Below are 72,089 nucleotides of genomic sequence, written 5' to 3'. Positions count from 1 at the left end.
GAAATTCTTGAAGAGGACGAAGCAGAAGTTCAAGTTCATGGCTCTCGTATAATGTTGCAAAACATTATTTTTAATGGCACTTCGTGTGACAACCATTCCAAGGCTCCAAGTCCTACAGTTGTATAAATGTGTATATACCCGTTTATAAAGGATACGTGTATATAATTTTGCTTATCTTTGTTTTGTTATATTGAAGTAGACGGATTAAGGCATGAAAGTTTCCTACCCTATATCAAATCAATAAATAAGGATATATACTATTTATTCTGTCCATTTTAGGTAATACATCGCAGACTGTTTACTACAATTAGACACATCTGGAAGCTTAACCCCATGTAAATACAGCAACAAAATATATTTACAAATGTAATTTGTAAGCGAATAATATTATTTTCTACGAAAATCTCTTCAAGTATCTTTGAGATTGGCAATAAAGTAAGCGAAAAGTGCAAAGTAGCGACTTTATTTCTTATAAGAAGCTTTAAAGATGCTTAGTGAATATCTTTGAAATACATATACATATATTGAAATAGCGAAAATATTTGGCAGACCTTTAATGATAGAAATTATTTCAAAGAAATATGTATTTATATGTATAAATACTTATTTCAATATGCGTAAATTTATATTTACACCATCAATTTTATGAAAGCAAATGCTGAACCTAACTGTATCACTAATTAGAAAAATCTCCCTTTAATTTCAATTTGTCCCTATAAACTCATATCAAGAACCATGCACATTAATCACTGCATCAGAAATTCTTTCAAAGATAGATTTAAATTTATTTTACAAGTCTTATATTGACGAAAGTTTATCGGTGAAGACTTATAAACACATTTTACAATGGTTTATGAGGACAAAGTAACTTCCGTCTTACTAACTGCTATTTTAACCTAAAATTTGTTTTTACTCTGATTATCAATTATTCGCGAAGACACTGAAATGGAATAGTTCTATTATTAGCACTAGGATCTTTTTATTATTGACATAACTGTAGAACAAAATATTGCCCATATGAAATATTAGACTATACATATAAACTGCACTTGAAACTTGACGCTTTCCTGAATAATAAAATGCAGTTACTTAGAAACTGCTTAACTGCATTGCACAATTAAAGGGTTAGAGAGAATAGCCAGTTAGGCAGGAATATGCATTCATCTTGTCTTATTTGTTTTCTTTGAAACCACGGACCATATTCACGTTCCTGAAACATTTTATATTAGCAGACTAAAAATTGTGTGCTGTTTTTGATGTGAATTTAAATATCTTACATATAACATTGCTCTGATTCCCATCACAAGTAATTGTGATTTTTTAGTATTATCTACTAGTATTAACAACGAACATTTTTCAATAGCCATCTTTGGAACATTAAAATATAATTTTTAATGGATGCTGCCTTATATAATTGTACACCTTTCTGAAGAGACGACTTCGTTGACCAAACCGTATCAATTTGGTAGCCAAAAATTATATCATGAAAGAAATATGGATACCTTAGTTACATGCTTTCTGAACCGATTAGCGATGTAGTATTTGTATGGAATCAACAAAATCAACAGTCATAAGAAAAATTCTAAAAATTTATGTATTATTGTTAATTTATATTAATTAAATTGAACTTTTTTTGGACATTTGATGATTTTAAATTTTAAATCATTTAATCTAGTTTTAGAAATTAGTCAATCAAAATTCGATATTTTTTGAACCAGAAAAATATATTATAATGAAATTCCCTTATATACAGTTTTTGAAATGGTGTTACCTTCGAATGCCATTTGAACTCTATTGGCTTCACTTTCTACATATCATAGTTTTTGAGATTAATAAAAAAGTGTAAAAATGGATCAAATTTGGCGAGGTTTTAGTATGCCGATTGGGCGCATTTTATATTCTAAAGAAAGGCCATCATTCATTTCAATGTCTCTATGGGTTCAGAAAAAATCGACTTTTGATTAACTAATTTCTAAAATTAGATTAAATGATTTAAAATTATCAAATTTCCAAATAAACTTTAATTTATTTAAATAATAAATACAATATAATATATAATTATATAATATTAATATAATATAAATATATATAAATTTTCTTGAATTTTTCTGTCAGCTGATGTGAAATTGAAAGTAAAAAAGGTGGCCACAAAATATCATGAATGAATACAAATTCATCCCAAATGCTTTGCCTCAAGTTTGATGTCCACCTCAAAAACTTTCACGAGACTGAAAAGGATAACACCGCTGCAGATGTTATAATAAAATCTTAATTAAAAAAAAAAAGAATAGCTCTCCACAGGGTGAACTACCTAAATTGTAAATCATCACTAGTTTTTAATTTTATTTATCACAAAAGTATAAACTGTCACAACATTATTTAACAGAATATATATTAAATTTAAATTAAAAATAAATAAGGTCCCTGAGTGTTTATTGTAGAACTGGCTCTAAGACTAAGCTATATATGCCATTTCTTATACATTATCTATATAGTAACATGCTAAAGAGGTTTGGTTTGATGAGTCTAACATCTTTGTAATCAAAAATTGCACATATGGATAAAAGAAGTAGTGACTCTCCTAAGAGTTTATTCTAAAATAATTCCTAAATCGACTTAAGTGTTAATGGCTTTACAATATTTTTTCAATCTTCTTTTTTTCTGACACCAACGTTTTCTATGAAAAAAATTGAAGTTTTTACTGCACCTAATGGATGTGAGTAAGCTTACAGCAACTAAATCCTAGACGAATACATTTTAATTCCTTTTTTTCATATTTATTTTTTCACATATTTCACTTAATGTGCACAGTTTGCATAATTAAAATATTTTAAAATGCACATTCATAAAAAAGAAATAAAATAAATTTCCGCAATCTGATGGCTGAGCTAAAAACGAGCAGTAAGAAATTTTTAGTCCGCAGATAGGAACCAGACACACTTCCCATACAAACGACTACAATGTTATCTTCCGCACACCAAACACAACTACAACTACACTTATCCGACGAACATAGCAAATGAAGCGCAAAAAGACAAAGGACACATAATTGTATCCTGTTTGCGTTTTTTTCCCGCTGGTTCCTTTCGCCATATTAAACAGCATTTTCGTATTTATTCATGTGCACAATTTTAATTGAAATATTTTAATCTGAGCTATTGCGTCACATAATGCTCATTTGAAATGTCGCTCGGTCTATGCAAATCGCCCGTGAACGAATTTGTTAATTTTCCATTGTCGAATTGAATGGGACGTACGGGTCGGGCTGCATGGGCCGCATGGGCCGCACGGGCTGCACGGGCCAACTGCAATGCATTGCATGGCACACACCTTGTATGCAGAAATTATCATTAAAAATGCTGCATTACTCGCTCATACATTAAGACCGAAAAGTTTTCGGAAATTCTCATTTAAAATTCGCGCGCTGTATATTTTTCGATATTTTAAGTTTATGTAGTTTGGCAGCAATTAAGGAAAATTACTATGCAAAAAATGAGCGCGATCTGTCAGACAGTTCGTTTACGGCAGCTGTTGAAACCAGTTCACCTCAGTAGTGCGTTGCGAAAAAAACAATGGAAAAAAATATTGAACAAAGAGTTTGCATCAAATTTTGTGTTTCGAACGAAATTTCGTGTGCAGAATCGTTGCGAATGCTACAAAAGGCTTATGGGGAATCAGTTTTATCGAAAACTCAAGTTTATGAGTGGTACAAAGCCTTTCAGGACGGTCGTACGACCGTCGAAGACATTTCGCAACGCAATACTGAGGTGAACTGGTTTCAACAGCTGCCGTAAACGAACTGTCTGACAGATCGCGCTCATTTTTGGCATAGTAATTAAGGACAGTGCTGCCAAACTACATAAACTTAAAATATCGAAAAATATACAGCGCGCGAATTTTAAATGAGAATTTCCGAAAACTTTTCAGTCTTAATGTATATATATATACATACGTACTAAGTACGCACTGCACAACAAAGTATAGTACGAGTAAGCATAGAATTTATTTGTTGACCAGTCTGGGGGCAAACTAAGGGGCGTAACCATATGTCTGGCAAATGTTTGCTTTGAAAGTATAAATTTGAATATTTTAGCTATTTTTGCCATGCTAAAAAAAGGACGCGACATCAAGCGTTATGCAAGCATTGATTCTTAAATATTTGGGAGTGTTGCCGTACACAGATACTCTCATATGAATGAATGCAAGGAAGAATATGAATATTCACAAGAATAATGAATAAATTTCCTTGAATGTCATAGAATTATAAAAGGTTAGAGTACAACAACCTTAGAAAATGTTGAAAGATTTTGTTTATTTAGAGCTTAACTGTAACAATCAATTCTTAGTTCAGTTATATTTAATAATCTCTCAATATTTGTTTAAACGTCTTACTAAGCTAAGAACTGACTATTTAGATTCACTAATTTTTTGAAGATCATGAATACAATTACCAAAGAGATATCCAAAATAATGCTATATTTTTATAAATAATAATTTTGATATAAGGAAACTTTAGATATGGAAAGATTGTTAGGAAATATGTTTTCTATAAACTATCGAAAGAATCAAACAAAACAAAAATAGAAAAGAAAATATGTTTTCTATAAAAAAAAACCCAATAAAGCCAATATTGGGAAAAAAGAGGAAAGAAGAAAAGATATTTAGTAGATGTTATAACACCAAACGCGTCTTTGTTGGTGTGGTTTGTGTGATTGCTGTCATATATTATGTGTAGGCTTCTGGTGAAGTACATTCATTTAACGATCCACCACAGAACAAATATATTGAAGCAGAAGAAAAGCGAGAAAAACGAAAGGAAGTACATCAAGACTGTGAAAAAACATTAAAAAAATTAAACACAATTTAGTTCTAAAATATATAATTTAGTAGATATATAAGAGTAAATAATTGTCTCATGTTTCTTTTTAGTTCTCTTTTTTGTTTAGTGATTTACTCAGTGGGAAAAGTATCGATCCGTGATCGAAGACGTGGATACACATGCCTCTACACCAATCGACCAAATGTATGAAGGCCTTCGAAGACATTTTTGAAGATATAAACAAAATGTCTTCGAAGAGATCTTACGTTCATGTCACGAAGACTGGATTAAGAAACCTACAAAATTCAAATACGTTGTTGTGCATACTGCAATTGAGACGGTAAGTAAACCAGAGACTATTTTCGTACATTTCGTAAGCAATTGTTTTGCAAATGTGCTTATCCATGCCGACGTGGTATAAACGACTATCTCGGCGACAATGTCTTCGAAGTTGATTTTTCCAACTGGGTATCAGTAAATTTTTATATTTTAGTTAAATTTAATTTGAAAAAACACTCCCAGTATGAAGTTGTTGATTTTATAAATCATAAAGCCAACGTTATAAAGCCAACCCAATCTTGGATTCGAATATTATTTTGGGTTAAGATTCCTTTTTGTGTATATTTAAAGTTTTTTAATTGTTAATTGATAAAGTTATTGACTTCGGTTTGTTATTTACTTTTATCATATATCAAAAAGTTAGAAAAATTTTTAAATTTAAGCATTGTTTTATTTACCAAATCAAGACTTATGTATTGGCTGCACTGTCAGTAACGTATGTCTTAAATATCAGACGGTTTAGTTTATGATCCGCCGATCGAATGAATATGAAGCACATACATTAGTTAAATGCTATTAGCTTTCATAATTTTTTTTTATTGCTGTTTAGATAATTAATATTAAGTTTAGAGATATTTAATTATCCCCTTGTTGCATATATAATTTCTTTTCAGAAATACAAAAATTAAAGTTTCTTATTTATTCAGTTTCATCATTTGAAAAATTATAAAATATAATGGAAACCAATCTTGTTCTTACTATTGGTGACAGAGATGTAGAAAAAACTTTGTCTTTATCGTTCTTTTCTTATGTTTTTCTTTTTCATCAGAAAAATACTAGAGTCTTTTTGTTATTCCTATTCAAGTTGCACCTTGTTTAATTCTTTTTTTTTTTGAAAAATAATTCAAAATAATATTTTATTGATGTCTAACATGTATGCAAAATTTTTTGAAATGTTTGAAGAGGCTGATTTATTTTCACATTGCTTCTAATTGATTGGAGTCCTGTTCCTTAACATAACTATTTAAAAATTTAATATATAATCTGTTAATTAGGTGCTTTATAGTGCTATGATGAACGATTTTTTTATCCGATTCGTAAAAATAGTATGCAGCACTTTTGGTTCCGATAAGATGGCACGCCACCTTATACAGTTCGTGCTACAATTAATTTTTTAAGGCTTGTTCACCGTTTGCTAGATATCAAAAAAAAATGATTTTGCTTTAAGATAGTTTACCTGTAATATCTTGTTACTTTTGTAATTAACAGGTATTTTTAATTTTATAAAATATTTATAACACAGTGAAAGTGATTGTAGACGATCTTTTGTGATCATCATAAGATTATATGATGAGTTTCTGACTTTCCATATATATATATAGATTGTGGTTGATGTTATAGTATAGAAACATTAAAATTTATTGTTTATAAGCTGCGTAAAAACTGAACTGTGGATGAAGTAATTGTTATTCCTGTCTTGTTGTGCTGTTTTATATTAGATTTCATTTATTCTTATTTTAAATTTTACTATAAATTAAAATGTTTATTATTAATCTAATTTCTGCTCAAATGATAAAATTAGTATTTGATTTGCAGCTATGGGTCGTTGATTCCATTACTGAAATGGTTGATTTAATATGGAATTTATCATCTTTTAAGTCTCATAACAAATATATGAAAAAATTTATATATTTTTCTAAATTGAGTTAGTTAGAAAATTTATTTTATATATATGGAATATGTATATTTGTGTGAAATAGCTAAAAAATGTTTAATACAAATATTTATTTTTATACACATATTTTGTGTAATGATATAACTTCCATATCTGTTATAAAAATAAATTCTGAGATAAGATTTTCAATTTATTTATTTTGATTCAAGAAATTTTTGTATTAAATTAAAATTATATTGTTATAAATTGGGTTGATTTTTTGGAAATGTAACAGTCATCTACAACTTTATCTTAAATTTAAGTAATGATTTTCTTATTAGTGGACTACACTATATTCAGACAGCCAAATTTCCTTAATTTCGTAAAAATGAAATTTAGTTAATTTCGAAAATGTTCATACTGTCTCAAATTTAGGAAATCATATGTTTCTGTTTCCAAATTGAATATTGAAAATTACATGCTCCAAACACCATTGGTATCTGCGAAATTTTAAAATTTGATTGTTTTAACTATAAAGGATGACATTTAGTAGCTTTAGACAATTTCAGGTATGTGAATTATTTTTCACTCTATTTTAAATTAATATCAGTTGCAATTTTTGCTCTATATTCAAAATTAAAAATTTGCATCACTTTCAAAATATTTTCCGGTTTTATTAAAGTCAACTGTCATTGATATTTATTTTAAAAAAATGTCCCTTTTTCGTTATCTCAACTTTATCTTTTGCTTAAAATATATCTTCAACATAGTTGCATTTAAAATGTCCCTTAATTTCAGCCTTCGTTTCAACGAAATTTTCTTAATTTCGTTCTAACCTTAAAACCGAATTTTGTGTAGAAAAAATAATTTAATTTCGCTGCATCGAAGATGAAATTAAGGTTTTTATGAAATTAAGATGTGTTTGAATATAGTATTAAGACTCAACTTCTAGCAAAATAAATCCAACCTATTTTGATGTATTTGAATGATATATATTGGTTTATTTCTAGTTAGTACAACTGTATAATACGAGTATTTGATCACTGAAGAGGAATGCATACTACGAAAAGCGTTAATTGAAAATATTTGAGTTTAACAGTAGATAATGGTATGAAATTTATAAAGTCAACCCAATAGCAAGACTCTAAAATTTTGTTCAGGAAAAAGGACACTGAAAATAACAACACTAATTTGGTTATACGTGAAGTTAATTTTTGCTTTATATTTGAAAACACTGGTCTTAATTTTCCAAACCTAATCCAATACTTTTCTGGGCGTACTATTCTTATTAATGTCAATCATTCGTTAACATAATTGATATTCATGCCAAAAATTCAATAGTTAAGTAAGGAGAGTTCTATTGAGTGATATCAGTTTGCATATTTTTCAGTACACCAATGGAATAATTATACTACTACGAATGAATATGTTATTTCGAATTAAATAAAATAATCCAGAAGAATCAATGATGAATTAAAATAATAAAACCATTACTCAATGTGTATTGATCATCTGAAACGTTAATAAATCTGCAACTTCAATTGTGAGTGATCCATTTTCGTTGACTGGATGGCTCCATTAGCAGTGTAAGTTAACATATTTGAAATATGCCTGGCAGGTTTTCATCACCGCCGTCATTATTATTTGCATATTACAGGCATACTTGAAATATGACAACAACACTTATCGGCAAATTAATTTCCATAGCTCGACACATGGACGCACATACGGTTTATGCCTTTGGGCAAATTAAGCGCCAGCTGCTGAGTATTTACGGTGCGGCAAGAGCGTGGACTGAGTAATTAACAATGGAATTGTTCTGCTATAATATATCGCAGTGATTATGTATGCAAATGATATATCATCATTTGATGTGCGTGTCTGCATGCAAATTGGCAATGTGAAGCATAAAACAATAGCTCGATATGCTCCTGCAGTTGTAAGGTAACAATTACGAAGTGTCAATGTGAAATCGATGCTGATTAAAGCAACAAAAGTCTCCTCAAAATAATATTGTGATTTATATGTTGATTTGGTAGCACTTACACTTATGCACCAACACACTTATGTTGATAGTAATTTCCTTTTCCAAAGAATACTTTCTTTTCGTAGCAAGTCTGCACTCAATCCGTACTACGCTTAAAGCAAAAATTTTTAATCTTTTAATTTGCACTTTTCAATTAAAAATAATGCTTTGCTCCTGTTACTCTCCCCATCTTTTGCTCCGGTATGGCTTTGATATTTTTTCCTTCACTTTTTGCACTTTGCTATTTGCCATTTGCCAACGGAAATTAAATATGTGTGCTGGACATTGGCCACAATACATACACCGACTGTCATAGACATACACCTACCGACATCTGGCTTTGGTTAGGATGCACAGTCTTTTTTATGCACTCCATGTTGAATGCCGATTGCTGCGAAATAAAAACGTGTAAAAAAAAATTAAAACAGAAAAACGAAAATTAAATTAAAATCTATCAGTAGCAATCCAACTCAAAGAACCAGGGAACCAAACCTGGGTTCGGTACATAATTTTATCCCCAGTAAATGTGCGTGCGAACTCGCAGATTGTTGCGTTGTGGGCATAAAACCTTTTAAACGTAAAGTGAAAATTGTTCAATAACAAATACTCGCAGTCACTTTGGAAAAGGGGGAAAAACGTAAAATAATTATTTACATTTCGCGATTTCTGTGATTTCACAATTCAAGAATAATTTTTTTGTTTTGTTTTTGCATTCATACCCGAGGCCAAGTACAGTATTTACCATCGATGCGTTCACAATGGTGGCACTCTTGGTGTTTCCGTTTCCGTGCGTTTGCGTTTTCGCACACTACTGACAAGCAAAATCGGTGCATTCTAGAGATTCTAAGGTTTGTGATAGGAACATTTCAGCAATGAAAGTTTTATTTGCTTTAATGTAGAACACAATAGAACGTATATCCTTAAAATATATTTAGTGTTTTATTTTTAGCGCATATTAGCTTAATTTTTATATAAAGTTTAGCACATATGCAAATTTGCGCTAACTCAAAACAAGCAGAAATAGAAACAGACATTATGTATGGACGTAAGCGTATATAATACAGGGCATCGAAATTTTTTCCGTTCCGATTTTCATTCCGGTTCAAGAGAAAATAATATATTGGTTCGGTTCCGGTTTTCGTTCCGACAAAAATATCGTTTTTTTTCGATTTTCGGTTCGGTTCCGTGTCAGTATTAAAAGCAATCTCTAGTAATCGAATAGATTTGCTGGGCATCAATTTTATATTTTTCTAAGACTTTTTCGACCATGTTTTTGATAAAAATTCCCGAATGTTTATCTTTCAATTCCATCACTTTCAAAGTAAACAAATTTGTTTTCCCGTCTAATACCATAATGCATATAATGCATTAATTCCCAAAATTGATTTATTTAGTCGAGTAGAATTCGAGTAGAATTTTAAAGAATTCATTTTTTATCTAAAACTGTACGTTATAATTTATAAATTATAATTTTAAAGCCGTCTCAGGTAATAACAATTTAAAGTTTTCGGCATACTTCAACATTTCAAAAGAACACTCATTAATGGTAATAAGTTATAGTCAATTTAAAGTATTTTTGAAAAAAAAAATGAAAAATCAACAACTGAAGAAACAGATGCACAGATCCCAAACTATATATGCTGAACCGAAATAAACCGATATATTTTTTCGGTTCGGCTTCGGTTTGATGCCCTGATATAAAATATAATGTGTCTAGCATTGGTAACTGGCATATTAATCTTTCCACCCGATCTGATGTTCGATGTTGCTAAGCTTTATTTGCAATGTTTTGATATATCAAATGAATGATTGCATTGGATAGCACCGAAAGCAGATTTGGCTGGAAGCAGATATACCAAATATATTAAATGACGTCGGCAGACGGATAAGATGCCATAGCTGTAAGCTTAGTATATATAATGTAATTATTATAAATTTCTGTATAATACAACAAATTTAAAATGAAGAGAAATAAAGCTAAAATACCTCTATAGCTACTACTATTAAATGACGTCAAAAATTAATACAAATGTTATTATTTCTTTGGTAAGTACCAATGCTCTTGAGAAAAGAGTAAAGCGAAAATCAAGTTTCTTTATTTTAATCCATTAAAAATCTTATGTCAAATCTCTCTTAATGAGAGATACCAATGTATGTGAGCGGTTTGCAGCTACGCCGTGTAAGAGCCAGGTTTATGAGACCAATGGTTGAAAATAAACGGTGTATACATAACATTTTTATCATAAGTAGTAAGCCTTTCTTAGGGATGATGCTTAATACAAATACTTACAAATATGGCGTAGATATTTTTTGAAGGTATCTGTTTATAAGAACTTGAACTTTATGACTAATGCGTTCCACGTGTTTTATGTTCCCGAGCTGAAGCATTAAATTGTTTTGTTACTCATGTGGAGGATCTTAATTTTGCCTCAAATTCGCACACATTTAAAAACAGCTGATAGAGACAGCAAATAAAGCTTTTAAGCTTAAATTAAATCACAAGAAAAGTGTTGTAAACAAATCTATAAAAACTAAATAAATTGTGTAATTGTGTAATTAATATAGCTAAATAACTAACAAATGCTAAATAAATAAATACGCGAAAGGACGCTAAAAATATTTATTTATAAATTTTAAGGTAAAAATTTTAAATTTAAATTTATATTATTAGTATAAATATACGCGCTAAAAATAGTATTAATTTAAAAATTAATATGACTGATTCTAATACCCCACCTCCTGGTGGTGGAAATAAAGAAAAAATGATCAAACTTGAAAAAGAAAATACAGAACTTCAGAATAAAATTAAAAATCTTGAAAATTTATATTTATTATTATCCAATGAGTTAACTGCACTGAGAAGTGAAAACGAAAAATTAAAATCTTTTAAAAACGTACCAGAAATTGCAAAATATGAAACCGATGAGGAGGAACTTGCCAGAGAGACAGACTGGATCTTAAAAAAGAAAAGACCAACTAAAAAACGTAAGGCCGAATCCTCTCCTGAAGTATCTAGTCAAAGTAGACCTACTGTTAAAACAAATACTTGCCAAAAAGGACAAGCTGCTCCTAATAAAATTGCTCGACCTCCTCCTATTGTTATCAATGGCATAAATGATTTTAAAAAATTACATGCACAACTTATTGCAACTATAAAAAACAAGTTTTTTGTGAGACTTATAAATAATGGTTCATATAGAGTATCAATTTTTGACTCTTTTGACTATAGATCTGTCACAAAACTATTAAGTCACGAAAATATTTCCTGGTTCAGCTACGAAGACAAGCAAACTAGGCCAATAAAAGTTATTGTAAAAAATCTTCACCATTCGTGTGATCAAGAATCGATTATAAATGACTTAAACAACCAAGGTTTAAAAGCAATCGGTGCGATAAACAAACTCAAATGGAAGACTAAAGAACCGCTTGATATGTTCCTTTTGTCATTTGACTCAACCGAAGATGTGAAGAAAATCTATGAGATAAAAAGTATTCTTAACACAATTGTAAAGATTGAATCCATCAAACCGTCAAACTTAATTCCTCAATGTAAAAAATGTCAATCGTTCGGTCACACAAAAAATTTCTGTGGAAAACCTCCACGTTGTGTTAAATGCGCCGGCAAACATTTAACTTCGGAGTGCCAAAAGACAGTGTCCGATAAGCCTAAATGCTGCAACTGTGGCGAACCGCATCCAGCGAACTATCGTGGTTGTATAGTCGCTAAAGAATTACAAAAAATAAAATTAAAAAACAAAGCTGACAAAACTAAGGCTGACGAAAATAATCAAGTTGCTGTAACAAAAAGTAAATCCAAAATTACTGGACCTACTAGTGTTAGAACAGTCACTTACGCCCAAACTGTAAAGGGACCCATTCAAAGTACTGAGTCACAAAGCAACAACGCGTTGTCAATTATCTTAACAAAACTTAATCTACAAGAAGAGGTATTTAAAACGCTCGAACAACGTCTAAGCGTGCTAGAGCACAATATGCAATTTTTAGATTATGACTAATCGTTTGAAACTATTCTTATGGAATGCGAATGGCTTAACAAAACATAAAAATGAACTCGAAGTCGTATTAAATAGCGAAAACATTGATATCGGTTTAATCGCTGAAACTCATTTTACTAAGCAATCGCACATAACGTTTAAAAACTATATTCTATACCATACCATACATCCTGATAATTGCGCTAGGGGTGGCAGCGCTGTCATAATTAGAAACTCGATAAAACATCACTTACTAGAACAATATAGCACAATCGAATTTCAAGCCACTTCTGTTTCCGTGGAAACCTTTAATCAGCCGCTGGTCGTAACTGCATTATATAGTCCTCCCAGGCATCAGTTGAAGTGTGCAGACTACTTATCTCTCTTTAACCGGTTTCAAGGCCGTTTTATAATTGGAGGAGACTTCAATGCAAAAAATACGTTTTGGGGCTCAAGACTTAATACAACCAAAGGAAGAGAAATGTACAAAGCCATGCAACTCGCAGCTTGGAATTCAATTTCAACAGGTAAACCAACGTACTGGCCGTCGGATACTAGCAAAGTTCCAGACCTAATAGACTTCTTTGTCTACAAAAATATTCCAGCATCTCACCTAACCATCTCAGAAGGCTTCGACTTTAGCTCTGACCACTCACCAGTGCTGCTGATAGTTTCACAAAATCCAACAATAAACCAGAACACACTCAAGTTAGCAAATAAATTTACCGACTGGAAATATTTTCAGCTTCAGCTTGTACATTTGCACAAGTTTGATCATATTGTTAACAGCGAGCAACTAGATGACGCAGTACTTCATTTCACTCAGCAATTGCAGATGGCAGCGTGGAACAGTACACCAACACCAAAACTCCAAACTTTACATGGTAAAAAATACCCACCCTTCATCACAAAAAAGATTACGGAGAAGCGAAAATTGCGAAAACGTTGGCAAGCAACAAGATGTCCGTTAATTAAATCGCAACTAAACCGAGCAACTAAAAAGTTACGCACATCCATCAAATCATACAAAAATAATACCTTTAATAGTTTTCTGATGGGCCTCACGGCAGACAAAAAAAATGTATACTCTTTGTGGAAAGCTGCTAAATCATTTAACAGACCAATGCAGCAGTCTGCCCCAGTAAAAATAAACGAAACTCACTGGGCTAAAACAAATTCTCAAAAGGCGAACCTGTTTGCTGAACACCTAGAGAAAACCTTCAGTCCAAATGAAGGCCAAGATGTTATTGGGACAAGTACAAATTGGCCCGAAGGCGACGCTGCAATTGTTCCAGTCACTACGGAAGAAGTGAGAAAACAAATTTTGACAATGAAACTCAAAAAATCTCCTGGTTTTGACTTAATAACGGCTGAAGTTCTTCGGAACTTACCCAATAACTGCATCATCTACCTATGCGACTTAATTAATTCGTGCCTCCGTTTGAAACATGTACCCATTTTTTGGAAATTCGCTGAGGTAATTATGATACCCAAACCAGGGAAGTCTCCCAATGATGTATCCTCATATAGGCCAATATCTCTATTGCCAACCCTATCGAAGCTTTTTGAAAAACTACTACTAGCGCGTTTATCACCAATAATCGAGAGAAGACGCTTAATTCCGGATCATCAATTCGGCTTCAGAAAAAACCATTCAACCATCGACCAAATACATGTAGTCGTAAATGCCATTGAATCGGCGATGCAAGAGAAGAAAGTGTGTTGTGCCGTGTTCTTAGATGTATCACAAGCCTTCGATAAGGTTTGGCATGAAGGATTACTCCATAAACTTAAATCATTATTGCCCATACAATACTGTAAGCTGCTATCATCGTATCTAAACGACAGGTACTTCAGTGTTAAATATGAAGATGCACATTCAGCACTAAAGAAGATTAGCGCAGGCGTCCCGCAGGGGAGCATTCTTGGGCCCATTCTATATCTTCTGTATACACACGACTTACCCTCTGCAAACCAACTAGTTACAGCAACATTTGCAGACGATACTGCGGTTCTAGCAATCGAAAACAATATAGAAGACGCGACGGCTAATCTGCAACACACAGTCAATCAAATTGCTTCATGGGCAAAAAAATGGAGAATTAAGCTCAATAAGGAAAAATCAGTACATATAGTCTTCTCATTGAGAAATTATAACCATATTCCAATTCATATCGATGCCACAAAAATTCCACACGCCAACGAAGCCAAATATCTGGGCATTACGCTTGACGCCAAGCTGCGCTGGAAAGCGCATGTTAAGAAAAAACGAGAAGAGCTTGACCTAAAACTAAAGAAATTTTATCACCTCATAGGCAGGCGCTCTAAACTGGCAATCCACAACAAACTAATGGTCTACAATCAAATACTAAAGCCGGCTTGGAGTTATGGCATACAGTTCTGGGGTTGTGCCAGCAAGAAATACATTGCAACTATCCAGCGCTTTCAAAATAAAGTACTACGATGCATCGTAAATGCTCCATATTACATTAGAAACAGTGATCTCCACCGTGACCTTGACATACCAACAGTCGACGTCGTGGCAAAAAGGTGTGCCATTGCTCACAAACAGCGATTGAAAACACATGTCAACGTTACAGCATCCAGTCTTCTCCAGGTGGTTGCAGTATCTAGACGGCTAAAAAGGAAAACAGTGGCAGACTTAATGGACAGCGAGTAGCAAAATAGCTTCATTTTTTTTTTACATTAAATATTCAAATAAAATTGCTTATTAGTACCTTTTTTTTGTTATTTGTACTAGGTGCAATATTAAAACGATTTTTGTCTTTATTTGAAGAATCGTTAATAAAAAAAAAAAAAAAAAAAAAAAAAAAATGTGGAGGATCTTAAGTTTTATACAGCGTGACACAATATACCAGAACTAAATAATTTTCTTATATTGGAAAATGCTTGGTAAGCTAGGTTAAGAATTAGTGATTGCAGAGCTTCTTCGCTTCTTTTAGGAAAAAATAAATACCGTTTCCAAATGTTTGTTTCTATTTGTTTAACCGCTAGCCGTGAAAACATAGCATTTGTGGACTCTCTTATTTATTTTTTTTATAAACTCTAAAAATGCTATCTGTAGGGTATTGCTAAGTAATCATTGACCGCCTGTAAATTTCGTTCCTCAACTTGTGTATTTGTGTACCAAGTTTGTTCTGTTCATATTTTTTATATTTGATTCCATAGTACGCATTTATCCAAGCTGGGCTCGATATATATAAGCTATACGAGTATGTATATTGGAATTTTTCATTTACGCTCATATGCAACGCATTTTTAAAATCATCGAAATTAATCTGTGAATTGCGATAATTTCGCGTTGGTTGGATGGTTCGGCTGGTTCGGCTGGTTCGGCTGGGCGTACTTGATGCGGTATTCGCTTCAAATCCATGGATTCTATACCGAATGCTTACGTACACATTACGCCAGGACAATTGCGTTTGCATATCGTCTGGCAATAATTTGCATTTATTGTTTTTGTCTGTTTGTGTGCGAAAACTGATCAGCGCTGCTCGATGATTGTGAAACGGAAGTGTTGTGGCGGAATTAATGCAAATGAATGTATGAAATCCCATAAAAAATAGGAAAAGCAAAAATTAATGGCAAAGAAAAACCGAAAACAAATGATTTGTTACTTTACGTAAATGAAATAGAAAAAATTAAAGATAAAAGATGCAAATAAAGACAATCAAGTACATCGTAAATAAATATATACAATAAACAAAAGTATCTTTTCAAAGAATACTATTCATCATAAATTAGGTAAAATCTACCTTTTGTATTTTAATTTCATATAAAATTCGAATTTAATGGCGATAATGAATGCATTTGGATTATTTGAGTTATTTACATAAAAGTCATTATTTAAAAGAAACCAATGAATTGAATGAATCTTTTTAATATTTTTTTCATTCAAATATTTTGACTAACTTGTGCACATCATTTGCATAATCTATTTTTTTTTTATTACTTATTAATAGTATTCATTAAAATTATATTTATTCTATTAAATTATGAATTGTTAAAAAAAATGTAAGTTCCATAAGCACACAAAAATTTATTGTTAATTTAACTATTAATAAAAAATCAATTATTAATAACAGTTTTTTATCGGATAATGATATCTGCAACAATGGTGCAGAATCACTGATGGAATAATCCAATTGAAAGTCTACAAAATGATGGGCAAATCAAAGTGGAAAACTATTTAGTAAATGTTATACTGATGTTAGCACTATAAAATACAATATCTTATTAAAAGAAACTGACATTTTTCATATAACATAGTAATAGTAAGCTGGTTGAGAGGTAATGATATGTATATAAGAGATATTTGTGTCTTCCACATTGCTTGTTAGACGTGCAATAGCACGAGCAGCAGCATATTTCAGATTTGTTGGTAATGCGAATTTGAAAAATAATTTTAGTACACCCACCCATTTTGATCAACTTTTTTACCTCGATGTCGAAATTGAAAGTTCTGAAAGGGATTACAATCAAAAGAAACTACACACGTCATCACCAGATGGTGGATTTTAAAGTTCAATATGTTGTAAATTAGAATATATTTGGTTGAAATAGCTATCGGTACTAAAATCCTTTGTCAAAAAGGCGTGCCCGGTAAATCAAAAATATAGCATAAGAGCTTATACCATGCCAGGCAAAAAAGTTTTATAAAATTATACACAAATCTCGGAAAGAAGGTAGATATACTTTGTATAGTTAAAATTTTCTAACCGGTAGACTATTATTGATAAAATGCTGTTGATATAGCAAATATATTCTTCAAAATTATAATATTCTAACTGACTACTAAATTGCCATTGTGGTTGTTTTTGATTGTTCCAATATAACGTTCAATATAAGGCTAAAGAAAAGAAAATATTCTCCGGAATACAACATTTTGATAAAATTTGAAAATACATCAAATTTTTTTTTTAAAACTAGTGTCCATCAACCGGTACTGCTGCCAAAAGAGTCCTATTATACCAAATTAACTTTTATATACAAAACGTTTTTTAAAGCCTTGTAAACAACGTGCAAAACTAAGTCTGGAGAAGAGCTCTTAATCTGAATATGTTCTGGTGACTGAAATTCCATATGAAACAAGTTTCTTCTAAGCACTGTTAAAGCTAGACAATCACAAAGAATTTACATAGTTGTTTTTTCATCTTCGAGCCACAATCTGTATTCTGGATAGTTGAAGTTTGTATAGTTTTGTAGATATTTCAGTTCATAATGAACCGTAACTAACCCGTTAGCAACTTAACGGGTTTTTGTAAGAGTATGATTTGATTTGTGTTATGCTTTATTTGAGTCCAAGGAAATCTTCCCAGCACACCAGACGCAAACGATTCTTCCGATTCCGGTTGAACCCATAAAAGGATTGAAGTTCTGCCAATAAAAGGAAGACGGAAGCCAATAAAGGTTCATCTTATTCTGAGCTTATTTCAGCTTGTAGAAGCTCATATCACTAGAAGACCTGTTTCGACTTGAATGTCCAAGAGGTCAGAGCTTTAAGTGCAGCCTGACTTAAGTAATAATTCTTAAGCCAGACGATTTGTTAATGACGTTGGATCTCATGATCCATTGATAATGACGTTGGACGTTGAATCTCACCAAAATCATTTAACTGAGTTCTTTGCTATTGTTACTATGCTATTAATATTAATACTTACATGAATTATTCAGGCGAAACCCAAAAATTTCCATGTTTTTGGCCTTAGCATAAGCTGAAGACTTTTTCTAATATTCTAACACACAATTTCGTTAAAACAGATTGATAAGGGTAATATATCGTAATATTTTTGTAATACTTAAAGTCACCACTAGTAGTTATGACTTTATGTATCTTTTTTGGATACTTAGATACTTGGCTCATTCTAGTAAATGATCAAAAATATATTTTGAAGTCCAGCATATGTTTTTGTCGAAAAATAAATTGCACTAGTTATAAAATGGTTAAAATGGTGAAATGGTAATTTAGTATTAGTCAGAGTATGCAATATTGATTATAATGTCTTTGCTAGATTTATGAGTACATATACTGACTGTCACTAAAATACTTTTTGGCTTATTTTACGAAATTTTTGTCTTCTTAATTCAGCTGTATATACAAATTTCATATAAGTTTTTTCAAATATCAGACAGTTTGAAGATTAACCTAGATAAAATAAGGAAGCTATCGGTGGATAACAATAAACTAAGATTACAAATAGATTTAAAGTTGTACCTATTATTTTTTTCTTTTATTTTTTTTTCCTGATGATTTTATGTCTTATAAATGTTACAATAATTTTTAAACACTTAAATTTTGTTTGTTATAAAAAGAAAAATGTTGTATGGAAAATGTTCTACTTTTTCCAACTTCAGTAGTAACTTTAGATGTTAGTTGATAACAAAATTTTAAGTTTACAAAATAAAATAAATTAAAAATTTAAATCAATAAAAATTAAATAAAAATAAAAGTTATTATTAGTTTATTTATTAACTGTTGTCGCAGGTTCGACAAACTTCGCATTACCAAATTGTGAATATCATTAAGTGTTCATTCACATTATATTGAATCAAAGTATTTAAAAGTAATATTTTGTCAGGAATTATTTTAACTGTATTTTCATTTCTTATATTCTAAACAATTTGTAATACTTGACAAAATCATTTTTTATCATTTTTATTACCTTCGCATGGATGTATCAGAATCCTACCCACGGGCGCAGTTCTGTATTTGTGGTAGGCTTGTATTTTGACAAGAACAAAACAAGAATTTAAATGTTTAGGTTTTGATGTAAACATAAATGACAATACATTTTAAGTCAAATAAAATTGATGAAAAAATCTTTACAAAATCAATGTTGAATGTATGTGGGATTTCAATCAGCGTGCAGTTTTGTTACCTATAGAAAGTTTCTTGAACTGTGAGTGGGAATATTTTATTCACGTTAAGCTGGTACAATATCCGCCACATGCCTATTTTTTGTTTATAAATATTTTCAAAATAATTGGTAACTAAATACCAAATAACTCTGAATCTTTCTAGAGAGTGGCAGCAGAAGTACTTTTTCTACGCGAAAAACATTACTTAGCAACGAAAATAAATTCTAATGAGCAGTGGAGCATAGATCTGTGAAGAAAATTTAAGATTACCACTACACCATGAATACAGAGTACTATTATACAGTAAACAGATTTTTATAAAATTGTATATACTTTTCTGGAATTACGAAACATTAATAATTATATGGAAAAATAATAATATATTATGTTATAATATAATATAACTATATAATAATATAATAATAATTGTGTATTATAATAATTGTATATTATCAATCAAAACGAGATCAAACGAAGAATCACCATTGCTAATAGGTGCTACTATGTGCTCAGTAGGCAATTGGGATGTAGAGCTCTCTCTCGACAAACGAAACTTACGCTCTATAGGTCGCTCATCCTCCCTGTGCTTCTGTATGGCGCAGAAGCATGGACGATATCACAGACTGATGAAGCAGCACTGGGAGTGTTCGAGAGAAAAGTTCTTTGTAAGATCTTTGGTACTCTACGAATTGGCGACGACTACCGCATTAGAATGAACCACGAGCTGTACGAGCTTTATCACGACATTGATATAATTCAGCGCATTAACATCCAGCGGCTTCACTGGCTTGGTCATGTCGTGAGAATGGATGAAGACGCTCCGGCGAAAAAGGTGTTTGAAGCAGTAGTTGGCGGAAGAAGACGTAGAGGTAGACCGTGTCTCTGGTGGAGTGATCAAGTTGAAGGAGCACTAACTGGACTTGATATACGAGACTGGAGAAGGCGCGCACGCAGCAGAGGCGCTTGGGGAGACATGATGCGTCAGGCCGAAACTCGGTAACGGGTTGTTATGGCCACATAAGTAAGTAAGTAAGTAATATATACAAATCGTAATGTATTATTTAATATATTTTCTTATATAATTAATATATATTAATACATTTATTAGCATTACGGATTACGTTCCTAGATACAGAAGTAAGAGGTATAAAATCATGCAATAAATATTGCCTCTACAAAGGAATCGTATTGAAATTTAATAATTAATGATGAAAAATATAAATAATTATATTTATATTTATAACACAGCTAGTGAATTTGTTAATGAACTTCCACAATAAATAAACAAAACTCCAAGTTCGAATATACAAGTAAGGCTTTGGATCAGTTGGCTAATTAACACCGACTCTGAGCTTCAAATTTGGCAGGCTATGAGTTCAACGTTTGATTTTTGTAGTCTCAAAAAATTATTTACGTAAAATTAATATAAGAAATATTATTTAAAATAATACAAAAAAAATTCGTTTTTGAGATTTCACTACTGTTACTACTACTACGATAAAAGCCTTCCTATTGAAAACAATAGTTTATATTAAGATTTTACAGTCAAACCTCTCTATAGCGAACCTCCCTATAACGGAGACCTCTTTATAACGAAGTTTTTTGTAGGCACTAACGACTTCCTTATAGAGAGGTTTGACTGTAGTTGCTTTCGTCAAATTGGGCGTTAAAAATCAATTTAATATATATAGTAGTCAGTAATTTCTATCCGATAACAAGACAGAAAACCAAAAAGATTTTGCTATAATATTGACACAATAGTAGTAGAAAATGGACCTTTAACATGAATTTCATCAACCATTTTTTTGATTGATATCGCTATGGACTTTATGGTCTGTTGCTACGGTTTTTGGTGGTAACCCTTTGAACTTCTTTATAACCTGACGTTATGTTTATTGCACAACAAAAATGTTATTCTTTAAAAAATGACCTTAATAATATATTTTTCTATGAAAGGCATTTCTACATTATCAACTTATCCACTTTAATTATTAATTAAAATGTATAATTTTAAATCAAGTTAAATTAAATTAATTAAATTAATTGATTAAAATAATTAAATTCGCTAATGACAGGATGTAGTTTTCTGAAAGAAAGAAAATCTTCACTGGGAGAGTAGCAGTGTTGCTAAGCAGGTGAAATATATTAGTTTATCGAATATATTTTTCTGTACTTGAAACATAAATAATAGAGTGTAATATAAGCCAGTAGTACTAATGGGGCATGAAATTAGATATAACCGATAGGTTAATAAAAACAAGCACATTTCGGCATTTGCAACAATGTCGAGTTATCAAAACCCAACTTGGGGTGGAAAAGATTTGTCAGTTCAGTAACATGTTGAGCTTAAAGGCTGAAATCGAGACTTCGTTACAAAGTACCAGTGTGCATGGCGCACGGTATTGGAGTGTGTGTCAGTTGGTTCTAGCAGTCAATGACCGGATAATATTTTGCTAAATAAATTACTGACATCATAACAACAGCGTTTGTGCCAAATTTGGTATCGGAAAATCGAAACCCAAATTTGAACTTGAAAAGAAAATGAGAATGACAAGGAAAATTTTTTTTTCATGTATGAATAGAAAACTTTAAGATTTGTTGTCTGTGCAACCACAAATAAATATTTAAGAGAGATGACATATTATAAAAATTTAGTTTTTTTAAGTATTATATTGTAGAGAGATTTGCTAGACAAGCACTTTCACATTTTTGATTTTTTAGTTCCAAATTTTTTTTAACCAAATTTACATAAAAAAGTTTGACTTGTTGTCATTTTGGAAATACGAAAATCTGTTAAAAGCTTTTAATGCCACAATCAACACTATTTTCCACAAATAGAGTAAAAAATAGAAAAAATTGAAAAAGTCGTAAATGTAAAAAATAGATAACCAAATACCAATTTATTGGTGAAATGTGGTTAAAATTTGTTACATTTGATCAAGCTGAATTGTCATGTTAAAGCTGAACTGAGCTAAGCTCAGTTGAAGCTGAGTTGAAACTGAGCTGCAATATTCGCATCAACTGAATGGGAGTACGAATATTCGCAGTTAAAGGAATGGAAAGCAACTTTTATGTCATCAATGCTGTCAAGATGTGGAAAATGGCAATCCAGTATTGCAAGCGTCAGGCCAAAGGATTGAATTGTAATGCTTTTGGTACTTGAAAGGAAAAACAAAAGTGCTCAAGCTTGGGTAATGGCGCATAAATTGATATGCACAACGCAAACGATTGCACCAGAATGAGTAATGCGAGGTGTGCAAATTTTGGGTGTGACGCAGGAGTTTGTCTTCGATGTCATTTGGAACATCTGCCAAAATGTGAAATTTTACAACAGCAGCTCTTTTGACAGCTGCTCCTGGTAGTGTAACGAATGCACTTCTATGTCTACTTTTTTATTACTCGTATTTCTTTTCAGATAGGATTTACGGTATAATATGACTGTGGCTTTACTCTTGCAGCTGATCCCTTTTGACATAACCAATAATTATTGGTAGCAGTATTTAACATATTTTTTTCTTTTTACGTTTTGATATTCTATCAAAGCTGACTTTTACATTAAATTATACTTGAGAAGAAGGATTTAGCTTTGTTAAATGAGACATTCCATTTGCGTGGTATTACATGATATAAAGTCATAAAGTCATAAAATTCTTTACTAAAGCCTTGAGCCATTTTTTGTGCAAGTAATATACTATAGTGGGTTAATAACAGCTTGTAATTGAGGACATTTTAAAGAAGATTCTTTGAAGTCACTTGACTTAGTCCTAAGATATTAAATTTGAAAATAATTGGGGTCGTCTAATTTATTTTAAGTAAGAAAAATTTCAATAACTACACAATTGTTTCAATTTATAATAATTTATATTCTTAAATTTAATAATGTAATTTGTGAATAAGCTTAATAAGGTTAATAAGGTTTACAAGATCTAAAACCGTAGTAGTACTTCACCATTTGGACTTTTGATACTCTTAAATCTTAGTAATACAGCTAGATTTGTAAAGGTAATGATAATTATTTTAATAATACTGACTTAAATACTTTTAATGTACAATGCTTGAAGCCAAAGCGACAAGAACAAGTATTAAATCTTAATTAAATATGCATTTAGTATAGGTCAAGTTAGATAAGGTTCATTCGGCTAACTCTAAATCGCAAATAAATCTATTCATCCCCTGTGATACCTCTATGTAGATTTTGTAATAGACATTTTTGTGAATTTTAAAGATTTTTGAGATACTATTCCTAAGATAGTACCAAATTTTTAAGGCATCTTGTTAAACAAGCTTTTAATGGGGTTCATACCCATACTCTGTTTATTGTAGTTCTAGTACATGTGCGTCGTACTATCCGTTCATTAATAATTTTTTAAAGTTTTTCTTTAGACGCCTTTCTAAACTATACCTTAAAAGGGTCCAAACTCAGACTGAAGTTGTTACAGTTCTGGTACATAAGTCTAGTGTAATCAAAACAATCATATATGCATATAAGTAATAATCTCTCTAATTTTCTTTTCCTGCTCTTGACTGTTTATATCAAAGTAATTTTGACAAAAATTTAATTTTATTTTTATCTGCTATTTCAACACTTAAATAAATATAATATATAAAGCAAATATCACCCGATAAATTCAATAGAAGTAGAAATGTTCATTTTAGTCATGTTCTAAAATTGTTGAAAAGTAACTGCAAATGTCGCCGAAACTAATTACGTTCGGAGTCTGCCTTTCCAGCGTCATCAATGTCAATGCTGTTCCTTTGGATTTGAATGGTAATGTAATAATCGGTTTAAGCAGCTCACAATTTTAGTTTGAATTTAGTTTCGACAGCGTAAAAACGAAACAGCGTGACACCTTCTTTACGCTTTTACCATTTTAATTACGTTACATTACACGTTACGGTAGCTTTAACACAACGCAAATTAGAGGACACGGTTTCATCAACACCACAAGCTCATTAACACTCAAGGATCTTTGCGGCAATCCCTAATTAAATATTTTATATATATTTTCCGTATATAAAGTGGTACGCCAACAGAGTGCGAGTAAGTGAAGAGAAGCTTCGACGCATTTTATCGACAGCTAACAAGGAGTTTATATCATTTTAAAACGTTTGTTTAGCTTTCGAAAGGCAAACTGAAAAATAAAGGTGCTACACTCCTATATACCCGCACGTAAGTGTAGGTGCTCATTATGTCAGGATGTCATTAGCACAAGAATAAATGAATTAAAATCGATTTTTATCCTGCAGCCAGATGAATGAGATTACAAGTAAAACACAGCTTGCGCATATTTGTAGATATTTTTAAATGTCAGTACCTTGTGAAGCGTGTTTGGGACCGTCTAAGTTACCAGTGAGTGACGCTGCTTGGAGCAACTTTATTGATGGAATTAATTTAATGGCGAAGGAAATAAAATTTAAAATTAATTTCGCATGAAAATTATACACTGACATAAATTTTGTGGTTTCGCTTTGTTTGCTTTCGCTCAGTAACAACTTGTCACAGTTTCGCATTATTTTAAAATGTATCTCAACAACAAATTGTAATTATCATGCATTATTCATAATCAACTGTCATCACTTAAACATTAACACTTCATTAGTTACGCTGAAGTACACCTCCCAGTGGGATCAACATTAGAAACTCAGTTTCCGCTGCGTGTATATGTGTAATTATTACTGTAATAGTAAAGCAGCCTCAAAACCGTTCCAAACAAAAATATAGGGCAAGACTTGCTGTAGCAAACCTTACAGTCATATAGAAAGTTACACTATAGAAGCACTACATGATAAGAAATTATGTTTACAAGAAACACAAACTTTAAGTTCAAAAAATATGCGTTGATATGTAAATAGATTGATCTTTACTAGGTTAGTACACAGATTTATATCCTAAAATAGTATTTGTAACGTTAATTACTGCCATTTATTGTGGACTAAAGGTTTCTTCACCTCATGTATACAAATACCTGTCTCATAGACCTCTTCTACCAGATATCTCTTCGGTTTATACAATTTTTAACATATTTTAGATTGATTGGAAACAATTATTCTCAATCATTTAAAATAGTAAATCTCGTTTCAGTTGCTGCTCAAGATAGCACTCAATTACTATAAGGAAGAGTGTCAGAATTTATAAAGTTTTTTTCTATCTATCGTATGATTTGTATGATTTTATTTTATGATCAAGAAGAAAGTCCTTAAGAATACTATTCACCAACAAAATGATATCAATAGTTTTAATGATAACTTAGCTTAAATAGTTATGGACTTGATGGTTTTTATATAACGAAAATGAGATACAAAAGGCGAATAAAGGAGAAAAGCGTAATATTAGCACAAAAGGAGCAGACGAAATACAAAAGATACACTTTTAAAGTTCATGAGTGAAATGTGTTGAACAGAGATAACAGCGGTAGTAAGATGTAATAACAGTGATACTAGATCACGACAAAACCGTGATTAACTTAGTCATTCAAAAGATCTAATGGAAATCAGAGAACTGAGGAGAAAATACTTGAGAAGATGATTAGGTGTATATATATATACTGATCGTGAATATGGTATCCAAATGCGGAGCCATTTGCCATAATCTGTTATATCAATTAATCATATATCTCACAGTTATTTAAAAAGATAATTTGCACCTTCTGTTGTTATCAAAATAAAGTTTCTCATAGTCATATTATAATTAAAAGTATCGAAGTTACAATATAAACTTGCTAAATTTAGAAACTTGAAATTCATATAGCATTACTTTGCGTAACGATTACAGAAAAAGCTAACTGATAGGGAGGAATTTAAGTACAAAAATATTGACTCCTTATTCGCAATGATAGTACTATTTCCGAGAATCGTAATGATTCTGTATCAAAATTGGGTAATAATGGGTAAAATTGGGTAATAATGGCAAATTAGAAAGCGTTTTCGATGGTCAATAAATAAAAGTGGACCAAATAGAATACAGAAAGGTAAAAATAGCAGGAAAATAATTGCTTTGATATTTTTTAATTTTAATATTTTCACCTAAAATATTGATATTAATTATATTGATATAAATATTATGCTCAGAAGAATTATATTTAACCGACTAGAAAAAAAAGAGACGTTTTATTTCTACAGATTTGCTTTTAACTAGAAGGAAAAATGTTGGGAAGAGGAACTTCTATCATAATCTAAGATTTGGAACTTATTTAAGAGGGAATTTTAGTCTTATTAGTTTTGATTTTTGAGATTTGCTTTTAACTAGAAAGAAAGATCTTGGGAAGGTAAACTTCTATTACAATCTAGGATTAGAAACTTCTTAAAAAGGGCCTCTCAGTGTTATTCGAAGCAGGATTGTGGGAAGAGGAACTTCTATCACTATCTAAGATTAGGAACTCCTTAAAGAGACACCTTCATTTATAAGGCAGAATGTTTTTTATTAGTTTGGTGACAATGTCAATGCAAGAGAGCTTTTAATCGTAGTCCTTTATTACAAATACGATTATTTAATTGAATTAGAAAAATTCTTTTATACTTTTTAAAGTGTAAAGCATTTTTTAAACATTTCTTGGTTTGTTTCATTTTTGGTATTCCCGGCCAGATTCCTAGCTAAAGATAAAACAAGAAAGAACACATAAGAAAAGTTTCTGTAAGTATCAGTTTCAAATAATATTATATTATTGATCATTTATTTCATCAAAGCAAGTAAAATGCATCACTATTCTATATTTTTTGTATAATATTCTCTATATCATATCATATATGCATCTTAAGGAATATAAGTTTCAACTCAACACACCAACTTAATTACGTTGTAAGGTAACAAATTACAAAAACTAATCATAATTATGTATTCATTAAAAGTGTTTTAATTATTGTTACATTAATGCTTCCTGAATACTCGGAATGAATATTTAGAATTCATGCTTCATAATTAAGTGGCGTCTGTTTCATCAAAAGTTATTTGTCGCCTCAACCGTAATGCTAATAGGAAACAACTCCTGGAATGTGCTGAAACTGTTAGTTTCAACAATTTTCTAATTAAATTTGTGTGATGTCATCGGAGTGGGAATGGCATGTGTCATGTGAGTTTGGAACAACAGTCAAGCACATCTTAAATCGCAATGTTTTTACGAGCGTTCACAGACTTAAAGAAATGAGAAGATTCCCATACCCTTTCTTTGCTATTTTTTCGCCGAATTTTGGTACTTGTTTGGATTCTTGGCATTTGTATTTTCCTGTTTTATTTTGCATAATACTCTGATTGTTAGCACAACATTTTTGTATAGTCATAAACTCCATTTTCACTTCCTAACAACTCAAATGGTAATTCGTAATTTGCATTTAAACTTCCGCCAAACGGAAATCCACCTGAAGTACGCATTCCGCATTCTTCGCGATTGTGACGTGGTGAGTTTCGAATTTTTCTTGCTTTTGTTTGGCGGCGGATTTTGAAAGCATGTCTCATTTGTGTTCTAAAATTATTTATGCGTTAAAGGATATGGCCCATAACGGTGGTAAGTGGTAGGTACATTTGTGTAAGGTTTTATTTATTTATTTTCCTCCATCGCTTTTTCATTTTGAGTTCTGAAGACTGAACCCAGCAGCATACAAAATAGGATTTTCTTGCCAAAGTTTTGCTATTTTTCTTATTTTTGGTGTAATTCTCTTAGTTTGTATCCTCGTTCTTTGTGTTTTACATTTCTACATCTTTTAACAATATTTACTTAACATTTTTTAATTCACTGCAGCAGATATCCTTTGTGCTCAGTGCAAAACTCACAAACGCTGTAGGTAAACAATCAAGTGCTCTGATTTTATAAGGGGGAATTTCAGTGCTGCACTCTCAAGTGTCTTCACTTTTAAGCGTTAAACATCATTAAAGATTTATTGCATTGAATTTTATTTATTTATTTTTTTATTGTTGTTAATTTTTTGTAGCTCTGGTTAATGGGTTTCCTTCGATGGGATTCACTTCAAGTACTATTAAGATAAATACAAAATTTTTTTAAGTTTATTACTTATAATTATGAAAACAGATTAGGTAGCTAATAAGAAAATGAAGCCCTAACTAAAAAAACCATGGCGATCAAGTAAAATTTAACAAAAGATAGTTACTATATAGCATAAGTTATATAGCATAACGATGGCGATCAAGTAAAATTTAACAAAAGATAGTTACTATATAGCATAAGTTATATAGCATAACGATGGCGATCAAGTAAAATTTAACAAAAGATAGTTACTATATAGCATAAGTTATATAGCATAACGATGGCGATCAAGTAAAATTTAACAAAAGATAGTTACTATATAGCATAAGTTATATAGCATAACGATGGCGATCAAGTAAAATTTAACAAAAGATAGTTACTATATAGCATAAGTTATTACATAATATAGGTACCGAGTTTTAATAAAGAAACCCCATCAGACAAAATGTACAGGTCAACCCAAAAATGTGAATGCATAAGTGCAACAGAAAGAGCGAGTTTACACAGAGCAAGCGGGGTAAGGCGGATGACATATGAACGAGGCAACTAACTGACGATGTTAGCAGATATGATTAAACGGCCTCTAGACGAAATACTTTATGGTGGTGCCAGAAGAAGCTATCCGTTGACGAGAGGAGATGTTTGGACGGTTAAGTCCCTCATTCACTTTAGGTTTTTGATGCTTTGACTTCTCGAAAAAAAAAAAAACATGTCATAGGTATGGGATACTTATTCAGTATAGTTTTATGCCTCTGACAATGTAAGTGCTAAGTCTACGATTCCTGGAAATCCAAGAACCTGAAGTAAATTGCCTGAATGATTTACTGTAAGCTATGCGTATCTTATCGATGTTGGAAAAGCAGTCTATATCCAATAGTTAATCATTTTAAGTTTTATGACAAAATTTAAAATTAACCCTTTATGTTCCAAATCGAGCTTAGAATTTTTATTGATAAGAAGGTTAGTATGATATTAATTTGATATGTTATTTTTTAAGGAACAATGCACTTTTCTGAAATTTCCAAACAGTTCAATGACTTCGGAATGCATCCTTATATTTACTCTGTATATGAAGGATTGTGGAGTCATTCGTAAACATTACAATTATATAATTTAAAAGTTATTGAGGATCAGTTGTATAGATTAATTACACAAATTATCCTAGTACGTATCCTTGAAAACTAGAGTCATTTTCTATATTTTTCTTAAGATAAAAATAATAGTATTTCACGTTGTATTTTTTGAAAACTTGTAATCAAAAATGCTAATGCACATTTTTGTGAAAACTATTGACCCATAAGTTTTAACAACATCACTTTTCAAAGCATCACTTTTTGAAAACTAAAATACCTTCTGCTCAAAAAGTATCCGGATTTGGTTTTTTGTTAACTACTCCTTAAGTAATAGACCTTTTTCAAAATTTTTTTTTGTTATTTGGTTCACCCTTTCTTGACATATGGTATTTGAGTGCCATCTGTCAATTAGTTTGTTTACTGCAGCTGTTAATGTGAGACTAACTCAAGTGCATTTAGCGATTTTTACTATGGAAAATTCTTGTTGTACGCGACTTTTTGGCCAAACACGGTACCACTGTCATCGCTCAGGCACCATATTCGCTAGATCTGGCGAAACTCAAATTGCCCTTTCGTGGTAAGCGTTTTGAGTCGATTGAATCGGTAAAAGAGAATTCGCTAAAGGAACTAAAAGCCATACCTTCACGGGCCTACGAAAAGTGTATGGAAGATTAGGGTAAGCGTTTGCATATGTGTATCGCTTCAGAAGGAGCAAATTTTGAAGGAGATAAAATAAATTTGGAATAAGATTTAAATTTGTGTGTTTTATTTACAAAATCCGAGTACTTTTTGAGCTGGAGGTATATACCAACATTTTAAATATATTATTATATTTCGCTTAGTTTTTATCAGACATATATTATAGATATCAACACCACGTTATCGAATCTCAGAATGGTTACAGGCTTCTCAGGGAGGTATGTAGATCTGAGGTTAGTTATTGCTTAGTCTGAAGAAGTGATAAACAAGAATCCAGTATAGGCATAGAGATGGGTTATGAAGAAACCTCGCAGTTATTTGAAAGTAAAAGTGCTCAAGTGCACTGACTCAACGAGCCTCAACATACTCGTAATTAACGAAATAATAATATACAATTAGTTGTCTAATATTTAATATGTAAATTATATTTAATAATAGTGAAATAATATTGATTTCTTTACGTGTTAATATCAGATATTTTTAACTTATTTTTATTATCATCCATAATCTACTCAAATGGAAATTTGTCAAATTTTTTGCATCGAATATTTACTTAATGCACATATACATTTGTATTCCATTGGGGACTGAAGTCATCACATAAAAGCAGAAAAATTTAAACACAGAAATTTTCCGAAAATTGTGTAAATTACACAAGACACAAGAAGTGAGTGCTAAAGTACAATTTGGAGTGCTCTCACATCCCCAGCGGTTTCCGAATCATTGCTGCATGAAAATTGCTATGAATTTCGTATTTTTTATAAACAATATATGAAAAGTTTATGTATATTTTATAAACTATTTTGTAAATGTCATGGCACATGTGTGGCAAGTAACTTCGCATATTTCTACTGAAATATTTATTTACTTTTATTTGGGTTGCATAGCATTTTTGTTCTTGTTTTTATAAAGTATTTTCATACATTTGACATGTAAGTGCCTGTCAGCTTCCGAAGTCTTTCAGATTCTCGAGCAATTCGCTTGGCAGCATTATTTTTTACTTAAATATTTTGTTAATATTTCATATGTACAATAAATTTTTTTTATTATTTCAATGTCAAACTTTTGAAAGTGTACAAATATAAATGTGAAAATGATTTTATGGAAATACGTATTCACAAATTGTAGATTTTTGACAATTTTTACATAATTAAGTGTCAAAGTGCAATATGTCAGAAAAATATATAATCCTCTATAGAACTATATTGAGAAATTTTTTAAATATTAAAATGCCTGGTTAATAAATATAATTCAATTATTTTTATTTATTATGAAACAATAAAATAATACACAAAATATTTTTTTTGAAATTTTTTCTAAGTCGGCAGTGACGTTAGTTATTATAAAACAGCAATTCAACAAAAGTTGATTATATATACTACATGCAGTAATGCTCTATCGGTTGATAAAATACTGTATTAAATATTCTTAAATCTGTACGTTTAATAGTTGCCAAGTCCTGTAACTTTGAACCAAAAGTCATATTCCCTTTTTACGTTCACCTGACCGGCACCGATAAGAACGGATTTCAGTAGATTTGCTGGCTGTAAACTTTCGCTGAAGCTTTTTTAGTTGCTTTGCATAATATTTATGGCATAGACTCTATGCACGCTATAGACCGTCCTAAATAAATATTTTACTTGAATTTATTTATACGTAAATATAAATATATCTGCAATAAATTTAATATTTGTGCTTAGATTAGTTATGACGAAAAAGATTTATGTAACTAATAGAAGGATTTTCGAACAGTAGTGATTTACAACAATCAAAAAAGTTTTATTTTTATTTATTGAATTTTTTTGACCGATCATACAGCTGTTTTGAATATAGCCAATTATACATCATTAATGGGGTTCTGAAATATTCGTGGATTTTATAAGTTTGTGTATATTAGTTGAACTATATGGTATTAAAAGACAAGTGTCAAGCTGTCAAAGTAGAACCAAAGTGAGAATCAAAGTGAACCTGTCAAAGTAGAAACAATGACTTAGCATGTGTTAACCGATCGAGCCAAATTTAGAAAAAGATTTCATTGTTCAAATCTCAAGTTTTTTTCACTTTCTTTTTTTCTTCTTAGAAAGTAACAACCGAAGCATTTGTCGTGCTATTTAATGAGAAAAAGCTTATAAGGCCTCCGCCTCTTGATATTAGAATCATCTATTACATTTACATTTTTTTAAGTATTAAAAGTTTAGTACTTTTCTACGTATGCTTTGGATTTACTGTTTTGAGACTCCTTAAATCAATTTAATTTAAAATGAAATGTGTGGTAAAAATATTGCTATTTGATTTTTTGACTTTTACCCAAGATTTTTAATATATTTTGGTATATCCTTGTACTCAGGTTGTAAAGCAAAGCAAAATAACCTCGGAGTTATTAAAATTTTTTATAATTTTAGATATAATTTAATATACTTTAGATATAATTTTCATAATTTTAAATGATCATATATTAGATCAAGGTATATTGAAACTAGAATTGTTGACAAAATCGTGATAGATTATGGATTGAAAACATCTAATATATAGAAGAGTCATAAATTCTTTTGAAATATAATTTTAAACTATTCCGGTACTTTAGGAGTGAAATTCATATTTGCTTATAAACCTATTACACCAATTTTTATATTCAGAGTAAGTATAAAAAAAAAGCAAATTGAATTAAAGTTAACCACAGTAACGTCAACTAGATTTCAGTAACGACGGCTATTTCGAGTAACTTTTCACACCGCACTGTATATCAATATAACTTAGTTTTCGAGATATCGATCTTTAAAGTTGGAAAGTTTCATATTATAACCACCACTTTTATTATTTACTTCACTTTTAAATCGTTTAATAAAACAAAATTTGAGGTTAATGGTATCTCTCAGTACTCGAAATTGTTTTCATTGTAAAAAATATATAAGCATCTTTCCAATAAGAAAACTGTATGAGGCTGTTATCTTCGGCCATTCTTAGTATGACCATCTTCGCTTGGGATTGGATAAGAATTGAAAGATTTATGACCTTAATTTGCAAATTACTTATAAAATATGTCTGTTACATATTTCTTAACCTTCTGAGTTTCAAATAAACTAAATCTTGCTTTAGTAAACCAAGAAGTCGCTACCATAAATTACGGCACTCCAAATAATTTTTGGGCTTAAAAGCTTGTGCAAATGTTAATCTACAAGAGTATCTCTTCTTAGCATATCGGAACTGAGGTTATTTATAGGTTATCTAATGGGTCATCGTGGCCTGTATTATTATTATAACAATACAGATTTGTCTAAAGAAACAAAATATCGTATCTGCTTGGAGATGGATGACATCTTTAGTTAGGTTCTATACTCGTCCGAACACAGGACACACTTAATAGTTGATTTTTTGGTTTTCATTCGTACTTGCAGTGTTATGGTCTTCATATTCTAGTTCGTCGGTGATTTTCTATTCAATTCTATCATAGTAAACCTATTTATTTAAATATAATAAGCATTAATAATGAAAATTATTGTGCAAATTAACCCAAAAACATCTTTCTTTACCACTAGAAAAGTTACCCAACCAAACTTGTAGCGCATCTTACATTCTTCTTTGCTTAATATTTAACTTTTCTTATATGTTCTCTATTAAATGGCCACGTACGTGCCAGCTAATATATGCGGCAAATTGTTTCAATATAAATCCGAAATCCGAGGGTATAAATACTAAGAAAGTATTAAAGACGCCTGCAAATGCACACGTCCTTCTCTAATCCATCATCACTGGCTCATCAAATGGTTGAAAAAATGTGTCCTCATACAACAAATTTCTTTAAAATACGATTAAACAGCAACTAACTCCCCTACGAAGCGCAAAAAGTTTAGTTGACGACCTCCTACCCAAAACTATTGACCCGCATTTTAGCCGTTTCCTGTTTTATGAGTTAAGTGCAATATAAGTTATTCGCTGTATTATTTCAAGTTTCCCGTACACGCAGCCAACAGGCTTAAAACAAATCCCCAAAACAAATTTCTTACTTTATGGCTATACTGGCAATGTGATCCTGGGATGGGAAGTTTTGTTTTTCGGGGCTCTTGCCTTTATTACCTTTAAGTTTTATTATTATTTATTTTTTGTTTCATGAAAAAGTTTTGCTCAAGCTCCTGCGATTTTGTTGAAGTTTGGCTAAATTTCAGAATTTCTGAAGAAACTTTAAAATATGAATTAAATCGGATTTTGGGGGAATATTTGAGCCGTTCACATTAGCAGGCATACATTGTCGTAGTTTGTGAGCACAGGTTTTAATGATTTACATTTAACCATCTTAGAAGATTAATAAAATTTTAAGGTTTTTTAATATCTTTTTAATTGAATTCTAAAAAAATATACTTATACAGGAAATATGTGAATTTTGCACTCATGTAATTTTGCAAATTTTCATATTTAAAATTATTATAAAAGATATTTAAATAATAAAAACTCATTTTTGATGTATAAGCAAGTACTTATCTCAAAGAGACCGTAGTTCTAAAATGCCATAACTATAATTAAAATATTAAAGTGCTTTAAATTACTTAATATTTAATAATATTATCATAATTAAAATAATGAACAACAGAGTATTTGTTAATCACATTTTCTTAACAACATTAATATCATTATTAATGTTTAAGAAATATGAAAGAAGTTTCATATTTAATCAAATTATATTTAAAATGTTTTTAAATTAATTCACATTAATAGTTTACGAACTCTGTTATTACTATTCTAAAAGGAATATTCGATATTCTGTTATTACCTGCAGGAATGAGAAACCATGAAACACTTTCTCTGTGAATGTCCGGGTTTGGCGCTCAGAAGAAATAGATTTTTAGGAAAATACTTGTTTTACAGTTTATCATACTGTTTATCAGTTTATTTGTAAAGACGAACGACCTATTAAATTATTATTATTGAACGGGATGAATTTAGGCTATACTCTTCCATATTGGGGGTTCTTACGCGAAATGTAATAGCAGAACGGCGAAAAATAGCTAATTGACGTACATAGAAATGATCTGAAGGCCTGCCATTACAACCAACCAACCAAGTATTCTACGAGTACATATTAAATGGTAGGATCGAAAACATTTAAAATATTATAATAAACATATACTAAAATACTTTACTCATTGACTTTCCTGTTTTCTATATTAACTTCACATTGCCGCTATTAAAAAGTTCTGAGTATAAAATGGGTAAAGTTTTACATACAATTATATATTACAGAATATAAATTCATTCTTCCTTCTCCCTATACAACATTCTTGCTTTCGTGCTTATATAAACATAGACTTCTAAATACTTAGTTCTAAGCCTTTTTGTTTTAAGTCTATAACTTAATTACTGTAATAAAGTTTCAGAGACCGCTTTCTCCATTCATTCCGATTAGGTGATTTTAGTGGGTTAAAGTCCTACGCTATGGCTTTTACCTACTCTAAATATAGAAATGTAGCTGTGGTGAGAAACCAATAAAAAAATACTGTTTGAATATTTAGAAAAAAGTGTTAGTGACTAATAAGTAGGATCATTAAAATGGAAATCTATTTAAAACCAAGTTACTCATCGTTGATTGAAAATTTATAGTATTTATAGTAAAATTAATTATGAAATTATTTTCATCTCCTATATTTTTAAACCTTTATACCAAAATTCTATAAACACTTTAAGCCATTTGGCTTTATTTTGGCTGTTCCATATACTTACTTTAACTTAAATTAAATAATGTGAAATGTAAAGAAGTTTACAGATTTTCCTTTTTAGATTTTTTGGGTAAGCAAATACCAAATCCCTCAGTATTTAAATAAATTAATATAATTTTTAAATTTATATTGCCTGCTTTTATCCGCAATATTCACTTTTATGTGGGCACATTTAGTAAAAATGATAAAAGCGAAAGTTTACTCGTCCAAACCCGAAAACTCCTAATCGTAAAGTACACATTTTTTTGGCAATTTACCTTCTGCGCCACCGAAAAGACCCACACACTCGGAGTAAATCCTTTTACTTTGCTTTTAATATTTTTAATCTCTTTTGTTTGTTTTATGTACGCAATGAAATCTAAGCACTCACGACTTACACAGCCCAGCAATTTTGATATCAAACTTTAATGTATTAAGCGGGCCAGGAGCAGAGCATCTTAAGAGAAAGTTGTAAAAAAACGCAAAACTAAAATCTGTTGCCGCTGTTGACGTGAGCACTTGTAAACAATGCCTTATGCCGAAAAAAAAATTAAAATAATAAGAAAACAGCAAATAGAATGGCTTTTGCACGCAACTCAAAAATTTTTGTTGCTTTTTTTATGAGAATGCATAAAAGCTTACGCACACGCACATCACTCATACATATGCATCAAATGCTAGTTTGCTTATATGCAAAACATCAAGAAGGTTTTTTCCTTGATGTGCACCTAAATGCTGGTTTTATTGTCAATCTTCTGTTTGTTGTTGTTGTTGCTGTTGTAGTGCTCCTAGTTTTATTACAACAATTTGATATTTACACCGGACTCTGTTATATGCCAACAATAAAAACGAGAGTCAGACCCGCAATTACGCCCCTTTCAAGATAGCCCAACTAACAAGTAAACAAGTAGCAAGCACAAGAGAACAAACACAAGTGCACAAAATATGCTTTTGTTGGGTTGGCGGCGTAAGGAAACTTTTTATTGTTGTTGCTGCTTGTATGCGAGTATTGTTCTTGAGCAGCGTTGAGTAGTAGTGTCGGGTAAATTGTTGTTTTATTTTATTAGCTTATGGTTACTTAAAGTTTTTCGGTGTAAAATTGATGCTGCGTTTACGTTTATAAGCCGCAAAAGCACTGTAAATATAAATTGAGGCTGTGGCAGGACGCACACCGTTCAGTGAAGTATCTAAGTTTTTTCTTATTTACTTTATTTGGCTTGTGAGCTTAAATGAAGGCAATTTTCAAGCTTAAGTTTTTCTTAGATCTTTCCGGAGTTTGGAATTTCATTTAGGTAAAGTTTTAAGTTTGTAAAAAACACATTTTATATTACTCGGTATGGCGAGTGAAGTGTCTGATAGAAGGATTTGCACAAAAAAAAATTTTAATCAAAGGTATCCAATATACTAAAATTAATAGCTCTCTTTTGGCTTCAACGCAGAAGACTTTAACTTTTTTTTCATATTAGAACTGACAGTCTTGTTAGATCAAAATTTAATGACGGATTATTTACTATTTATGTTTTTAACAATATGCTTGAATCTTTAAAAAATTTATTGGAACAAACGTTCTGCCTTATGACATATATATATATATATAAATAATGTATGTCGTTGAGAAGATTCAATTAAGATTAATAAAATTATTTATATTTAGTTAATTACAAAGAGTTTTTCGAAAAGTAATGAACTACAGCAACAAAAACTCTTTTTTATATTATTTTCAATAATTGAACAATTGAATGGCTGACCATACAGCTGTTTCAAGTATTATTAAATACCAATCGTCAATGGTCTTAATTCATAATGATGAAAATTCATATCATCTTTTGGTAAGTACATAAAGTAGTCTCCAATCCCAATGTCTTTTCTTTTTCTAAAGCTAACTTAGCATCTTTTAAAGTTGTTGTTGCAAGATTTAAACATATAATCTTGAAGAATATATAAAACAAGTCGGCTGTATGGTGACGTTAACTGAATTCGGAAAGATTAATTGATGAAAGAAAGATTTTGTCAATTAAAATTGATAGAAATTAGTTTGTATTAACGTTGAATTTTATGTCAAAAAAAAAAAGATTGCTAATAATTCGAAGAAAAAATTTGTTAAGTTATAAATATTAAAACAACGACAAAGCCAATTTTACTTTTTTTATTTTTATTAGTTTTTTTAAATGAAACCCATGGAATTGAATTTTTCGGTTCAGAGACTTCAGTATTTTTATTGAACACTTTTAAAAACAAAGGCATGAACTTATTTTAATGGACGAAATTAAAAGGTATGTACGTATATATGTGTGTTGCCCTATTAATACTACATTAATAATAGCTGTTTACATAAAGCTCATCCCTGATAAATTGATTCTTAATATTAGAATAATAGTTTTTGCATAGAATGTTTAGTCATAAAGAAGGTATGCCTATCTGAATATTTGAACTATTCGAAGAATACCAAAATTATCGATAAGCATATAATACTTCTTGTTATATTTTACTTAAAGCAATAGTTTTAATATGAAATTGAATAAATTTTTTATTTCATTTTTACAAATATTTCATATCATTTTAATTATGTAGTGTTCTAGAGATTAGTAACTGAATAATTTTGTTTTAATTATATTTAAATAATACAATTTTATGAGAAATAATTTATTTCCTATCCAAAAACAGAGTCCTTCTTCTGGCATACTATATTAAAAATTTAAATTTTCTTTATTAAATATTTACAAAGCAATATAAAAATAAATTTATTAAGAATTCTGCATAGAAAGGACAAAAGATAGTTACATAAAAAATTTTGACACAAGGGAAAAGCACAGAGCACCACAAGTTTACAGGAATATTTTACTTTTTTATTTAACATTTAAGTAGAATAAAAAAGTTCAAGAATATTTTTTTTCCATTCAATATTGATATCTTATTTAAGATATTAAAACGGAATATGACAAGATTACAAATACAGTTTTTAAGTAAAATAAATTATAACTAATATAAAGGTGGTGTTTTGAAACGTTTTATAAGAAATGTCTTACTTTGCCATAGGCTTTAAAGGGGTTGTTAACATTTGCACTTACCGACACTCTAGTAGTCTCAATGGAAATCTCAACAGATTTCTACAAAAAACACTTAGACAAATATGTTGACCCACTAAAATTCCGTCATAAGAAAAATTTATTTAAAAGAGTTGAATAGATAAAGGCAAAAATTAAATATTTCTTTGTGTATTAATAAATTTATAAATTTTAAATAATTTTAACTGTAAAACGTTAGTTAGATAAGAATTCACATGGATAAAAAAATAATTAAAATTCAAATTAAGGATGTGCAATCCGTACTAACATTCTATTTTATTCAAATTGGGCTATTAGATGTTAAAATGTTTTGGTCACAATTACTATACTGCAAAATTTATAAGCCACAAAAAGGATAATCTAATGAATTGCAGTTCAAATGGAAAATTTATTGTATGAACCTAGAAATTTTTGTATAATTAATATTGATATTGATAGTATATATATATCATTAACGGTGTTTGGAACTGTTCTGGATGTCATGTTGAATAAATAAGAGTCTTTTTGAAGCATAATATCTGACACAGAATAAGAATATAAATATAAAAATCATATTGTATCTATGTTTCCGCAATCGAAGTACTAGAAATCTATATCCGTAAATCTAGTTTTTCTAAAAAGTATATGAATTTATTATTATTCTTCACCAATTTTGTTTTTTTTTTTTTAAATTATTATAATTGTATATACTCGTAACTATAATTAATCTATAATAGGTTTGGGATAATGGTTATATGATAAAAACTCAATTTATCATATAAATTGTTATACTTGAGTTATTGTTAGGTTAGTTTTTATATGATGGGTCTAATTGCAGAGGAAATTTTTCTAGGTCAGAGATTCTGCCAAGCTATGATTTTCTGATTTAGTTCTTATTAGTTTTATGAGATATTTATGGATTCTTAAAGTTTTGATATACTTAATCACTACAAATTATATGATTTGAAGAGAACTTATCAGTTTCATTATGGATTTTCGGTTGAATGATTTTGATGTATCAATGAGTTTGCCATATTTCTATTTTTTCTAAATGGTTTCAATATATTTCATTTATAATTCACTCATGTGCTCATGTGTAATGACATAAAACTGCAGTATTCTAGGGAAATAATGAGATAAATAATATGATACTTATGATACTTATCCCTAAGGTTATTTCTTCCAGAATATGATAATACCAGCATTGAAAATCCGCTCATTAATATTTTTATTATATTGGAAACACCATGTTGGGAGTTGTTGTGGAGTAAATAGTTCTAAATACAAAAAAATTGTGATTGAAAAGGACTTTAACCTAATAACTGTATTTGAGATTTATTATTGTTTATTAGTTTCAATATATGTTACTGTTATGGAATACTATATGCTAAAAATTACCAAATAATTTATAATAAGGAAATCTATAAGGAGGTCGTCAGCTCGCAAGCTACATATCGCGATGATGAACAACTTTAAGTAACATTCAATTTAGTTATTATTTCAGGAAGTGACCTGAGTTTTTCATGATTTTATTTTATAAAAATCTGTATACAAACATAAGCAAATTAATTGTCAGCACTGCTTCATATATTATAGACAAAAAATATAACACAGTTGTAGTTCCTTTGTGCATTTAGCAAGGTACCGAACTGGGCAAACATTGTTTTAATATATAATAACAGCATATGTACTTACTTATATTATGCTATCTCATATCCATAAATTCCTTTCAACAACACTTAATAGAATCTTCCTTCAAAAATCTCTTTACGATTAATGGATTAACAAATTAAGTGGACTTAAATTTAAGCTACTCCGATTCCAGACCCACATGAAAAAGTGCTATATAAATAAAATTTTCTATTTATATTACAAACCATTTATCAAAGGATAATTAAGCTTAATTAAACAAACTATTTTGTGCTATTTAAATAATATTTTTCAAAACATCAAAAGCATTTTACTCTCAATTAAATGTCTCTAAGCAAATTTAACTGGCATTGGCATTCGCCTTAAACATAATAAAAGGATATTAATATTTTTAAGTGATGAGAGTTTATACAAATAAACGTATGCAAACAAACACAATGAAACTGGGATGAATAGGTGTGGAACTACAGGGGTGTGTGGATAGCTATGTAGTACACATATTAGACAAGGAAACTCCCCTGAGTTTTATAGTAGATATGTACGTGGTACGTACTACGTACACACAAACGGGTACGTTCAGTTAATGAGCTTCATTGTGAATTTTGAAAATTTTATTCAATTATTTGTTCATATGATTAATTTCCGTTGGGAAGTGTGTTTGCCGCCATTAATCAAGATTGTTTTCCGTTAATAAACTGGGCGCTTAGAAAGTGAGAAGTGGTTGGTGCCGGTTGGTTTGCGGCTGGTGGCAAGTAAAACTCGTATTGGCGGCATCAAAAAGGAAACAGGTAGTATTTGACAACTAATTAATTATAAGCCTTTAAGGAATATTGACGGAAGTGTTGTTTAAAATTGAATCTTCGAAAACCAAATTTAAATATTTATAGTCTTTATATCTGTTTTTGAAAATACTTTTTTTACATTTTCGATTAGCTATATTAAGAATCAGAGAACTTTGTAAGCTTTAAAGATTTTAACTTTTATAATATAGAACTGGAATACATGAAATATGAATACTATAAACTAGATTTTTAGATAAATGAAAAAAAAATATTTCTGCAAAAGTATAGCTTTGAAATAATAAATAGGCAACCACAAAAGTAACTTTTATTTCGTTGGACTTTTGTATTTAATTAAAGCTATTGTTTATGAGCTCGTTCTTGTGATAAAAAACTTAGAACTTGAGCATTAAAAGTCAGTGCAGCCTTGGCAACTTGTAGAAAAAGACGATAGTCATCGTTGCTGATTTAACTATTAAACTAATTAAAAAAAATTCAAATATTTCCTAAAACCAGTGATGATGAGTATTTGGCAATACTCGAAATAGCGTTGTATGATCAGCCAAATTTTCAATTAATCAACATTTTTGTTATTGTTTCTTCGTTACTATTCGTACCTTTCCAATATAAATTCCTTTTCATATAATTTTATTTAATAAAATTTTCGAACATACAAGTCAAGTACGGCTTTGGGTCAGTTGACTAATAAACACTGACTTTGTGTTTCAAATTTGGCAGGGCACGAGTTCAACTCTTAATACCTACAGTTTCAAAAAATTATTTACAAATAATTAAATATAAGAAATAATTTAAAGACCACTAATGACAGAAATTTGACAATATTCCTAACAGCTGTATGGTCAGCCAAAAATTCAATGTAGTTCACTACTTTTCAACATCTCTCTCTATTTCTAATAAGTAAAAATAGTCACTACTGTCATATAGACGTGAAAATCCACTTTAAAATAATATAATAATAATAATAAGTATTTTAAATATAGTATAAATATTATAATACTATAAGTATTATATTTTATTTAAATAATGATTTGAGAAAAATAAAGAAAGTTGTAGATTAGTTATAGTTGCAGATATATTTTGCTGCAACTCAAAATATTTTGCATGATCTAAAAAACACCTACATCATTTTATAGAAATTATTATAACCTTAGTTTCTATTTATAGATTCTTCCCTGTGGACATAAAAATTTAAATTAAATTACAGTTATGAAATAATGTATGTTAATTTGTATGTGTAAAAATTTTATCTAAACAATAATTATTTAAATAAAAATTTTCTTTTTATTATTATTATTTCTCATATATGCAACAGCTACATTTTTGTGTAATTTCGAGACAGACACTTTTATGTGCGTTTATTTGATAGCATTTTAGCTTCTGCAACTTATCAACAAGGATTGCATACCTTCCTTATTGTTTCACATAAATGTTTGCTCTAGAAAGTATTTTTATAACATTTCATTATAGTGATAGAAAATCAAGAGTCACCCCTTAGATCTAATAAAATAACAACCCCTTTTCCCTGTGAGCAGTACACAAAGAGTGAAAATCACATTTTTCATTTTATTATTTTCATAATTTAACTTTTGTTTAACGACACCAACTTCTGTGTTGGGAGAGCATACAATCCAATATTGGTACGCACCCCTCTGCCAATTCCACCAATTCCACCAATTCTACAAACCCTGGCAATGTATGCAATGATTACATTTTAACCGCTTAGAAGTTTAAATTTTTGGGGTGCTAACCTGCAATTTAAACAGGCAATTGTACGCGCTGCCTTGGTGAATCTCCAAGGATTTAACCCAATTTATGAATTTTGCTGTACAAAGAAGCTGCCTGATTTGCTTAAAAAAACAAATTCACAAATAATAAAAAGACAAAAAATCATATATTGGTATAAGGCTAAAGTAAGCAGGGTAAGCATAGTGGCACGAAGGAACTGTAGCAATTTGAAGTATAACCGCCGCAAACGTCAAATGCGGTACAGACAAAGCAGCTCTAATGAAACTGTGACAGGTTCACGGATTTGCAAAATCGAATTTTCCTGTTCCTGTTCTCGAATTGCGTATTGTTATACATTATCCGAAACGTCAAAGGGATTTATTTGCATGTTTCCATGAGCACTTGCTACTTTAACCAAATCCACAAAATAATGGAAAAGGCGGCGTATAATATCTATGAAAGCATATCTTTTGAGCTCAGAGTGATTGCATTGTATTTGTGCCAGTGTTGTTTCAATGATACGAGTACAAAGAATCGAAAAATTCATTAATCATTCCCTAATTTTACGAGTTGATCAGTTGTAATGAACGCTGCTCCAAATCAATCATTTTTCATCATTAAAAAGTTACGCGTTCGACTGTCACAAAGTTTTGTGCCATTCTTAAAGTGGACTAAATGCCTAATACCATTTGCTCAAACCTTCAATGCTCTTCTCAATAAAAGCGACAAATTTGTTAATTTTGAAAAGCCTTTTTGTGCACATTCCCAACTCCTTGTAGTTCATTCATTATACTCGCAAATGAAGCTCGAAAATGTTGCCGTTTTAGTGCCTTCCCTAGCCGCAAAATATTGCCATTTCTCTAAGACATTAATGCCAAGTTAAGTTATTGGCCAAAAGTGACACTAATTGATAATAATTAGTTTCGGCAATTTTGCTGTTTTGTATAATTTAAAACCCCTTTTTTTTTTAAATTAATCAATAAGCGATATACCATTTATTTATTGTAAACAGTTTTGAAGGATGAAAGCGAAACTCATAAAGAAGATGAATACAAAACTTATTATAAACTATTATTATAAGGACTTAAACTTAAAAGATATTTAAAAACTGTACACTAATTCAACTTTTTATTCTTTGTGGTTGTTTCACACCCGAGTTTAAGGAGAGAAAATGTTATATATATAACAAATGTATATATATGTATATATGTATATGTATATATATTTGATGACCGTATTCCATCAGAAACATAGATTGTTAAAGTTAAGTGTCATAGTTCTTTAAAAGATTTGTTGGTAATGCTAATTCCAGAATAGCGTGGCATATTTCATCATGTGTGTATATATAAAAAATGAATGTACATAAAATAATATATGATATATAATAATAAAATAATAATTGTGATTTTCACTCTATATATAGCTATGTATATACATATCCTTTTAACTACACAGAGGCATCTCACCTAAGTAGAAGTCTCTGCAATAATCTTTAAATCTTCGAGATGAGAGAATATCATCTTATTTTTTTCTTCCTGACTTCAAGCTTATACCATGTGTAATATTGGATACTCTTTAAAATGTGGTATTATGATCTTTATTCCAAACGATCGATTATCGTCGGATATGCTCAATTTTATTATGAGAGAAAATGACAATTTATTGCCAGGCTTCTGGTTATCTCTCTATTTATGTACATATATGTATACTCATATATGTATTTCATTAATATATATTTGCTAGTAATATATTGCCAAAATAAATTATAAATTATTACTACTGCTCGAAATACCGCTCTATTGAAAACAATAGTTTGTATCAAGAATATAGTTGATTTAGTTAAAAGGGACATTAAAAATGAATTTAATAAATTATTAAAATGCATTTAGAAAAAAAATGACATATCAGTGCAACCGTACGGATATATACAAACATAATAGCCAGTGGTATTGATATTGAAAATGATATTGAAACGTATGTATATGGGATTTAGTAAAGCAGATAAAAAGAGAGCGCTTTCTGTATAATGTATTTAACGAAAATTTACATGAAGTACAAATCATATTTGGTCAAGACTCTAAATAGTATTCCAATTGGTAGTGAGTATTAATATATTATCGTATACCCAATGTCTTTAACGTGGAGTTTCACACTTTTGGAGTCTATTTTCGTTTTAACCTTGCGAAAGGCTTACATCTTTATTTATACACGTAGTCGAGCAAAAATTATATCAGTTACCTCGTGAAAATTCTTCTACGTCATCATCGGGAAGCGCTTTCCTTTGATTATTCAGGTTTTGATTTCTAAGTAATCTTTACTAGGAATGATTTGATTTTTTGTCTGTTCTGAAGCTCGTTTTGAGTTGTGAATCATTGGTCTATATTTTTTACCAGTAGGTCAAAAATTTAAAATCTATACTAGTAACTGTGATGTGATAGTCTGGATTTGGCAAATTTTCAAGTAATAAGAGACAGAGTAATAAATTTGTTCAACTTATTGGTTAACGGACTTGTAAATTGGACATTTGTACTCTCATGATCCACTAAAATTAATATCGTAACTTGACTGTGTTTGTTTCTTGCTTCTAACTATGTGTGTTGCTTTTTGTAGGCCCTATAGAATCATGATTTTGATGGAACACACATTATTTTCTTTGAACCATTTTAAAAAATTTCGAGTGTTTCTCAGTGTTTTTGTCATGTATCTGCATTATTTTTTGCAGATTTCTTTTCGTTTTTTTCCTTTCAGTATCTGTTAAATCATTGGCAATGATATGAGAAAATATAGAATATATTTTATATATACAATAAGATTATATATAGAATAATCCATGACAGAATTTTGCTTTTCTATAAATTCGTTTTATTTAATATTCGTTATTTTGGTTGTCTTATGCATTTGAAAAAAAGAAATCTTTTAGTGAGTTGCTTTTAAAATTTAATAAATTTAATTAAATAAATTCAAATTTATGCTTCTAAACAATACAATTAGTCAACAGACCTATTATTTGTTATATACAGCATGCGAGGCTTCATTAACAAAAAAATAAATTCAATTATTGATAATAAACTTCAAATTGCGATGAAGTAAGCTACACCGAGAAATTTGAATAGATTTACGAATTTTTTTTTTATTGCTATTTTAATAATGAGTAAGTATTTGGAAAAGTATTGACATAATGATTGACATATTGATAGGCATGTGTCAATAATGAGTTTAAAAACAAAAATAGCACTTAAGTAAAAAAACTGATTTACATTGAGTTCAGTGCAAAAATTTTGAATAGATTTTATGTATCGAATGCATCCACTGACCCTAAGGACAAAATAGGAAATAAATTCAATGCAAATAGAATATGTTTATATTTCATTTGAAAAGAAGGATTGTGCTTAAAATCAATCAATTGTATAAATAAATCTAATTTAAAAGAGAATTTATTGCTGTTCGCTGCAATATGGAGTAATACAGAATACACAACATTTTAGAATCCTGCCATAATGTCAAATAAAACATTGGATAAAAAAGCAAGCAAGGACAATTTCATGCCACAAATGTTGCAATTTTTTTCCAGCTTTTTTAATTTTGAAATGTCAAATAGAGTATTAAGGGTGCATTGACTTTTCACTATCCTGCGAATTGTGAAATGTGAGTGTCGTGCACAAGCCAAATAAAAATTATGTTCGCAGGAAGCATGTAGACTTTCCCAAATATGTTTCACATAAGCCGTTAAAACAACAAAGACAATCCTCGTTCGGTGTAATTTAAAACAGACACAAATCAAAAGTATTCCCGAAGAAAAACAACACACGATACGAAAAACAAGAAACAATGAGCTACAAATTCATATGGTGTCACTTGCATCCATAAAACAAACTAAATCTGTCTGGGCAAATAAAAATATTATTTTTTAGGTGAAAATAAGTGGCGAACTGCAGATACTCTCATACTGGTGCTGTTTTTTTCCTCCATTTTTTTTTTGTCGTATGCCTCGGTTTTTTAATTCATTATTTGACAAATATGGGTTGGTTTCATGGGTCGCATGTTAGGGACAAATAATATCAGTTGAATCGAATAAATAAAACATAAACGCATAAATGCAAACAATTAGAAAAATTGCTTTAATCTTTGGAATTATTAAAATCATCTGCATTAAGTCAAAGAGAATAAATAACACCTTGAGTAGTATGGGCAGGGTGTGGGGTAAATATTGGGACTGTCTGCTTATAAATAAATATTTAATGAGGCTATTAAATTGCTCATTTTCATGACATTGATGCGGTCATATGAAATCAATTGAATTGAAAGAAAAATTGCGTTTTTTTAGGTTCTAAATAAAATTCTAAAGGAAAATACTGCTATGGTGTTTGAATATATTTGAGGCAATCAAAATAATTTTTTTTGAATTTGTTAGAAAATAATATGATAACTAGTGTCTTTATTATTAAACTATTAGAACTCAAACACTAGTAGTAATTTGTCAGAAAAGAATTGTTTTATATTAAAATAATATAAGAAGGATTCGAATAGCAAAAACAGACAAGAACAAAAATTTAACGGGCTCGAGTTCTAAACCTGGAACGAGTTCTAAGCCTGGCACTTACAATCGAAACAAATTACATACCAACTAAAAACTAATTAAAAAGAAATTCGAATATTTCCTAAGATCACTGATGATGCGGATAATTGGCAATACTTGAAACAGCATTGTATGATCAGCCAAATTTCAATAAATTACGTAAATTTTTGTTCTTGTCTTTTCTCTGCTATTCGAATCCTTCAAACTTTTAAAAAATTGCTTCTTTGTCGTCATAAGAAGAATAGCTCTCAGTAAAAATAATTAAATTTAAAAATTAAACTAATATTTTTTAATAGTAATATTAATAATAATAATATATAATATTATAATAGTATAATCTAACTTTAAGCATAAATAACGAAAAAAAATCGCTATAACCCATAATAATAAAAAAAAAGATAAAATTTCTCAATTTATGCTTCAAACTCATCGGGGTTTAAACCTTTCATTTATTAACAAAAGACATTAAATATTTTGTCAGATTTTTATACATTTTTTCACAAGAACAAAATATTAAATTCATCAAATAAATTTGATTTTGAACTTTATGTATAAATATTTATACAAATCGAAGACTCAAATTTAGCTGGATAGGACACATACTACGCACATTGAGAAATGACATCGCAACTGCGGTACTTCGATATAATTCACAAGGCAACAGATGAATAGATCGTCCGAAAATGACTTGGAGAAGGTCCACGCTAAACAAAATTAATAATTACGCAGGGTCCAACAGAAGCAACTACGACTACATCAGTGAACTGCACACGTCCCGTTGCAAGAAAGGCAATGGAAATTACTTGTAGATAACCTATGCTCAGTATAGAGGCAGTGCAGAATAATATGATGTCGCACAAGGCTTAATAATTATAATAATATACTTATTTTTAAGGATGTGGATGACAAGAAACAACTTATATATAAAGTATATATATAAGAAATATATATAAGGAATATAAAAATATCCGGTGTTTTGCTACAGGAAACACAAAAAGTAACTGATCGAAAAAAATTAATGTAACTGAATAGAATAAAAATTCATTCAACCAAAAATTGGCGTGCATAATTTAATAGTGGTGATATATTAAGAACATATAAGGGACTTTCTTTAACATAGTTTTTAGTGACCTTTAGTCTCTTGATTTTGATATGATTGTCAACATAATCATCGAACAAAAGTAACCGATGGTAGTTCTAAGTAGAACCGATATTCTGTCTCTCTTCAGATAGACTAATCTTCGTCATCAGCTTTGTTTCTATTCAACTGATGAGAGATGCTTTTTCTTAGTTATAAGGACAAACCAGATGTTTAGTCTTGCAGTTACTTAGGGTTATAGCGCAAAGAACGATTTTTTTCTATTATAATCAATTTTTTAACAGAATCTTCAAATTACTTAACTCTAAGCTAAACTTATTAAAACTTTTGCAGCAAAAAACTTAATACTAAGAAATCATGTTAACTCCTTTTCAAAACACTCGGCTATTTTGAATGAAATTAAAAGTTATTAAATTTATTAATAATTAAAATTTTGATTGAATAACTGGCGATTAATGAATAATTGGCGATTAAAACAAGAAATTTTAAAATTATAAATAATCTTTTTTATGAATTCCTATCGACTATGTCAGGAAAAGAAGAAACATATTTTGTCAGAATATGTTCTATGCAACTGCCCAGCGACGGCGAGATGTAGACTTGACTACCTTGAAAGCGAAATCTTAGTCCCAAATCAAATAGGTTTAATAAAGACCTATGTTTCGATTTGGGCCTTTAGGCGTATAATAGATATTTTAGATCGGGGTGCATTCATAGCTTATTATTTAATATTAATAATAAATTGAATTCCTTTTAGTTATAATAATAATTTAATTATCATCTAAATGATGGGAAAGAGCTTTTTTTTGTTAGTAAATTGAGTTAAATTGAAAAATATCATTATTCTGGTATTGCATTAATATTTTACGCGTAGTGTAAAGTTTTCCAGCCAAATTGAAAGTCTTAACAAATTTCTCAGTTATACCAACAAATTAACAAAGTTTTTGCTTGAATATGAAACCATCAACCGTAGATGTAAAGTTCCCGAAATTCATTTATTATAGCCTGACTTGCAGCAACAAATGTTCAAATTCAACACGAGAATCTTCAGTGTAACTACATAGAAATAGTTTTCGGGTTACATTTCCATTGTAGTTTCATACTTAAATTTGTCCATCAAATTTCGCAGAAAACTAGTCGAGCAATTTCCAAATGCTGACAAAATACTTTGTAACAACAGTTTATTTACTTTTTAAGAGAAAAAAAAACGCCACTTCTAGCTAGCGTTTTTCAGGTCTAGCATAGTTTTCGAAGAAGTGAAACTTCTCAGCACCAAAATGATTCTCTAAAAATTGTCGTCGTTTTGTACATTACGTCCAACATTCACCGTCCACCTTCCAACGTTCCACGTCTGACGTCTAACGTCGGACGAACAACGTCCAACGCCCATAAACAATGAAATGAAAACGTGGGTGACAAACAGCCATTTCATTACGCGTGGCCGTGTAAAAGTGCAATGGTATTGCAACAAAATGTCAACGGCACACAGTGTTGCCAACCCAAACCGAAACAATATTTAAACCGAAAACTCGGAAAAGCCAGCTCAAACGGCAACAAATGGAAAACTATTGTGAGCGCAAACTTTTTAAGTGAATTTTTGATTAGATCTGGACAAAGTTTTGCACTTTTGCTGCCGAATGAACAGGAAAAAATCGAAAAGGAACAAGACGACTACTACGACTACAACGACTACAACGACAACAACGACAACATAAAAGGAATAAAAGATATAAAAGGAATTATAGCAGAGTAACAGAAATGTTGAGAAAATAAAGTACGGGCATGGCAAACTTTATTTGTGGAAATACTTAAGGTAAGTTTTATATGAAAAATAAGTAAAATAAGAGCAATTTTTGTAATTTGCGCAAAGTAAATTTATTTCTAAAGGATAATAATAAAATATGTGCAGATACGAGTACGTATAAAAGCAAGGGAATCACAGTGTAACAGATACTAACGAAATTAAAAAGTGAAATAAAAAAAAACCTATATCTCACAGTGTGGAAGAAGTTGTTTAAAGTTAATAAAATTATTTCAAGCAGACGGTGATAAATTAAAAAATAAATTTAAAAAAAATTTGCATAAAATTCATTTGTTCTGAGATAAGTGAAACTTTGAGTGCATAAGCAATTGCCGGAGCAGATAAAGGCAAGAACTTTCTAAATCTGCAGAGGCTGTTTAAATGGATTTATTAACTATGGATAATTGATGTAAAAACGAATTTATACTTCATTGTAAGTTTTAATTATTTTAATAATTAATAATTGCAGAATATTCTTAAATTTATAAATAAAAAATTAAGTAAAATAACACAATAACTAATAGTAACGTCTAGTATTCATTATTATTTCATTCCACTAGTATTTATTTGTAATACTAATACAAATATAATGTCTAATTTAAAAATAATAAAATAGAAGTAGATATTGATATGTAACGGTTCTCAATTTTAGGTATGGCAGAGCCTTTGTACTACCAACCGACCATGGCTCAGCAGAAGACGCTCAGTTCCCCTCTTTTATATAGTGACAGTCGGTAGTTATCAATATGCGCTAATTTTTTATTTCCCATCAGTTAGGGTTGGTTATTAGCACAAAAGATTTATCATGATCGTAGTGCTCCGTTCTATTAGCTAGTAGTTTGTATTCCCGTCTTTAAAATTAGGGTTAAAATGTCTCAACTACGCATTTGTTTAGATAAATATAGAAGCACCTGCAACAATATTTTTTATCCTGACACAGATCAGAGAATAAATGTTTGGTTGGATATTACCACAAAAGATCTATCATGATCGTAGTGCTCCGTTCTAACATATTAGCCATTAGTTTCTATTCTCTTCTTTCAAATTACTGTCAAAATGCCTCAAAAATGGTAATATAGGAGCACTAAATATAGGAGCACCTAGAACAATATTTTTTTGCTGATATAGATTAGAGAATAAATGCTTAGAGAATAAATCTACATTCAATAGACAGATTCCTCTTCCTGTGACTACTGTGATGCGTAAAATAACTTGTCATCATCCTTATCTATGTTCTACTGATTAGAGATGCGTTATCTTATTTATAACGACAAACTAACTATTTAGATTGGCAGTTAATTAGAATTTTGCATCAAGAACGCGCGAAACTCTATATTTATTTTACTGTATTCAATTTTTCTACCAGAACCTTTGTTGTCAATCGACTAATTCCACAATTGAGATTCCGTCTGCAAAATGGTTTGGATGATTCACTGTTTGTGAGATATTCTGTGGATTCAACAAAACACTACTACATTTTTGCAGTAGTTATACAATTTCTAGAGCATATTTATCATAAGTCTCGAAGAGAACTTCCAGAAGAGCAATGCTTGTATTGTCATTTGTCATTTTGTGTAAAAACAGATTTGGGCTCTTTTTAACCGTTTAATTCGATTACTTTTTGCTAAGAATTGATAAGTCAATTAGAAACTGTCACCGAACTATACTAAAATACTAAAAATACTAATGTATATAAAAATTATTTGCAGTTTCATTTTTTAAATCAGAGCACACTCATTTGTACAAGTACCATAAAGCACCATTATGATGTGATATATAAAATTATGATTTGATATGATATTAAAGAAACTTTTAAAAATAGTTTCTTTTCGTTATAAAGACGCGTTACTTTCGGCAAGAAAAAATTAACATTGAAACTTTTTAAATCAAATTTCATAAAACTTAATTTTATTTTTAGATTTGAAAATAAGGTTTCTTAAACGTTTCTTAATACAAAGACTTTCATACTTTAATATCTTTATCTGACCAGACCTGCTTACTTGTACAGATAACTTTTTCTGTACAAGTAACATAAAAACTCTATTAAATCTTTTCTTTTAAACCATAAAACCTTTTTTACGCCACAGTTACAAAATGTTGTTCTTTTAGGATGTACATTTAGGCAAACTTAAACGATTGACAATTCGCAGGCTTTTATAATTGAATACCTTAATCTGACCAGACATCGGTATTTTCATAGATAAATATTTTGTTAAACTAGCACAAAAGCATTTGTTTATAACTACCTACATAGATATAAAGTCTCTATAATCATTAACTTTTTCTAAACCACTTTTGTAAAAGTTATTCAGTTAAGATCTATTTGCATAGAAATTTGGTTTGAGATAATAGGAAATATGGAGTTTTGAGTCAGTTTTAGAGACACCTACTCAGTGTTAAGGCTTAATCTGACTAGATTAATCTTAATATGACTAGACCTCCAAATTTGCATAGAAATTTAGTTTGATGTAATGAGAAATAAACTCCGTGAGTTTCCTGAAAAATCATATACAGATCTTGTGTCTTATGGAATTTTGAGATAATTTTAGAGATACCTACTTAGAGATAAATTAACCTACTTAGTTATTCTTCTAAGATCTATCTTAATCTGACTAGACCTGCAAATTTGCATACAATTTTGGTTCGAAGTAAGCTTTCGGAAAAATGATATATATGTTAGATCTTGAAGTTTTGAGTTAGTTTTTTATGCGTAACACATTGCTAAAATTTCCTTTCAAATTGCTTTCCAAATCATTATTTCAGTTATGTTTATATTAAAAACTGTCAGAAACTATTCCAACTAATCAGTTTCTTCTGAAGTGCAATTAACGTCTGAAGTTTTGATGATAATTTAAAAATGTCTGAGTGACTCTTTGGAAATTACAAATTTATTTAAATTTCAGGCGATTTTCAGCCGATTTTGAAGCAGCCTGCAAATAAAATATGTGCCAGCGAAAAAACAAAAAGGACACCCACAGTATTATAAAGATCATATTTCACAAAAACGAATATCTTGTTTTATAGATTTTTTTGTCCTTTTATAAACAATATAAATATTCTGTAGCGAATAGCGAAATTGAAAATTTATTTCCTCTCTGACATTCAGTGCAGACAACCTGCAATTGTTGCAAGTTCATTTAGTGTTTGGAGGTTTTTTCTGATTTACAAAAAAAGCGTTTTTGTTGTCGAGTTTTCATAGTGGGAAAATGCGCTCTTGTTGGGTGACTTAAGTGGATATGGGATTTTCAGTTTTTCGTCTTTTATTTTGGCACAGCACTATTTTGTATTTATTTTTCCTTCATGAACTTTTTTTTCTTTTTTCGGAAAAAAAACACTCGACAGTGCCACCCTTTCACACAAAACCGCTTGCTAGGCGAACTTATGCATATGGCCACATAGCATATAAAGTCGTATCTGCATCTATGTATCTGCATTTATATTTAAGTTGCAAATACAATATTTTTTTATTTATTTTACTTTTTTTTAGTTTATATTTTTAAGTGAATTTTCGTGTTTTGTGATTTAGTGTTGGTGTTGGCGTTTGCATTATTTTATTGCAGCTACTCGTGTTGGTAAAAATTGAAATTATTGCTCGTTGCGTGTTCTGGACATGTTGGGTAAGTGTAGGTCATTGTTGGCAATAAATATCATACAGGGTGCTTAACTTGCATATATAAAATTCATTCATTCGAAACAAATACCAAAACAAATAGCAGAATTTATGCGTGTTGCAGCATTGACAGCATCCTGTTGAGTGCTTATGCCAATTTGGTGTTAATTTAAGAAATGAACTATGGAGCATAGTCACTGCCTCCCAAAAGTCCATATGAATGCCATGACAGAATGCATTTAACCCTTCTATGCATGCTGATAAAGATAACTTGAGTCGGTACAAATGAATCACTTTTTATAATTCTTATGTATATATTCCATATATATATACATATATAATATATTCCATATGACAGTAAAGTTTACTTAGTGTTAAGTGAGCACATGACAATTATAAAAAAAGATCAATTTATGTCGACTCAATTTATTTATTCTCTTAAAGAGGGGACAGTCTTGTTAAGAATAAGCACTAACAGCACTATTTTCTGCAAGTCATTATGAGGTCATAAAATGACACTGACATTATTTGCAAAATATTGCATCCTGAGTAGAATACTTTTAATCACTTGTAATTCTCAATTATTATTGATAAAAGTTTTGAAAATTTTTCAATCTGGATTTAGTACTGTTGTTTACAAATTTGCGTGATTTGAATTTTTGAAATATTTGAGCTTATTTGTTTCTCTTCAGTTACAATATTTCAAAAAATACATAAATTCTTTCTAGAGTATACTTTTCAATGTGTTTTAACTTCAAAAAAAGAAGAATAAAGTTATAAGTTTGATCAGCACTATGACGTATCCAAAGCCCAGCTCATAAATGAGTTGTGTATATTTTAAATTAATTATTTTAATTTGGCTTTCAAATAAGTGTTATTAATGCTATTCTATATAGCATAGTCAATGCATATATGGAGATGCTAAACACATCACCATCAAATGCAACAGATGGAAAGACCAAAGAACGTCATTTAAAACAATAGTCAGTGAAATAAACGTCGAAGATATCACAACCATGCTGATGCTATCTGAAGAAAACTCAAATATGATATAGATCTAGATATGATATGATCTTAAATGGTTAAAAGAAAAGAAAAACAAATAAGCGCATGCGACGCCTTGACGCAGAATAAGGCAAATTTTTTAATGGATAACCAATACAGGGTTCTTATCCTGAAGTATTCCTGATAAAGTTCCAGGATAGAAACGGTCTGGTACTTGAGGGGATTATTTTTAGTCGCTGCAAATCGGGCATTTCCACTATTGTGACGACTTAGTGACGATGCGTTAGGCACCTATAAACCTTCTCTCCGCACAAAAAAATAAAACTATATAGCATATCGTACAGTATAGAAATATTACTATTCCGTAAGTATTGCAGAAATATTCTTATATTAACAAGGGTCACTATTGACCACTTCGTGAGTTAAAAGGTTAAACAAACTTGTCAACTGAAATTACCCCAAAAAGCCATAAACACAGGAAAGTGGAAAATTTGCAATTTATTGCCAAAAAATGCATAAAATTTAACTGATGAAAAAGTTTTAAAAAAAATTGGAATTTTTTTTTAATTGACATAAAAGAAATAAAATATTTAGAAAATTTAACAAAAAACCATTTTCGTCATGAACATTTAATTTCTATTTGATAAATTTTTAATATATGTTCCCAATGAATACAGTCACCAAAAAAAATTGATGTCCTTTCATTAAGTCCAACTAATGCGTTAAAACAATATTAAATCCAGCCATAAATACAAGTATCCTTCACATATTACTTTTAAAGCTTATGGTAAATATGCTCAATTACACAACAGACTTTGGGCTTTTATTACTAATAATAAGTTTAATCAGTTTAATAAGAAATCTCGATAAAATAGAATATTGTATATACATTTCGCTATGTCTTTTGCGATTATCCTTATAGGACCTGAAAAAAATTAAACAAATAAACAAACAAACAAATCTTAAAGCATTCCTACTCTCGATGTTTTGTTGTCGAAAATACTTTCGTACTACTTAGAATCATGGATGCGTAAAGGTGCTAAGGGACAAAATGTACTCAAGTACAAATCAGATATCAAAAGCCATTAACTTGGTTATTGTCATTGTTTTTGCTAGCTGAACCGAATTTTATTTCTGTACTAAAATAAAATAAAATACCTAAGATACAAAAATTCCAATAGCAAACATGAAAATATAAGCAAAATCTATTAGGAAGGCGTACGAACTTATTATAAGGGAATCACACAGCTACTTAAGTTGTCATCTTAGCTGGAGGTGCCAAATAAAAGTTTCGTACTGTAAACACATGTTATTTTGGAAGAAAATAAAAGAAATGAAAGCTGCTTATGACACGCAATCATTTTATTTATTTTCTATTTTCTCTTCTCTGATTTCTGTTTTATTTTCAATTTATTTTATTATATTGAGCAAATATTGCTTATCAATAATGTATATAAATATAAAGAAAACTGAGCACAACCCTCATAATCAGAAAAATAAATACTTGAACGTAAGTTTAACTCAACTGAACACACTTCAACATCAGCACTGACTTAATGCACCCAATAAAACAAAAGCACCTTTATTGAGATAGAAACTATAATAGTTGAGCCGAAATACAGAAACAAACTGAAAATAAAGTATGATTATTGATTGCATGCAACAAAAGTGCTTAGTACGAGCACTTAAGATGAAAAACTGATTACAAAGATTTCACTCAATATGTAATATTATAAACTATAAACAGAAAATTATTTAATATATTACCTATAATCTACAGATTATAAATAGTAATCTGCATAACATAAATTAAATTATCCCGATGACTACTACTTTGCAATTTAGTTCATTTTTGTATACAAAATAATACTTTAAGCAAAGTTTTTTTATTTAAAACCAGAAAGCACTAAGACCTGAATAAATCTATTGTGAATTGAAACACAGTTAATCTGAATCACCTTTGCGAATACTAAACGAATTAATGGACACAAAATCGCTATCACTTTGTGATCAACATTCTAATCTGTTACAGTCCGGTGTTAGTTACAGATTTCTTTACATTGTTTCCCAACAGTTTCCCCTAGTTTATAACAATTTCAGGTATTCAGAATGTCTATATGCATTAATACTGCATCTAGTCCAAAAATTTCTCGGTTCTGCCCAAGATTCATCTTGTTGTCATTTAATGAACTATTTGATTATATTCATATTTGTAAGTGGGTCATAGGGGGCCACACATCTCTCTCATGCTCTCTCTCTATCTCTCTCTCTTTCTCTCTCTATTTATATATATAAATATATATTTATATACACATATGTATATATAAACTGACGACGAAAAACCAAAAATTATTAAATTGATGTAACTAGCATTTATTCTCATATCATTGCTAACAGAAAAGTTGTCAAATCGCGAATCTGGGTCGGAAAATATTCTTACTCTTACTTCCGTGTTCGAGTGTCTATCTATTTTCATATCTTAATTTTTTTGGATTCCCTCTTTGTTTAGAACTACGATTTTCTTACGTTAATTTTTAAATAATTTTTTTATTTTTTTTTTCTCTACTTCACTTTTTTAATCTGTACTTTCATAAATTTTTACATTAAACAGTTTAATTCAAAATAAAAATATAGTTTCTTATAATCAATTTTCTTTTTTCTTAATTTAATTTTCCACATAAAAAAAATTTATATTATAAACAACGAGTAGCTTGAATCTGATCAATACTATACAAACATAAATAAGCAATTTTCTACACAAATTACTTTACATTCTAATTCAATGCCATGTCATCGACATTTCGCCGTTTTAGTCGTCTTAGTTGTCCATGCGAGGTTATGATGTTAACAGCTTCTGTGTTAACATGTTGCTGCAACCTCAGTTTGTGACTTGTAGCTTTCTTTCTTATTTCTTCAGCGACTGTGGACAATTTCAGATCGCGGTGTATATCGCTGTCTCTAATGTACCATGGCGCTTTTAAAATGTTCCACAGAACCTTGTTCTGGAAACGTTGGATTATTTCGACGTTACTTTGGCTAGCGCTCCCCCATAGTTCAGGGCCATACGACGATACAGGTTTTAAAATTTCATTGTATAGCAGAATCTTGTTTTGCATAGATAGTGTGGATTTTGGTGCAATCAGCCATTCCATTTTTCTGAACTTCATATCAATCTCCTCTCGTTACTTTTTTATGTGTTCCTTCCATCGAAGTTTTGCGTCCAACGTTATGCCAAGATTTTTTGCAGTGTTGGCATATGGTATCTGAGTACATAGAATCGAATTAGGAAAGTACTGCATTTTTTTATTTGTAAAGTCCACATGAACCGATTTAGCAGAATTCAGTTTGATACGCCATCTTTTTGTCCAATTGTCTAACGAATGTGTAGCTGCTTGTAATTTCGCTACTGATTCTTCAACGGAGTCAGCAATCGTCAAAATAGCGGTATCATCTGGCAAGTCCATTGTGTAAAGCAGGTATAATAGTGGACGGAGTAAACTCCTGTGAGGTACACCTGCTTTTATCGCAGATAAATTTGAAGAAATGTTTTTGTGTTTCACATAAAAAAACCTCGAGGTAATGAAGACTTCAAAATCGCAAAATATGATGACGGCAAACATGTTTCTAGTTTATTCAGAGGACCTATGTGCCAGAATTTGTCGAAAGCCTCTGCGACATCGAAGAATACAACAGTACACACTTTTTTACTTGCAATAGTCCTTTCAATTTCATCGACAATGCGGTGTACTTGATCTATAGGCGAATGTTTGCCACCAAAACCAAATTTATATAACAATTGATAGCTAAAATTACGAACAAAAATCTCAAGTGAATCTAGTATTAGCAAATATTTAGAGTGTATAAATTGATCTTGAAGGGTTATACATTTGGATCAAAAATGTAAATTGTACTAAAAGTAAATCTCGTTTGTAAAAGCTGTCCCAGATTTACCAATCGTAAATATCACTAGAATTATATTATATAAAATTAAATTAAATTCATCATCAAAAAAGCAATTTTTTTTAAATTTCATACAAAAAAAAAAATTGAATATATATCGTCTTAGTTATATAAACTTTATTTTTGAAATATTTTATTTAAAAGAAAATACTGTGATATATATGCTACTGGGTCAGTGGAAAAAGTTTTGATTTATTTCATAAATTTCAGTACACATTACTTAATAATGTTTCATTTTAAATATATGTAAACTGCATATTATTACTTTTGCAATTTAGCTGCAAGTCAGTTTAAAATAAATGATTGCATTTGACGTGCTTCTTATGCTGCGCTCGTAAAGTGAAATATCTGAAGTAAGATTTTACGCAATGCGAATTCACATTACGAATTACATTTTATATTTTCGGACTCACCTGTCTTGAGTATGTGAAAAAGACAAATGAATTCAACAACCAACTGTGATGTAAGAAGTTTTTTCCCTTTCTGAAACGCTGCAGCAATAAGCATTAGTTGCCATTATGGCCATTACCAACTGAAGACTGAAGACTGAAGACAAAGTGCAGTGCGGATGGATGTAGACGATCCACTGCCATTGCCACGTAGTTGAATTGCAACTTTTGATGCACTGGCATGCAGCATAATGCTCCATATTCTTTCAGAGCCAACAAAGATTATTACTTCAAAAAGCTGAGTTGTGCATACAATTTTGGCATCATTTTTCAAACTTTCACCCCCGAACACACGCAGTTTCTTTATGTTTGGATAGCATGCATGCATGCATGTAAGCTCGACCTGATATTTTCTCTAAACATATACTCACCTCCCAGCTCAACTATATGTCTTACATACTCGACACATCATTTTCCACTACTTAGTATGCGTTAGATAAGTTTCAGCTCTGTGAGTTGTTGAAAGTCATCGTTACTCTCGTTTTAAAGGAAGCTATGCTTCCTTTCCATCGGACTGGTTTGTGTTTATGAGGGCAAAAAAGTGCATTTAATTTCCCCAACATATTACAGAGGATGTTGTTTTTTGTTCATACTTTGAGGACTTCAATGGAAAAAAAAGACAAAGTTTTGAACTTAGTGCACTTGTCCTACATAATACAGTAAAAGGTCAAACTATGCAAATCTTCTACGTGTGACAACTTTTGTTGCTTCCTTTTTACGTAGCATAATTGCAAGTAGAGATGAGTAAGGACTTTTCTAATGAACGTTGGAGTATTCCTTATCAGTTGACATGTTTTTACCTTAGTTGGCTGCACTTGATTATTAATAGTTTTGATTTTTTAATAGCTTTACGTACATTTACTTACTTTGTTATGTACTCCCAGAATATGTTGCATATGAAGTCATTATAGGTAAAAATTAAAAAAAAATTGAAAATATGTTTTTACCTAAAAATTTTATAACATACAAGAAACATCAATAGAGTAAATGCATATAGAGTAAATGATTTTTTACTTATTGTACATTTAAAGGACCTCATTTTGTTTATTTTACTGTTATTATAATTATGATGTGACACATAGAAATTTGTTTATTCTGCCTCATTGACACAATTTAAATATGAACACCGACTTCAACATGAAAATTTTAATATAGTAAAATAATAAACAAAAGAAATATTTCGAAAAGTACTGAACTTAAGTAGTGCATTTTAATTAATTGAATTTTTGGCTGATCAAACAGCTTCTTCGAGTATTGCCAAATACCCATCATAAAATGTCTTGGAATTATTTCTTGTATTTAATTATTTTTAAATAATTTTTTGAGACCGGACTAGCAAGTACCAAGGGTTGAACTCGTACCCTGACAAATTTGAAACTTAGAGTCAGCGTTTATTAGCCGACTGATCCAAAGTCGTTCTTGACTTATATGTTTGGAATAAAAATAATAATTGCTTGGAAAAAATAAAATAGAAAAATAAAAATAACATTTGAAACACTCTTAATAGAGGATTGGTTATGAAGAAATCGTGCAATATGTAAGTCTAATATCGCTTATAAACAGAAATAGAAGGGATTTTCCTAAAACATAAGCTTTTATTATAGTTTTCTGTATAATACTGTGGATTCGATGGTCAGAATAGAACGTCATTCCAATTGTTACTTAAACGAATGTAATCAAAGAGATATATCTCCTTAGAGATATAGAGCAACTACATTTGGTAAGCCGATCTTTACTAATCTTGGAGAGCTCATGAGAAGAAAGTTTAGAAGTTCTTAAACAGCATTGGATCTCACAGTGTGATCCCGGCAAACAAATTTAAGAATCAGTTGGTAACGAGAAAATAACACCTAAAAGGTTCGAAAGTGTTAATTGGGCTCATGGAGGAACTGAAATGTTATATTGATTGGCTTCCTTTAAAATCTCACTCTAAATCTTTTATTAAGAATTAAAAAACCGAATAAATTTTAATTTCGTTATGCTTCGTTAAGAAAACATAATTTTTGTGGTCATCTTTAAGAAATGAGACCCGAAAATAACTTTGGCCCAAAAACATAAGACTCGTTGAAAGTATTTCTAAATTCTGTTAGCCCCTTGAATAATTGGTTTGTTTATTTCTGAATTTGCACATCTAGCCACCTCACAGGCTTGGTCATGTCGTGAGAATAGATCAATATGATTCAGCGAAAAAGATATTTGCAACGATAGTTAAAGAAAGAAGGCCTAGAAGTAGACCACGTCTCCGGTGGACGTTAAAGGACTATAGTCATTTAAAGTAGTACGTATTTCTGAATTTATCAAACGTAAAATTAATACATGCAATCCATCTCTTATTGCCAGAGAGTAACATAGATCCTCCTTTTGTATATAAGTTAAATCATTCTGGTTTTATTTTTATTTAAATTTGGTACCTTAAAGATTTTTAAAGGTAATGGTTATGCAGTTGTTGAAAAAGATGATTTCGTAATTTGATAAAATTATAACACAAACTCTTTGCTATATCAGATAATATACAGTCTCTTTTTCATGCTTTGGTGAACAGTACCTACGATATACACAAGTTTTGATAAAGTCGACCCCTGTCGTCCAGGGTTTTGAAATATAATTCGTTTACTTCTATCTTAATTCTATCAATTTACCACAAATGTTAGTAATAAAATGCTCAAGTCAACTTGCCCTCGATCTGACTGCAAAAACTAATCATAAGTCAAATCGTCATATGTGACTGACAGCCACAGGAATTAATGCGAAGATATTCCCATAACCGCGAACTCAACCAAATAATATGTTGGAACTGATAATTTATTAGTAAATAATTCATATATATTCTAGACCTACCTTGGAAAAGATAAGAATCATTAAAATAGCTTCCACGGCCTCCTGGCTATTTGTTAGAATATAGACTTTTTCTTGGATGTTCTTGTCTGCAACGAGAGATCACATTGTTAATGATCGCGAAAGTTTGGAATAGCAATAGTAGAATTGCAAATGTGATAGGATTTACAAATAATTTTGGAAAAATTACCAAAAAGTACGAAAATAATGAGTGTAGAAGTACATGAGTTATTTATATAAGCATTTTTCTTCACATATCTCAAATCAAAATATTCAATTTTGAAAGCAGTCATTTAAACAACTAAGCTTTGACTTCTTTATGTATTAAAATTTTCTTAATATTAAATAATTTTGTCAGAAAATTCAATTTGAAGAAAAATTTTGTCTTGGATATTGATTTGCACAAATTCAGTTCATTTAAAAATGGCATTCTATAGAACAAAGGTTGACGAGGAAGAAAATGAAATGGAGAGAAAGTATGATATACATGAGTTTGATTCTACGACATATATTAACTCAATTCCGAGGACTTATGCCGATCCACTGTATGTTGGAACAAGACTCGGTGAAGAGTAAGTATTATACAGCTGTTGTACTAATATTAAAATACTTATTTAAAAAAAAAGAGATAAACTTATATAAAAATATTTTTAAGGTTGTCCGATTTTTTTTCACAAGATAATGATGGGTATAAATCGACTACATCTTCAACCACAGTTGATGCTAAGGCTCAACAAAACATAAAGTATGTACAAAACTTTAACATAAATTAAAGACTAAATTCAATACATTATCATATTCAATAGATCACGCAATGAATTCATTCCACCTAAATCTCGAGGTCTTTCCAGTCGTCCGCTTCACATTACAATGAAATCACGCATAAAGTTTGTAAAAAAAATATCACATTTAATCAGAAAAAAATATTCATAGCAACTCTTTCTAGATCATTTGAGAAAACAAAGGATTTATCGCCAAGAAAACCACCGAGATTATATAATACAAAAATTAAATCTACCATAATGTTCGTATAATACCTTAAACTGATTTCAAAGATGAATTTCATTAAAGTTTTTAATAGATCACGCAACATTGAGGACTACATTGATCCAATGGCGCTTACTCCTCCAACCCCACCTGATACTATTATGAATCCCGGCATTAAGTTTGTATAATACTAAATGAAAGAAAAGTTCTTATATCAACATTTTGTAGATCACGTACCATTAATCGGAGCGTTATACCAACACCAATAAGTCCATCCTCTTCAGTGTGCACGACATCACAATCCGATCAAAAGTCCGTATAGTAAATTAGACTACATCAAACAAACTTTCATAGATAATTTTTGTAGATTACTTAATTCTATAGGAAATATGAATTCAATGCTAGAAAGTCCTTCTAGAACGAGTAATACTAAAGCACAGCCAGACATAAAGTCTGTATAACAGATTACACTAACAACAGAAATAATTTCTACACTAATTTCATATAGATCACCTCACTTAACATCACCGCCTACTAATGAACCAACATTTGGAAAAATGCCAACAACTTACGTTCGTCGGCTTAGAAATAAGTACAGCCAGAAGTATTTCTAAATTATATAAAAGAAACACAAAACATCTTTATTATAAATTTTTTAGATCAACTGATGCAATTACAAGGGATACTGATATTGGTTCAAATTCGAAAAGTTTGAGCAGTGCGCGTTCCGCTAAGTTACAATCTGACATAAAGTATTTAACACCATTTAGATAAAATTGTACAAATAAACAAAGTTTTACTGTAATATTCATTAGATCCCCTCATTTAATTGCATGTGGTAGGGCATCCTTAACAGCAGCATCTGAAGTTGTTTCCAGTCCACACTATGGCAATAAACTATCTGGAACAAGGTACATACAATTTTTAAAATGAAATCAGAAACAAATTTTGAACACATCTTTTATTAGAACACTTGATTTAATCGAAAGTAACGCTAAGGTATCGAATCCTGATACTCTTCCCGGTTTACTACATACACCTGAGCAATCCGATAATAAGTATGTATAAAAATATTGGAATAATTTGGTTCGAAATTTAACTCTATTTGGTAGAACATTTGATTTTATTGCGCACGTCAAAAGCATTACTAACGATGGCTCTGTGACAAGTGTATACCCAACAAGCAGGAGCGATAGTAAGGAAACAGGTCGTACAGAAACACAAGATCTGGACAGCCTTGATATTCCGTCTCTAGATCTTAGATCAACTGATGGACAAAGTACATCAGCTAAGTTTGGTGCAACTTTTACAATACATAGAATTAACGCAGAAGAAGCGTTTCAGAATTGGTTAAAAGCGAAAAAGTATATATTTTTGATGCATATATATATATTATAGAGTACATTAAGTATAAAATAACAAATTATATTTTGTAGAACCCAAAAGGAGAAAGAAATAAAATTGAAGCTGAAAGCAGATGCGAAGAAACGTGAAAAAGAAGAATTGCGTAAAGTAGAATCACATGTTAAAGTGCAGCAATGGGAAGAACGCAAAAGGATTGAAAAGGCAGCAGAAATTGCTAAACGGAAATTAGTGTTAGAGAAGACCCAAACCAGTAAACTGACGATTAAAAAAACTGAATCGAACCTGAAAGTTATGGAATGGGAGTACACTAAAATGCAATTGGCAGTAGAAAAAAAACAAATGCAAAAAGCCGAATTGGAGTTAAAAAAAGCCCAGGAAGAAATGAGACGTGAGCAAGCTAACGAAGCTTGGAATAAATGGATCACTAAAGCTAAGGACAAACCAAAACCCGTCCCGTTAAATCGTGGGTTAGACTCATTACGTGGTTCGCTTTCTCAAACCTATATTAATCCGAACGAGTGGAAGACTTAAGCATAAAATTAGAAATGTTGAAGTTACATATTTTTCAGTATAAAATTTATTCGATGATATATTTCTATTAAAATTAATAAAATTTTTTTCGTCAACACGATTTGGTTCTGTTAAAAAGTATTAATATGATATCTATAGGAGTTTGAAATATTTATTAGATATTTTACTAACTACATGCAATAACTTTAAGTCCCATTTTTAAATAAAATTTTTTTATGAAATTTGATTTTAAAGTCAGTCATGATTGTAGTGATTATATTACTTAATTATTATGTTGAACCTTTTCCAAGTTAATAGAATAATATTAATAGAAAAATTAACATTAACTAATATCACTGTGTTTTTGGTAATCGGTAATACAATATTATGTCGCATACACGAACATAATATATACCTTACTTTATTAATAGCATAAAGTCTTCGGAATCACTGTGTTTTTGGTAATCGGTAATACAATATTATGTCGCATACACGAACATAATATATACCTTACTTTATTAATAGCATAAAGTCTTCGGAATCTCACAAAATGTACAAAAGTACAAAATGTACTCTCCACTGTGTTTTTGGTAATCAAATCACTGTGTTTTTGGTAATCGGTTATACAATATTATGTCGCCTACACGAACATAATATATACCTTACAGTGATCATCAATAGATAAATGAGATGATAGGGTTAAGTATATATACAGTATGACTACTGTCCGGAGAGTATATTTTGTATTTTTGTACATTTTGTGAGATTCCGAAGACTTTATGCTATTATTAATAAAGTAAGGTATATATTATGTTCGTGTATGCGACATAATATTGTATTACCGATTACCAAAAACACAGTGAATTGTATTACCGATTACCAAAAACACAGTGATTTGATTACCAAAAACACAGTGATTTGATTACCAAAAACACAGTGAAAAGCTTCAAACACTACTATTCACCAATTAGAAATTGCACAAAGCCAGGCTCTGAGAAGACTTTTCAAAGTTCCTTGGTATATTAGGACGAATGACATCCTTAGGGACCTCAAGATTGATCCCTTCAAAAAATACATAAAGGATAGAGCCTTGAAATTATTTGCGAAATCTGACAGACTTACTAACACCGCATTATCAAATCTCAGAATGGTTACAGGCTCCTCGGGGAGGTATGCAGATCTGAGGTCAATTATTACTTAGTCTGATGATGTGATAAATAATAATCCAGTCAAGGCGCATAAAGGGGTTTTGAAGAAATCTCGCAGTTAATATAGAGTAAAAGTGCTCAGGTGCACTGACTCAACTTTCCTCAACATAATAATAATAATAATTAACTAATATTGTTATGAAAACTATTTTTGAATGAAAAATAGTTTTATATACTCGTAATTAGTTTAAGAATACTACAATTAATATTTGTGGGAATGTGTTAAAAAGTAACCAGAAATCATATCTTACATTTTTTTTAAATTGAGATTTGATCCTCTTCTATTACTCAATAAATAAATAATAACCTTAAAGTTTAACAGCAGTGATCGAGGTACTCACTTGAAGAAGCCATGTGTGAAGATGTGACTTCAATCTGCTTATGAAAACTGGAAGATTGACTGAATTGAGGTGTACTTTGACAGCGGTGTATTCTTCTTTTTTCAACTCTCTATTGATTATTATATTAGATTTTAAACGGGTTGGAAACTTGTCACCACATCACTGCATCCTTTGAGGATTATTATGACGCACCCACTTTAGTTCCATAGACATGTAGTACTTAAAAACGTTATTATGTCCTTTGGAGAGAGAATTAGGCATTCTGTTATAATCTATCGACTAAACTAGCGTTATTTAAATTTCTGAGTGTACCTTTTAGAACTATTATTATCTAATATAATATAATATAATACAACTAATATAATTTAACTTGACAATTATGTAGCATTTTCATACAAAATCTATACAAGATTCTTATAAAATCCATACAGAAATGAAATTCAGTCAATTTTCAACATAACCGAAGAGTATGGTTACGAAACATCAAGTATAATGAAAACAATAATAGGCAGATTGTGGTACTCACGTTAAATTTTATTTGCATTCAGTGATTTTTTTCAATATTTTATATAATAAAACTGCAAAGATTTGATACGCCAGATTGAATTTTATCACCACAAACATATTTCTAAGTCCTTTATTCCGAATATTGGTTTAAAGTAGATTTTAGACAATTAACCATATGTAACCAATATAGAAGGCGCGAAGAAGTAATCACAAATGCACCCACCAAGTCCATTGAGGTATGTTCATATAGCATTCCAAAAATAGCTGCAGTTATTGACGTCTATTATTTTTAATGAAGAATAGAGCTTGAAAATAACTGCAGTTACTAATCATGCCTAGTTCTATAAAGTGCAAAACGATTCAAGAAATTGCAGTTACTAAGGTCTATACCGGACGTTATTATAGTGCCTAAAAAGTAACTGCAATTTTTCCAAGTTTATTCCCTAAAATACCACTGGAAAATTTTTCTCCAACGCGGAATGTTACATGGACCTGCTGTCATTGGCCTTGCGACTTCAGAACGATGATGAATCGGTCTATTGTCAATATCGCTCAAAGAGAAATCTGCTTTATACTTCTTTTTAGGAGGTTCCGTAAACTCTGTCCAAGTCCGCGTGTAGGACCGCGCGTATTTAAATGAGTTGTCAACATTATAGTATAGGTCATCAAATCTTTTATCTGTTGTAACCTTTTCGCTGAGAACTGTATTCGATTCTTCCTTCTCCTTTTGTGATTTAAGTATATACTGATCTATAAATTTGCTCTTTGGCCATACTGCAACCGAACCATAGCACCTATTCAAGAAGTTTGTCATTACTGGAAATCTTACTATTGAGACAAATGGTTTGAATGTGTAAATTGTGCGCATTATTTTCGACATCTTGTCTGCAGTTTGGTTGTACTATGAATTTTGATTGATTACATAAATGGCTATACCGAAAAATGAAAAAAAAATTTTGATTGTTAACAATTTTACTTATAAAATTTTTTTTCTATAATTTCACTTTAACATATAATTTTGTCAATGAAAACTTAATGTTTTATTTTTTTATTTATGTGATCAGTATGATGTTCCGATGTTCAGTGCGATATATTGTTTATTCGGAATTACTTCTCTAATAGCAGTCAGATATTTAAACTTTTTTGTGATAAACGTACAAAGAACAAGATCCAGAAGTAAATATTTGGACAACCTGTATATATTGAAGAGAATTCACTAAAGTTACAAGCAGTGATACTGAAATTGTTTATTGAAAAATATTTTAATAAATAGATTAAATACCATAAAAGTGTGGGTATTTAAGAATATAAATTGATTTTAAAGGAGAGAAGAAAATGTTTAAAAATTGTCAATACTTTTTTCGAGATCCGATAATTAATTATTATTATTTGATATTGATATTTCTCTATGAGAAAGTGTTTTACAAATTTTTTAATTAGCATTTACAGAAATATTTAGTTTCTTTACGTGTATTCCTTCCTTTCTCTTCCTCCCTATTCCTACACAATAGTGGGTTGAAAGGACTTAACAGTATTGACATGGTGCCTGTGACTGTCCCTGTGATTAGTTTCCAGTTCCTGATATCATATATGCACACCAGGTCAACTAACATATTGTACGTCTTGTAAGTAACTTCTACGGATGAATATATAATTGCTCTCAAGAAATCATTTAAAAAAGTGCCAAAACGGGGTAAACTGTCTAGTTTTTCCTTTTCTTTAATGAATTATAATCTGATGAAATCAACGATTTCTTACTTACTTACTTATTTTGCCACAAAACCCGTTACCGGGTTATCAGGTTTCGGCTCTCCACGAGCCTATATTGCGTGTGCACCTTCTCCAGTCTAGTACATCAAATCCGATTAATGCTCTCTCAACTTGAACACTCCACCGGAGATCAAGTCCACCTCTATGCCTTTTTCTGCAAACTATCGATTCAAATAACTTTTTCGATAAAACATCTTCATCCATTCACATGGCATGGCCAAACCAACAAAACTGCTGGATGTTAATTCGCCGAATTATATCAATGTTGCGATAAAGCTCTTATAGGTCGTTGTTTATTTGGTTTCAGCAGTCGTCACCAACTCGTAGAGGATCAAAGATTTTACAAAGCACTCTTCTCGTTGCATTTAATGACTAGCTAATATTTGATAGTGGAAAATTGATGAATTTCTATCTATCTTTGATATGTGTTCGTTAGGGATTATCATAGTCTCTAAGACTTCAGTCTATATAACTGTAACTTGGTTAATTAACTGAAAATAATGAGTTATCTTTGCGAATGAATAGTATATATTAACGTTTATCATAGCCTTCTGTAAATATTGAAGTCATACTTTGCTTGAAAGCTCGTGCTTTTCCATTAACTTTTTGATAGAAACATATTAAAGAAACTTTCAAAACATAATATAGGTTGCATATATTATTTTTAACACTTTTCATTTTAAATGTTCTGTCTTTTGTTAGAAATAATTCTTTTCTGGAATTGCTTGAAAAGTATGGGGATCCTGTATGTAATAATTAATTAATAATATTACTATAATTTTAATATTCTCTTGCCAAGCTTCCTAGCTGCTTATTGCAATACACGTGTTTTAAACATTGAATAAAATGATATTGCATCACAATCGATTGCCAAATACTCAATCCACTTCGAGGTTGCACACATGCGATTGCTGTTATTGAAGCAATTTATTTTGTATGTCAGTCAAACTGCAACAATTGCAATTGGAAAACACTTAAAAAAACTCATTCACAATTTGACACAATTTTCCACATATTTTCTTTAATTTTTTTTTTTTTTTGTTTATTTTTGTGTGAAAATAAATTTCAAACCGCAACCAACACACTTTGATACTGCAAAGGACTTACGCAGCGACAAAAATGGAACACGAATTTTTTCAGAAAGAAAAACTTAGTTCAGCACCAGCGATTGTTGCTGCTGCCGCTGCCGCTGCCGCATTTTGTACAACCCCAACGATTGTTGTTGCTGACAAGAAACGCTCTCAGCATTTTCAACATTTGCTCGATGCTGATTTTTCATATTTTTCACGCAATGCAATTGTTCTACAAGTTGTTTTTGCAGTTACGAGTGTTTTCATATTTTGCCGGGGCACTTGAACGAGTATTTCCATTGATTTCGTGCGATTCCTGATTCCTGTGCGATTTTACTAGTCTGCTTACGGGTAATGCGGAGGATACTTGTATGCGCAATGCTGCAAAATGTACCACACGTAAAAGCTGTTTTCTTTTGTCTTAAAGTTAAGTCCTTGCCATATCCTTGTATATGATTTATATTCTCATGTTTCCACATAAAGTACACACTTGTTTCAATAAAACATAAATAAATTCATAGCATATATATTTACTCATATTCACAAGCATTCCTGCCTCGCTTTTATGTCCTTTGGCTTTTCGATGCTGAACCATAAAATAAAGCAGCTGGAGTAGAAAAAAAACATAGAAATGTTTGCTTTTATGGTTTTGTCAATATTTGCAACACGATAGATTGAAATTTAATTAAGTTGTCGATTAAGCGTTTATTATGTCAAACTATAACATATCAGCTCAAATTCAATCTATTGCCGTGCAGGCTGAGGTGTCAGAGTGTTTGCTGAATACTTAACCTGAGACATAAACATTAACTTATGGACAGGAATGCATGTGTAATCTTAACTGATGACATTGCAAAACTGTCAAACTAAGTCTTCTAGTTATGATTGATGAAGTGAATGTTAAACAGAAGTCATAAAAATTTTTATGTTACCTCCGAAATATCTGAATTATGTCATACGGTTTGCTGATGTTGTTATTCAATTTATTAATACTCAAGAAGAATGTCTTATGACTACTAAAATTAGTTAAATGCTGTATTTAATAAATTTGCAAGAATTACTTGTTTAAAACATTTTCTTACATTAAACTCGAAACAAGGGTAGTTAAATCCATATTAAAATATCTGTAGGTCTTGCCAATAAACAAAAAATTTGACATGAGTACATCTCGTACATTTCAAGAAAATGCCTTAAAGTACCTCAATTATGTATATAATATATATATATAATATATATAATATATATATATATATATATATATATATGTATAAGTGCTTAGCCAGATGCGAAATGAAGAGGGAGTGTGAACAGCGCTAATAAAAGAAACAGTTATTTTTTTAGAGTTAATTACTTAGTTCCATCTATCAGCTTGAGTTAATAGGCAAACTGCCATTGTATCATTTAAAAAAAATAATGAAAGACTAATAGATTAAAATGTATCTAACCTATTGTTTAAAGTGCGACAACCGACAACACACGTCAAATATAACGATCAAGTCACATTTACTTATGCATATTAACTGTAATATATCCGCTCCTCGCGGTTGCAATTTTCCACTACCATTCCTAAGAAGTGGTTTTAGTGGGTTTAAGACATAAGACTAACTAAAAATGTCTAAAACATATCTTTGATGTCTATATTAAGAATATTGAATAGACATTTAAAGAAGAACAAACTGGAGTGTATAGAA

The 72,089-nt window shown here is 30.4% G+C and overlaps 1 protein-coding gene across 2 annotated transcripts; it reads left to right on the top strand.

The window, feature by feature from the left end:
- The first annotated feature begins 38,222 nt into the window (after positions 1 to 38,222).
- On the top strand, positions 38,223 to 65,573 carry LOC119678387. Of its 2 annotated transcripts, none has more exons than XM_038090189.1 (14): positions 38,223 to 38,359; positions 62,999 to 63,212; positions 63,296 to 63,385; positions 63,447 to 63,527; positions 63,587 to 63,664; positions 63,722 to 63,805; positions 63,856 to 63,939; positions 63,995 to 64,078; positions 64,136 to 64,219; positions 64,287 to 64,379; positions 64,443 to 64,538; positions 64,596 to 64,685; positions 64,740 to 64,991; positions 65,064 to 65,573. In XM_038090189.1, exons 2-14 carry the CDS (start codon positions 63,064 to 63,066, stop codon positions 65,521 to 65,523), a joined length of 1,725 nt encoding a protein of 574 aa, XP_037946117.1. In that variant the 5' UTR covers positions 38,223 to 38,359; positions 62,999 to 63,063; the 3' UTR covers positions 65,524 to 65,573. The 2 variants fall into 2 exon arrangements, with proteins under 2 accessions (XP_037946117.1, XP_037946116.1); XM_038090188.1 differs by having other exon boundaries at positions 64,136 to 64,231.
- The last annotated feature ends 6,516 nt before the right edge of the window (positions 65,574 to 72,089 follow it).

The sequence above is a fragment of the Teleopsis dalmanni genome, chromosome 2 (genome assembly GCF_002237135.1).
Source record: "Teleopsis dalmanni isolate 2A chromosome 2, ASM223713v2, whole genome shotgun sequence".
NCBI lineage: Eukaryota > Metazoa > Arthropoda > Insecta > Diptera > Diopsidae > Teleopsis > Teleopsis dalmanni.
The sequence above is the reverse complement of the archived record's forward strand: the minus strand, read 5'-3'. Positions and strand labels throughout refer to the sequence as shown.

What these genes read in the sequence shown, in the direction of transcription:
- LOC119678387 (XM_038090188.1), top strand. Translation starts at nt 63,064, where the DNA reads ATGGCATTCTATAGAACAAAGGTTGACGAGGAAGAAAATGAAATGGAG. An exon ending in AAGGCTCAACAAAACATAAA is followed by an intron (nt 63,386 to 63,446) that starts GTATGTACAAAA and finishes CATATTCAATAG; the next exon opens with ATCACGCAATGAATTCATTC. An exon ending in CCTGAGCAATCCGATAATAA is followed by an intron (nt 64,686 to 64,739) that starts GTATGTATAAAA and finishes TCTATTTGGTAG; the next exon opens with AACATTTGATTTTATTGCGC.